Genomic DNA, 71,672 nt, shown 5'->3' with positions numbered 1-71,672 from the left:
AAACATGTAAGAGTACCAAAATGTTAAAAATGCTCCTAATTTTTACATTTTCCTTACTAACGCTTTGGATATTCCTTTAGAGTGAAGAAGCATATAAAATAAAATGGTAAAATATGAAAAGAAATATGGAAGCATGTTGGTTTATCAGGCTTATTTTGTTTTGTGTAGCTCCATTTCTTACTTAAAATTATGACTTGATTTTGTTTGTTTTATTAGCTTAGCTGGAGTGAAGTGGGCATCAAGAAATTAACGACTAGTGTCCTGATAATTTCATATTTTTTCTCTTGAACTTGTACGGTGTAGATCATTTTAGCTTTTTTTTTCTTTTTTCACATGAGTGAGTCTTTTCTGGGTTTTACACTGACTGGTCTTACTGCTGTGAATAAGGTGACATTGCTACAGATCCATGAAAGTAAAGCTACTTTGAAACTGAAGTTTTGTGTTTGTTTTGTTTTATTATCTCTGTACAAGTTTGAGGTCCATGTTATAATCAGAGGTATTCAAATGTAAAAGGCCTGAATGTGATTTCCACAATCTAAAAAAGAGCAGCCTTAGTAGAAACAGGAAAGTTGATCACCTCACATGATAAGAAACCTGACTGAAAACTCCAGAGAAAGTTACATAAAAAGATGTGTATGTTTAGTTAAACTGGTATTAGGAAGTAAGTTATACATTAGTGATGTGAATATTATATAATTATAATCAACGATAGTAAAAGACCCAATCCCAGTGTTCCTACTCAGACATGGGAGCTCAAAGGTGTCCCAGAGGGAAAGTGAAGGAGAAAAAACATCAATTCTGTATGTCTGCAGACTTTTCCTAAAGCAAGTATGTACAGTTTGGCAGTTTCATCTTGCAAGCAGTTAAGCTTTTATACCGCCAACAAAGCGCAGATCCTGGTACACAACTGTCCTAACCCCTGCTGACTGCCACCTCTCGGAGGTTAAACACCAACCTTATTTACTGAGGTTTCTTCTATATCTCATATTATTATAAGATATATGAGGTTATGTCTATATATAATAGATAATGTAATAGTAATAATGATAATGAGGTTGTATCTATATCTATTGGGTCTTTATGTCCTGATTATCATTGTGAACATTAATCATAAAGGTAAACAGGCAGTCCAGCTGCTGACTCGGAGCTCTGTATACACAGAGTGAGGTCAGCATATCCAGGATATCTTTCTTTTATCTGGATTCACTGACCCTAACCCTGGGACCAGGATAAACGCTCACAGGACGCTGGTTATCAGATCTCTAAGTTAACCCAGGATTTCCCAGTATGGTTGCATGACTATAGCAATAGTTGTACAACGATAGCTGCACATCCTCTACAGAGAAAATAACAAAGCCAGTATAAGAGGAGCATCTCAATAAGTAACTTAAGTTTCACACTTTTTTTGTTAGAAATAATCAAATTGTTACATGCTTTAATTTGAACAAAATATCAGAAAGCTGCGCTGTCATGAACAAAAATTTAAAACTAATTTTTCATGGCTTGTTGGGTTAACTTTCTGAGGTCCAAAAGATAATTCTCCATTTTTGACTACTTTTGATTTTACATTTGTACTTCACCTTCAAATTGTTTTATTTTCCTTGCCCTGCTTGTATCATTCTTTTCAGCTCAACCTCACGTGTCTGAATTTACAGTTATTTTTTCTTTGATATACTGTATTAACACAACTGCTCTGAAATCACACAAGAAATATAAAATCCTAGTAGTAGTTATTTTTTTTACTGTGAAAATCACAGACATGTTAAGTAAACGATTTTCATACCTTGAAATGCAAATATAAATTGTAAATTTTGAAAACTTGTGCACAAATTTTGGTAACAATAAAGTTATATACTGTGGAGGTAAACACAGAAAACACGAGAGCTCTCACTACTCACTCCAGCTTCATTCTTCACCTCTTAACAACCAACCACAGCATTCCCCAGACCTCTGCAAAACACTTTCTTAATACTGGGTGTGAGTGGAGCCCTGTAGTGGTCCCCCCCCCCCCGGCTGACAGGAACTTAGCCTGGGGACAAGGCTGGCACTGGCACTCAGAGGAAGCTGCAGACAACTCTAGCTCTATCGGGCGGGGGGCGCTCCTAGAGGTAAAAGCCGCAGCGGAGGAGGGTGGGCTGGCACCACCTGATCATGTAGCTGAACATGTGCAGGCTTAGGCTTATCAACAGAGACAACCTCATGCTGACCTTCAAAGTCCAAAAGGAAATGCTTTTGGCCCGGTTGAATAACCCTGAATAGGTCTGAATGAGCAAAACCCACAGAAGATGGCGAACCCACTTGCCAGCTGTTAGAGAAGCCCGGAGCGCTGCCTTGAGTGACCGGTGAAACCGCTTGCACATCCCGTTGGTACGGTGGACCTTGACCCCCAGGCCGTCAACCATGGCAGACTGTCCGACGTAATGTCAGCAGGGGGACCAAAACACAAAACCCATGTCACCTCTTAACCCTCACATGGAAGAAGTAATCTGATTGGCATGGTGGTATGTTTGAAGCAGGTCCCTTGTGTAGCGCTGGAACCCAGTCACGATGTGTTTCATCCATTTCATAGGCTGGTTTGCCTGTAATAATGCCAAATAATTTGCAACTCTATAAAGAGAAGGTAGTTCTGCAAAATCACTCAGTAGGATGTTTGTTCTAATTTGCTATGACCTCAGAGTGCATCGAAAATAAAACTAATAGGCTATAAAGAGTGAAATGAACATATTTAGAACTTACCGGAATGAAAATGTCTGGAGCACCAACAGATATTTGGAGATGGAAGAGAACTGGATATCAGCTCGTCTCACAGCTGCTATCCAGGTTAGACGTCTTCGTTTGGTAACATCGATACACGAGCTGCCTCATGTTGCTTCCAGGTTGGGAAAGAATGAAAAGATAAACCCTTTTCAAGCTTATTCTCTTGCCGGTCGTGCGATCGAACATTGCAGCCGACCACACAGCAAATACGAACCATGGCTGTTGTGTGTGCCTTCGCTCCTTTTTCGCTTGCGCTTTGTTTAGACCCCCAAAATGGCGGATCGGGCCAAAATCCTTTCCACGCCCACCCCCGTGACATCACGCTCCAAAGCCCTATATGTATGTGTTATGACAGTATGAGGACTGGCAATCCTAACTGGCACTTGGAAGGGTTGATGATCAGGCCGTGCTCTGCCAAACCCTGAAAAACTTGTAGCAGATGGGATTCGTGCTGGCTCGCCGAGCAGCTGGCCACCAATATATCATCTAGGTACATAAGGACGAAAGGCAGCACGAGCAAGACAGCGTCCATCAGTCGCTGAAAGATCTGGGCGGCACCTTTCAGGCCAAATGGCATGCACAAAAAAGAGAACAGGCCAAAGGGGGTAATGACAGCGGTTTTAGGAACATCTTTGGCACGCACGGGAACCTGGTGAAACCCCAACACCAAGTCAATCTTAGGAAAAATCGAGGTCCTGGCGAGATGGGCGGAAAATTGCTGCAGTTACACCAATTTTCAAAGCAGGTGTGAAGACTGACATGTCTAATTATCGCCCCATAAGCATACTCCCGGTCGTATCTAAAATAGCTGAGAAGTGGGTGGTTAAACTCCTCACTGCTCACCTAGAAAACACCCAACCCTCATTACATCCATTGCAGTTTGGGTTTCGGGCACATCACTCCACAGATACTGCCCTGTGTATGTTAGTGGAGAACTTGAAGAGCTTGCTGGACAAGAGTCCCTGTGTTGGAGCTGTATTTTTAGATCTGAAGAAGGCTTTCGACTCTGTAAACCATCAGATATTGTTGTCCAGATTGACTCAGTTTAATATCTCCAGTCAGGCTCTTCAGTGGTTTGCCTCATATCTCTCACACAGGAAACAGTGTGTGGTGTTGGATGGGGTTAAATCTCCATATTTAGACTGTGACACAGGGGTTCCTCAAGGATCTGTTCTTGGGCCCTTATTGTTCTCTCTTTTTATCAATAACTTACCTGAAGTCTGTCCAAATATATTTGCTCAAATGTATGCGGATGATGCAGTTATATATACGCAAGCAAATAGTGTCCAGCAGGTGGCAAAAGATCTTACAGCTGCTTTAGCATTAATGAATAGCTGGCTGGAGGACTCATGCCTAATGTTGAACACCTCAAAAACTGTCTGCATGTATTTTTCCAAACGCCCCTTAAACTTGAAGCAGTCAAACATATTCCTGGATGGAGTAGAGCTTGATCTAGCACCAGAATTTAAATATCTTGGGGTCATTCTAGACCCAACATTATCCTTCAAGAGTCACATAAATAAAGTGTCCCAGGTACTTAAATTTAATAATCGAAACTTTAACCATATACGTAATAATTTAAATATGAAAGTTGCAAAAACTTATTTTTACTCAATGATCATCTCTCATATGGACTATTGTTTGACATCCTGGTCACTTGCTTGTCCAACAACACTTAAAACTATTGAAAACATTTATAAAAGAAGTTTAAAACTACTTGACAAAAAACCGACTTCCCACCATCACTGTCATGTGTTAAAAAAACATAAATTACTGAACTTTAATAACTTAATGAAACTTAAAAGAGTCTGTTTAATATATAAAGTCTTACACTCCCTTGCTCCACCACCACTAAAGCAGTTCATTAGGCATAAAGAAAGCTCAGACAGGACCACTCGAGCTACAACTCGAGGAGACTTGTTTATACCTCACAGACGGACAGCATTTGGGCAGAATGTCCTCTCTGTCCAGGGTGGCCATCTGTGGAACAGTCTTCCTCAACCCATTAGAGAATGCTCGACTTTCAATTTGTTTAAGGCAAAGCTTAAAAACTGGTTATGGACAAATCAAGTGTGTGATCATGTATGAGTTGTATAGTTTTAATGTTTTATTTGGGAACAGAATGGTGTGTATGTGTAAGTTTGGTGATGAAGTTTTTATTATGAATGAATGATGAATTTTTATGTCTATTTTTTATGTGGACAACAGATGGAAATTAGCCTTTGGCTATAATCTGGCATGTTTACATTCATGTAATTTGTTTTTACATTTATGTTCATTAGCATGCACTGTCCTAAATAAATAAATAAATAAATAAATAAATACAAAAATCTTAAATGTGGGGAATGGGGTAATGGTTGTTCTTCGCAGCATTATTTAAACGGCGAAAATCTCAGCATGGCCGCCGCCAACCGTTCAATTTGGGCACCATGTGAAGCTGAGAGGCCCAGGCACTGTTCAAGCGCTGTACAATGCCAAGCCGCTCCATGGCCACAAACTCCTCCCAAGCAATGGACAGTTTTGCGGGGTTGAGGGGGTGCACACACACTAACACCGGGGGCCCTCTAGTGGTCCACCACAATACAACTATTTATGTAAAAATCCAGCCAATGCATCAGGTGTTTTTTTGTTTTTTAATTTTGTACAACTATTTAAAAGTACTACTATAACTTAAATGAGAGAATAATCAGGTGTCACAATAAGATGCCCCCAAATTATTTGTGCCATTAAAAAAAAAAACTGTCTCGCTGCTGTCACTCCAAAAACCTTCCCCTTCCTAAACAACCAAATCCCATGTGTTGCCGTTTTTTTTATTGGTCAACATGGTACATTTTTCCACCAATAGGAAAGAGGTAGTTTTTTTTTTTTAATCCGCACTAAACGTGATGATATTATTTAGAAAAAAGCACTGCTTATTTATTTATTTTAATCATAACTCTGGATTTAGTGGCCTGTCATTAAAATTTAAAAACCGGTGTATACTTTGAAGTTTGAGCTTTCAACACAAGCTGCAATAGAGACTCAGCGTGGCTGCAGCTTGTTGCTATGTCAGCTTAAATCAGTCACGTGATTTGGAGGTTTGGCAAACAGAGGGTTAATAACACTCACCTTCATTCCATTTCCAGACTGTAGCAACCAGCCACCTGTGTGAAATCTGAAATGCCCGTGGTGTTGATTCAAAATGTGCTCTGGCACAATTATAGGCATCAGTTGCCACTGACAACAGTGGGTTGAACCATTTATTAATGGCGTAGGGGGGATAACACTATGCAATATATTCGATTTCAGAATTTATATTCAGTGTTAATTGTAGCTAGGCTCAAAGTGTTAATGCTCAGTGTTGGGGAGTAATGGAATACATGTACCGGTGTTACATATTTAAAATACAAAATATGAGTAACTGTATTCTGTTACAGTTACCGTTTAAAAAGGTGGTATTCAGAGTACAGTTACTTTGTTGAAATATAGGGATTACACGGCGGTCTTTTCCTGTTTCATATGTTAGGCTATGCCCTCTCTATTTTTGATAATTCCACACTGGTGGAAACCCAAACAAAACATGCATTAAGAGGCTCTAATGCCTGGGTCTCAATCTGGCGGCCCATGTCAGAACCACCTGCTGATCAATGCCGGGAAAACCAAGGAGTGGGTGGTGGATTTCCGGAGATGCAGACCCACCACACTGACACTGGTGAACATCCAGGGAGTGGACATTGAGATAGTGGACACTTATAGGTACCTGGGTGTTCACCTGAATAATAAGCTGGACTGGAGCCACAACACTGATGCTCTTTACAGGAAGGGTCAGAGCAGACTCTACCTGCTGAGGCGGCTGAGGTCATTTGGAGTCCAGGGAGCGCTTTTAAAGACCTTCTATGACTCTGTGGTGGCATCTGTCATTTTTTACAGTGTTGTATGTTGGAGCAGCAGTTTATTGGCAGCTGAGAGGAAGAGGTTGGATAAACTCATCAGGAAGGCCAGCTCTGTTCTGGGATGCACCCTGGATCCAGTGCAGGTGTTGGGAGACAGAAGGACTCTGGCCAAAATAACATCTCTGATGGACAGAGTCTCCCACCCCATGCATGTAAATGTTGCTGAACTGCAGAGCTCCTTCAGTGACAGACTGCTGCATCCTAGATGCATGAAGGAGCATTTCCGCAGGTCCTTCCTCCCTGCAGCTGTCAGACTGTACAATGACATGACGAAATATTTTTATAATTATTGTTCAAAAAATTATTTAATATGTAGGCAATAGGCAGAGTGTTACAGGCATAGCCCTAAAGAATGTAGCCTCATGGGCAGTGTAGCTCAGTTGTAAGTAAGCTAGTAAGACTCGACTGTACACTATGTTCCTGTTTTCCTCCGAAACAATAAGTTCCGTTGGAGCAGCCTTTCAACGCCTCTTTCTGTCTCTCGCTAGCAAAGTTGACCCAGACATCAAAGTAAAGCTAGTTTTCGGCTACGAGCCCAAAATGGAGCCCGACATATTAGCCAGAGGTCCCTTTACTACGGTTCGGAGCCACGGACCTGTTTTATATTTGCATTGAATAGTTTTCTATACGAGATCGCTGCAAAAAGTGCAGCCTTACCTGATGTCCACCCTACTATTACTTATTTTATATTAAGATTTAAAAATCTAGTTGGTATTGGTATGGCGAGTAGCCTTCAGTAATAGTAATAAATCACACAGCAATAGTACATTCATGTAGTTGTAAAAAGCTTGATAATATATTAAGTAACCCAAGGCATTCAGAATAAGTTACTCTCATTGAATAACGCAATAAATTTTTAAAGTAACCTTTCCAACACTGTTAATGCTATCTTATTTTAATAAGCAACACTGTCATGTGCAAATCTAGGGTGTTACTAGGGGTGGCAAGAGCTAATTTTACGGTGGCACATGCCACCCTATACCACCCATCTAGATCCGCCCCTGATCAACCATGTGTGTTTAATTTGTGCAATATGCTGGGATATTAGGGCTATTTTTTATATTTTGTAACTTTGTAATATATTGTATTTGTGAGGTAGTGTAGAGCAAGTGGTAAGGAAAGTGGTATGTAGACAGCATCAGCAGAATTCCTCTTAAGTTTGCTTTATTTCCTCACATCTCCATTCTACCATCTTAAAACAACCCCCATTGTCAAAATCTCACTTTCTTTATACAGAATTTTAAACACACCTGAACCTCATTAGTCTCTACCTTTAAGAAATAGAGTAGACCAAACAATCTACAACAATCTACAATCTAAACAAAGAAACAGGAATAAGATTATTCATCCAGTTGACAAACTCAATAATACAATAATACAATAATACAGCTAAATGGTTTGAAAAGTAAAACACTGCATACAGTACAACTCAAAAGGTTACTTTAAAGAAAATAAACAATACCCTACAGAAGAAAAAACCTTCATTTGGTTGTACCCAGTGATGCAATTAATGACATCATGCCCCTATAAACAGGAACTGCTGGGTTGGCCCCTCCCACACACCTGTTTTGTATAAAGGACCTGAACAAAAGGACAACCAAAGGTATGTATAACCAAAGCAACAAGAAAACATAATGCACCAGAAATTTACCTGTCAACGGAAGAAGATTCAAATCACCTGATGGTTGAGTGGAATTTGCTTTAAAAGCATATGCATGGATGTAAACTGTAACATGATGCTGCCACAAACAAACCCAGGATAGTATGTAGAGCAAAGTTACACCAGCAATGTCTAAACTAAAGCATTATGAGTTAGTTCATGTTTTTACTGCCTTAGAGCAACTGTGACCTCACCATTTCCTCTGGGATTAATAAAATATCTCAATACAACCCCGATGTTCTCAGGGGTTGTTCTCACTGCTTGGTTATAGATTTAAGGAATTTATATTTAACAAAAAATTTATATTTAACAAAAAAAGCCTTAATCTTCAGTATACAGTTAGAATCAGCAAAGTTTGGGGCTGTTATCACATTGTGTGATGTGGTGAATGTGCAGCCCCTAGTTTAGACTTAAATGCTTCAGACCCTGACAATAAAATTTCTGTGCAACCTAAAACTTGATGTACTCCGACCCAAACACTGCATGTAAAAAAAGGGACCAAGTCACTGAGTCGTCACCCACAGGTTACTACACACTGCATTTTTAAGGCCTTACTGTCAGAGCAAGAGCCTGGGACCTCTGATTACAACACACATTGTTTGCAGCCTACATAAGGTGTTTGTGTATCATATTGTCACACTTGAAAGTCTGATTATAAGAAAAAAATTATTTCTGGGTCAGCAGGGTGGTGTGGTGGTTAGCACTATTGGCTCACAGCAAAAAGGTCCTATATAACATCCTACATCCTTATAAAAGGATGGTGAATAATTCTCTGCCCATCATGTCACTCAAATGCAACAAACCAGGAAAAAGGATCTTCTTCTTCCTCAGTAAACAGGGACACACAAACCATCAGACTGCATTCAATTCAGTTTTATTTATACAGCCAAATCACAACAACAGTTGCCTCAATGCGCTTTATATTGTAAAGTAGAGCCTACAATGATACCACAGAGAAAACCCCAACAATGACATGATTGAGCACTTTGGCAACAGTGGGAAGGAAAAACTCCCTTTTTACAGGAAAAAAACCTCCAGCCAGAACCAGGCTCAGGGAGGGGCGGCCAACTGATGCAACTGGTTGGCTTGAGAGAAGGAAGACAGGATAAAACAAATGCTGTGAAAGAGAGTCAGTAGTCTTGCTGCAGGATTCACTGAAGGCTTTTCAGGGAGTTTTTAGGACATTCTGATAATTACAGTAGTAGTTACAATGCATTTGTATAAATGTATAAATGCATTGTAACTACTACATTGTAACACATATAAACGCATATACACATATAAAATGTGTTTTCTTCTGTAAACTCTGTACTTGTCAATAACAAAATACTCAAAATGTAATTACTTTTTTTTAAAACATACATAAAGTCAGAGATTCCTGTCTTTTCACAATGTTGCACACAAACTGTGCCTGCTGTGCTCTCACTCTCCTCCTGTGCCCGTCTCAGGACACAGACCAAGGTCAAGCACCCAGTTCATAAGACTGCTCCAAGAATCCAAGACAAAAGTTTATGTCTCGCAAAAATACCAGCACATAGAGTCTAAAGTATTGAAATCATTTCATTACTCAAACTACATTTTTAATCATCATATTGATTAGACTGATTCTGATTTATTGATTTAATTATATTCTGATTAAAATTATGCCAATTAACTATTAGCAGAATCACATATTGATATCCTCTGTTTTAGCGTCACTTTAACCATAAAAAGCTGGATGTTAATTCCACTTTTGGACAGAGCTGAGCCAGGTGATCTCAAGCTCTTTGACTTCAACAAAGTGACATCAGCTTCAAAGACAGTTTCACTAGTGCTGGTTAACTGCACCTAACAGAGACTAGCATGGCAAAAACAGCAGCATTTACTGACAGAAGGATTCATGATACACTCGATAACTTACGTCAGTATCACTGTCGTCTGTCAGAAGTGAGCTTCACTGACTCATTGACTGATATTTGACTCCTTATGCAAAGTTTATTTACTCCGAAAGAGGCTGTTAAAGTTAGATGTTTCTCACCTGGCATTGGTGCAGCCATAGCTCCTGTAGTCTCATAATGTAACTGTATCCAGTTTGCTGACAATGCTAATATAGTCATAATCTTCTAATGTAGACAATGTCATATCTAATACTCTGCAACCAGTCCCTCCACTTTAAAGATGACATTTTGTTAAGCCACTAACAGCTTATTACCAGTACCTCTGTTGTCTGTTCCCCGAACTTACATAAGCTTATTTCCATTTGTTTCCTATTACACTAACTTGATTTCCTAATGATTTGCATTTTGTTGAGTCAGAGTCACCTTTTGGTCACCTTCACAGGTTTCTTTAAGCGCCGAGGCCTATCATTTTTTTTTTCAGGGAAACATTGGTAGGGTCACATGACCATTGTTGATCAATTGATTGTTGGTCAATATATCTCTTGCGTTGTACATTCCTGCAGACAGAAGAGAAGCAAGATTAAAAATATAAAATAAGATCCACTGTCTCCAGGTTAGGAAAGGTGTCTCATCCTCCGCTGTCAGAAAGTAAGCATGTATTTGTATTTTAAATACATTGGTTAGGACACCCAAATTATACTGAAAATTCACTCCCTTCAGGTGTCCTAATTTGACAGTAAAATATGTGTGAAGAACAAAGAAAAATCTCTTTGAAAGTCAGCTTTAGTCAGCAGATGAAAAGATAAGTTGTCAGGTAAGTCATCCACCATGGATTTATTACTCTGATTTAAACATTTTGAAATAGAAACTCGGGTTTTGGGTGTCCAGTTTTGTCAGGACTATAGATCTATAGATTATAGATTTTAAGTATTCAAAAAGTATTACAAATAATTATTTTAGACATGTGCACCAAATTATGTACTAAGAAACCTATTATACATCAACTTGTTTTACTGGAGATAATGAGTCTTAAATGATAAAAATGGGTGATAATAATTATGCTACAATAATAATCATGATGACTATATCTGTTGTACAGATGCCAAGAATGGAAGAAACCAGTTTACTGCTCATCCTTCTGCTCTCAGGTCTGTGATATTAATATCTTAAACATTTGAAATATAGCCCATGATCATAATGAGATAAAGGGATGTCAGGGATTTAATCAGACTACATTTTAATTTTTTGAACGAGTTATTTATTAACACATCTAACATAAGGTCAGAGAAAATCTTTATTTTCTCATAACATGATGCCTGCATTCATTTTAAATGTATGTTCTTTATTTTTTCACATTTAGATTTTTGATCTATTGAATCTTTTTTTTCACGTAATAATACATCCAACAAACTTCATGTTTTGGCTGCTTCATTAGGGATCATTCTGTTTCTCCTTCTAGTTGTTTTTCTCCTCATTCTAATTGTTACTGGTATTAACCACATCCTGAAGTATTGCTAGTGCTGGTCCCAAGCCCAGATTAAAGGGGAGAGTTGTATCAGTAGACTGGTTCTTACAATGGTATAAAAAAATGTTTGTCCCCTTCCTGATTTTCTTTCATGTTTGTCACACTTAGATGTTTCACATCATTAAACTAATTTAAATGTTAGACAAAGATAGCACAAGTAAACACAAAATGCAGTTTCTAAAAGAAAGATCTTTTTTATTAAGGGGGAAAAATCCTGTGTGAAAAATGATGGAACACATGAACAAGAAAGTAATTAAGACCTGTCCGTCTGGAAAAGGTTATAAAGCCATTTCTAAAGCTGTTGATCTCCAGCGAACCACAGTGAGAGCCATTATACTCAAATGGTGAAAACACAAAACAGTGATGGAGCTTCCCAGGAGTGGCCAAAATTATCCCAAGAGCGCAGTAACGACTCATCCAAGAGATCCAGTGTATACTATTCTGGAGGAAGTGTGGTATGGTGGTCAAGGGGTGTTACGATTAAGTTTGCAACAATGCCACCGAGGGCATTTGCTCCCGTAGAAAACCACTTTAAGATGAAGTGCTTAAGAAAATAGACCAAAACACAGTTTCAAAAATGCACTACTGAGGTAGATTTGTTCCAATATCAAAATGTCTTTATTAAATATATTTTATGTAAAAAAACAGAATTATAAGCAATTGCAGTCTGGATCACAATAAAAGTTGACTGTAACACAGCCTGTCAGCTGTAGTAGTGTCCTAAATTAAATTAAAAAAAATAAAAACTACTGAGCTGGACTCCCTAAATTTCTGAGCCATGTCCCATTTCATTTTAAGAAATTCCTGCTTTATAGAGCTGTAGTTGCCAGCCGTAGAGGCCATTAGAGCTAAAGAAAACTCCTGCAGTGTATTTCCCTCCTGTTATCGACTGGAGAAAAAGACTTGCTGCAAGGTAACATAAAATTGAACGTTACCATATAACTCAGGCATGCAGGTGTGTTTCCACTCAGCATAACATGAATAGCAGAAAGGGAGAGAGAGAGACGGAGCAGTGGAGCGGGAAGAGTAACCCATCTGGCTACAGAAGCCAAGAAGAAAGCACTGAAGGTCCTTTGCTTAATATATGGAGAATTGGAACAGCTCTTATTATGGCTGCCACACGGATACCTGCGGGTCACAACTGTCAGTTAGGAACTTTCACGAGTCAAATGGACTTTTTGGTACGCAGACTCTCAGTGTGAGGTCCATCTTTAGAATCACTATCTCACATTTTCTTATTTGTTATATTGGTTAAACTTAAACATACTTAATATACCTGATCATGTTCTGATTAACTATCAGCAAAATCACACATGAATTATGGTTTTGTGTTCAGCAAATCATTTTTATTCAAAATGTTTAATGATGGGTTCTTATCTTATCACAGTTCTGATCTTCCACATTCCTGCAGTCACACCCAGACACAAATATGAAAGATCAAAGCTGGATCATGTCTGTAAATGCATGTTTTCACTACTCAAACTACATTTGTCATCTAACAAGCTCTTATTTAGATCATTAAGTTCATTAAGAATAAAGGTGATTTACTATTAGCAAAAGCCCAGAAAGAATTTGTTTTGTTTTAGGACTCTATGAATCACATAAAAGGCTTTGTACCCTTCCACAGACATAATGAGGGGTAAGCCGGGGGGACTTCAGTATCCCATCTTACTCGACTGCATCTTCACTAACATCTGCATATATTGCACTATATTAGTTTTACATGGTTGTATTGCATATATTGTACATGTTGTAGTTTTATAAATGTAATTATTATGTTAGCCACAGAGATACAAAAACTATAGTCATTCCACAGCTAAGTACAAATACAACATCAAGAACAGCACAGTGAGGGGGGGGGGGGGGGGGGGGGGGGGACTGTGGAAAAGGCAAACAAACTCAACAGCTTCTTCAACAGGTTTGACCGGCACACAACCCCCCCACCCTCACCCTCACCTTTACTACAGAGCCCTCTCCCTACTCTCCTACCTCCCAGTTGACCAGGTCAGGAGACAACTGAGGAAGCTTCGCCCCAGGAAGGCAGCAGGCCCAGACAAGGTGTGTCGTAGGATGCTAAAGGCGTGTTCTGCTGAACTTGGGGAGCCGCTACAACGAGTCTTCAACCTCAGCCTGCAACTGGGAGAGTGCCCGCCCTCTGGAAGACACCCTGCATCGTCCCGGTCCCCAAAAAGAACCGGCCCAATGAGCTGAATGGCTTCCGACCGGTGGCACTGACGTCACATCTTATGAAGACTCTAGAGCGGCTCTTCCTCAACCTCCACCGACCACAGGTACAACATGCACAGGACCCACTACAGTTCATCTACAAAGCAGATGTCGGAGTGGAGGATGTCATCCTGTACCTCCTACACAGAGCCCACTCACACATGGACAAGGGAAAAGGCACGGTCAGGATCCTGTTTCTTGACTTTTCCAGTGCCTTTAATACAGGGCCCTGCCTGCTTCAGGAAAAACTAAACAGGATGCAGGTGTACCCCTGTCTGGTTGTTTGGATCTCCGACTACCTCACTGACAGACCACAGTACGTCAGGCTGAAGGACATCACGTCTGACACTGTGGTCAGCAGCACAGGAGCACCACAGGGAACTGTGCTGTCCCCTCTTGTCTTCACCCTGTACACCTCTGACTTCTGCTATAACTCTGAATTATGCCATACTCAGAAGTTTGCAGACGACACATCCATCATGGGGTGTATCTGGGATGACCAGGAAGAGGACTACAGGAGTCTGGTGAGGAACTTTGTCACATGGAGTCACACAAGCCACCTTCAAGTCAACACCTCAAAAACCAAGGAACTAGTTGTGGACTTCGGGAGGTCCAAACCAGGTCCACTGCCAGTTCAGATAGAGGGAGAGGAGGTAGAGGTGGTCAACACATACAAGTACCTCGGGCTGTGGCCCACATAGCAAGGAGGTCTGGCCCGGATCTGGTATCAAGCCAGCACTGCTGGCTGACTTCTGGCATGATAAGTGGTATGTCATCCAGATATGGGCCAGGCCTGCCATAGATGGCACTGTCTATGTGATGGCATGCCATATCTGGCTCAATTGTGGTTTGGTTTATGTGAACCAGGCCCACAGAAAACAGGTCTGGCCCGGATCTGGCATCAAGTTGGCACTTCTGAGTGTCCGGTGTCATGGCAGAGTGTATGTAAACCAGATGTGGGCCAGGTCTGGCAATGATGGCACTATTTATGTTCCTCTTTTCCTATTTTAGTTAGAAGACCCAAATGCCATGTTGCAATACTATACTACTATGGTAGCCAACGTTTCAAATGCAGGTTTGACAGGTTTGTGAGTGTACACTTTATCCAAAACCTAGTGACAGTTTACTCATCTTTACCAGTGGGTGGCTGTAGCTCAGGCGGTAGAGCAGGTCACCTACAGATCGCAAGGTTAGTGGTTTGATTCCTGGCTCCTTCAGTCTGCATGTGAAGAGTATGAATGTACAGGGTGGGCCATTTATATGGATACACCGTAATAAAATGGGAATGGTTGGTGATATTAAAGTCCTGTTTGTGGCACATTAGTATATGTGAGGGGGCAAACTCCTTAAGATGGGTGGTGGCCATTTAGAAGTCAGCCATCTTGGATACAACTTTTGTTTTTTCAATAGGAAGAGGGCCATGTGACACATCAAACTTATTGGTAATGTCACAAGAAAAACAATGGTGTGCTTGGTTTCAACGTAACTTTAGTCTTTCATGAGTTATTTACAAGTTTCTCTTTGTTCACAGCCATTGACATGTCGAAGAGGTTAACAGGTGAGGAGCAGATTGAAATTGTGTTGATATCTGGTGAACGCAGTAACCGGGTCATTGCAGCAGATTTCAATGCAAGACACCGTACGAGACCACCCATCTCCCATGCTACAGTTAGCAAACTGCTTGCTAAGTTTTGTGAAACTGGTTCAGTGTTGGATTTGCCAAAATGTGGACGCAAGAAAACTGTCACTAATGAAGAAACATCAGTGGCTGTCCTAGCGTCATTCAGCAAGAGCCCACAGCGTAGCACTCGCCGCATGTCACTGGAGAGTGGCATTAGTCGAACATCCCTTCAGCGGATATTAGCTACTCACAAATGGCACCCTTACAAACTCCAGCTACTGCAGCATCTCAACGAGGATGACCCAGATCGGCGCACAGAATTTGCAGAATGGGCAAAACAAAAATTGGAACAGGACCCTCGACCCTCAGTTCACGCAGAAGATTTTGTTCAGTGATGAGGCAAACTTTTATGTGAATGGTGAAGTTAACAAACAAAACCACCGCTATTGGTCTGACACTAACCCACACTGGATGGATCCCTCCAAGACTGTTGGAACAACAAAAGTGATGGTTTGGTGTGGTATATGGGGTACAACGATAGTGGGTCCATTCTTCATCAATGGAAACCTCAAGGCCACCGGATATTTGAAATTGCTACATGATGATGTGTTTCCCTCTTTATGCACTGAAGCTGGCACGTTCCCTGAGTTTTTCCAGCAAGATGGTACATCACCACATTATGGGTGCCAGGTCCGAGCATTCCTAGATGAACAGTTTCCTGGAAAGTGGATTGGTCGTCGTGGGCCAGTTGAATGGCCCCCAGGGTCTCCCGATCTGACCCCCTTAGACTTTTATCTTTGGCAAGGCAAGGCAAGGCAAGTTTATTCATATAGCACAATTCAACAACAAGGTGATTCAAAGTGCTTTACAGAGACATTAAAAACAAAAACAAATAAAAAGCATGATTTAAAATTGATTAAAACAAACAAACAGTATATAAAATCAAAAATTAGAACAGTAGATAAAATCAGAACAGTAGATAAAATCAGCAGCTAAAATGTAAGTTTTGAAATTTAAGCTTAAAAGTGCGGATTTGGTGCTTTATTCAAATGCAGCTGAGAATAAGTGAGTCTTCAACCTGGATTTAAATAAACTGAGTGTTTCAGCTGATCTGAGGCTTTCTGGGAGTTTGTTCCAGATATATGGAGCATAAAAGCTGAATGCAGCTTCTCCGTGTCTGGTTCTGACTCTGGGAACTGATAAAAGGCCAGATCCAGATGACCTGAGGCATCTGGAAGGTTCATACTGGGTCAGGAGGTCACTGATGTATTTTGGTCCTAAACCATTCAGAGCTTTATAGACCAGCATCAGAACTTTAAAGTCTATCCTCTGACGGACAGGCAGCCAGTGTAAAGACCTCAGAGCTGGACTGATGTGGTCCACTTTTTTGGTCTTAGTGAGGACTCGAGCAGCAGAGTTCTGAATGAGCTGTAGTTGTCTGACTGATTTTTTAGGTAGACCTGTAAAGATGCTGTTACAGTAATCAAGCCTACTAAAGATGAATGCATGGACTAGTTTTTCCAGGTCCTGTTGAGACATCAGATCTTTTATCTTTGATATATTCTTGAGGTGATAGTAAGCTGATTTTGTTATTGTCTTAATGTGTTTTTCTAAGTTTAGGTCTGCATCCATCACTACACCCAAATTTCTCGCCTGGTTGGTGGTTTTTAGGTGTATAGATTGAAGTTCTCTGGTGACCTGTAATCGTTTTTCTTTGGCTCCTGTTACGAAATCAGTTTCGCCCTGATTCTTTGATTCGTCGAGGGATCCAGAGATGGCACCGGACCCAGTAGTCATTATTACAAAATCTTTATTCATCTTTATTCATCTTCATTTAAGCATGCACTTCTAGAAGGGAAGACGAGGCCGGTGTCCCTCTGAAACAATCTTCACCCCTTTGTTAGTTCCAGGCAGCTTTATAGGAGCGACCCCATCATAAAACCCCCACAGTGTGCTGCAAACTCTGTGTCTGTGTCTATGTGCACGAGCACGTGAGTGCCTGTGTGTGCATACCTGGTATGTGCGTGCACGTGAGTGAGTGTGCATGTGGATGTGTGAGTGTAACAGTTAAAACACTGTGGGTATGTCTCTTCCTAGGGGCCATAAATACCATCTCCCCTCCAGACCACAGTTATCCAGTTACAAATCTACTTCTAAGCTCACGACACAGTCAGGCCTTTATTATATTGAGGGCAGTGTCAGTGTCTCTACCATAATTCTACATTCTATCTTAACACATTTCTAAACTCTAAAACAAACTAAACATTCCTACATGTCTAAACTCTAAAATAAGCTAAACATTTCTACAAATCCCCCTTTTTATCTGCCCTATGGCAGATAAAACTACGCTAAATCTTTCACCATAATGTTTTCATACTGTGACTCCCCATTTCCCAAAAGTGGTCTCCTGGTGTTGGACTTTGTATCAGATTCTCCCACAGCACGATTTATGAGTCTTACGAACAAGGCTCTGATACAAGACACACAACGACACCCACACGTCACTAATATTGCAGTAAAAACAGACAAAGAAACCATAATTGACATAATGAAACCTTTCCATTGCCCAAAGACAGAGGTCATCCACGCTTCCAGCAGGTTATCCAATCCCGAATGCTCATACATTGTGGTGGACAACTTCTTTATGCCTTCCAGAGTTCGAGTCACAGAGCTGCCTGGAGCTGTGTTATTTAAAATAAAAGTACAATACATATCCCCAAACAACGCGCAAACGCCCCCTTTTTCTCCCAACAACATATCTAACGCCATCCGATTTGTACTGCCATTAAAGATATTGACCTAACTATTCAGCAGGCCCTTCAACTGCGTCCCTGGTAAAGTTCGCCAATCTCACGACATTATAGTACACATAATTAATACGATCCACATTCTTATTTGGAGTTACTGGAAAGAATGCAGAAATCATTGGACAATTTTCAAATCCTCCAACAATTTGGTCAGCTACCTTAAATTCATTAGGCACACCCCTAGGAACCCCAATAGCATCTATATATGTTGGTGATCCTATTGTAAGGACAAACAATCCTGGTGACTGTTTAACCGACACATGACGTCTGCACGTGGCTGTCAGTTGAGCGGTGCCGGGCTTAGCCAGCCGCACCCCCTTTTCTCCTACTAAAACAAGAGGTGCACCTAAACGTACCATGGCACAGAGACCAAAAGTCCCACTAGGAATTCTAACATAAAGTCTGTAGCCACCATAATAATACAAACCAGCACGTGCCCACAGGCCTATTTCAGTGCCGGTGTCTCTTGATAGCTTTCCTCTGGCCAGGTACGTCACAGTGCACCTATCGGCGTTAATCTCCCCGGCCTCATGCTCATGTCTGTCAGGGAAAGACACAGTAAAGTCAAAACACGTGTAGTTGGCTCTTCTTGGCGTGAAGGGACCAAGTACAGTATCATTACCTATTGGTGGAAACAAACTTGCTAATGTAGTACAATTACCTTCAGAAACCGCTTCTCTAGTGAGTCTGAGCATGCACTCAAATCCCCACTGGTCTTCGGGATATGAAGAAGCTGGTTCTGTGAAAAGACGTGGGCGGGCAGCTGCGCACGCCACACAATCTGAAACATTCTGTTCTCTAGCATTTTGGATGAGCCAATCTAGCCATAAATTGCTCTCACGATAGCCAGTGGCCATTGAAATGAGCTGTTTAGGTTCGAGTCTCGTATAATCTACCTCAAGTATTTGTGGGCCCGATTCTGAAAGTGACAATGGTGGGGGAGGTGTTAATACAATTATTTCAGCTACATCAGGTGCAGAATCTCTAAAGTTAATTTAACCAGACCGTATGGGTCCTTCCCTGAGACGTCTACTCCTATGAATAAGTACACCATGGATCGAGCGGGCCACACAGTGTCATGCCAACGATTCAGTGAGAGGGTCAACGGGTTCTGCCCAGCTGAGAAGTCCCGCTGAAACCCAAGCTTCTGCCACGTGGTGTCCTTGTACGGGCGCCACGTGCCAGAATACTCCACTATGGTAGACCAGTACTCACACGGGCCCTTCCAATAAGTGTGATAGGGGTAGCCAAGCTTCTGATTATTACACTCTATATCTACCATTGGATTATAACCTACCCAGACATCATATCCCCGCCATGAACTGTTTAAACCTTTACATTTAATGACAGCACAAAGATCAAATGTATACGAAGCTGTGGACCCTTTAACGTTGTCCAACTCTATACCGCCATAATAATCAAAACACTCATCTGATTTACCTGTTTCACTACGTTTGGTTCGCTTCGCCGTGGCCTGTGATGGTGGAGTCGCCGGAGTGGATTCGGGTCTGTCTCTGGGCAATTCACTTATAAGAAAAATCACAGTTACAATAACAACAGTTATCACACCTAACACTACCATTTCTCTCAAATTCCCCTTAACCAGCCTAGAAAAGTTGACATGATATAAATTTAAATGAAAGGCTTGTCTGTTTACATCTTTTCCCACACAGAAGGCTTCTCTGTAGAGCATCAAATCATTTGTGCTGTTCACAGAATCACAATTCCATCGCTGGACTTCCTCTGCGCTGTCACTTTTGGAGCTTGGCACGCTCTCTCCATCCCTCGATTCTCACGTTCCAACGCTGCTGAAGATTTTAAGGCAGAGCACGTCGTACACCTTAGTTGTCTTCCTCAATGTCAACGTCGACACTCTTTCATTTTATTTAAAATTTTGCTGTGCAGAGTCTCCTCATGACGATCTCCTGCGCGAGGTCTGCTGTGCTGAAGGTGATCTCTGATCCTCCTGAAAACTCTCTCCTGGCCTCAGCTCCCATCTTGTAGACGATCTCCTCAGTCACTCCTTCTCGTCATGGCACCTCACGACATCTACAGATTTAAAAATAACACTCCTCTTGGCACATGGCTTTCACCATGTGTCAACTTCCCAATGAGACATGTACAAGAATGTTGCACAGTCTCTCTAAAACAATCTCCAGGGTTTCCCACTTGGAGCAGCCATACTCCAGCCTGTAACCCTGTGTAAAAACATCAGTCAGCAATTAAATGTTTAGCTTGTTTAACTCCCAGCTCCACCTGGAGCCTGTATCCTGGAAGACAAATCTGTTAAATCAAACTTCACATTTTCAACCGACTATAGATCGTAAGAATAATAAAGTATTCAGCATAAAAGACAAGTATCATGTGCAGGTTTTCTCAAATCATTAAATCACTATTATTGCCATAATTTGTCCCAAATCATGAATCATCCCAATTAATTCCACAATTTAATCGGTGACTTTCCTTAAGCAATGTCACTCCACTCATTTTATCACTATGAGCTCAGTAGTGGCCAGCTAATGAGCCCCATATTCAACTATTCTGTAACCACTGCATCTCTTATTTGTTTTCTCATGTCACTTGTCTGTTTTCTGCTGAATCCTCTACATGCACTCTTAGAAAAACAAACATTAACAAAACAGATGGACAATCCTGGTGGTCAGGCGCAGGTCGACAGGTTCCAGAGGTGCTATAAAAAGGTCATAAAGTTAAGCCTGCTGTAAAAGGAGTGACACTGGTTTCAACACAGGATGCGTCTTACATTTTATTCACATCGTAAAAGTAACCTTCACATTCTCCCAACATCACAGTGTAACAGCATTACCAACTCATAACCTGTAAACACAGTTTTCTTCACTCATAAACCCAGTAATCCTGTAGTAGAAAGAACATTAACCATTAGTGTGTCCTGCTGTAGCTCACATAATCAAACACATGATTAACTCTCTGCTGTAGAAAAGAAATATAAATGTTAACGCTGCGCACAAGCCCATGAATAACACACCCCTGATAGATTGACAAACACAGAAAATGGCATTTAAAAGGTTAAATCGTCACGCAACCTAGGATGCTGCTGTCATCTTCCTGCTCCTGTAATAGAAACACACACAAATTCATCCACCCTTTTGTCCCGTCTAGGTGGAGGTTAACCTTGAGTAGTGGTCAAGTCTTGTCAGCTTTGGTCAGCTTTTACCAGTCAGTCAGTTTTTTCTCTCACTCATTCATTCATTCCGTGATTCTTTGCTGGTAGTGGAACTATCGGCGCATTTAGTTTCCACTAATAGCAAAATGACGTCATTTCAAAAAAAGAAAAGAAGAACTTTTAGATCGGATTATCTCGCTGAATCCTTTTTGGGCAGGGACTCTCATTTTCTAATTGTCCCAAATAAGTGACTTTCTCCTGAGCCCATTGTAATTTTTTGGAGAAACTCACTTGCAACGGTTTTCTCGACATGTTGTATAGTGCTTTTAATTCCCGTCGTGCAGATCTGCTTAAAGAAAAGAAATTCACAAACACAAGTCAGTGCACTTGTTCAAAACAAAAAATAAAATAAAATAACAAACAAAACTGTCAAACAAAACTATCAAACAAAACTCCCAGTGCACTGTCCAAAAAACAAAAACAAAATAAAAATAACAGATCAAAATGGAAAAACAAAATTAAATAAAAATACAGAAGCCCAGTCTTAGGACTTGTCCCAGAATATTCTTTTTCTAATAGGTGAAAACACACCAAATCTAAAACTTGATGCCATGGTACAACCTTCCCCATACATCAGAAACAAAAACAAAACAAAACAAAAAATCTGCTAGTTTTATTCATTTAAACTCTGGATTCTGGTATCATTCAATCATATTCCCCAAAGTGATACTAATTCAGTCGTCTACGTATCACTTCTCAACCCACTCAATAAACCAGACAGGATGATAGTAACAGTATTGCCTACTTAAAATTGTGTTTGATCCTAATGAGCTTCATTGCGTGTGTGTGTGTTAGTAGGGTTAAGACATTTTCTATTTCTGTGTGTTCTTTATGTACCTTCCCCCTTTTTTCTGAAACAAAACTCCGTTCACTCCAAATTTTGTTTCAGAAACATCTAAATAAAAATCTCTGTCATAGTCAGGCACAGCTAAACCTCAAATGCTTGCAGGTTACCATCGGCAACCACGCTGTGTGTTATTAACCCCTTCTACAAATACCCTCATTTGATGTGTGACACTTCATGTATGATTGTGTATTCTCTGTAGTGCATATCATGTACATGTGTGGTGTTGTCTTTCCATTTTCTCTAACAGTACTCTTGCAGACCTCAGTGCTTGTCTTCCTCCCCCTTTTGTGGTGGTCTGGACACTTTGTCAATCCTCCACTTCAAGGCAGTCGTTTGTCTCCCCAGATTCCTTAACCCAATTTGATTCCCCACACTAAAACAGCATTCATCTGTCCTCACCTGCTCCTTTCTCTCCATTCTCCTCTCCCACTTTTCAGTCCAATCGCAGTCAGTTCTCTTCAGCTTTGTCCTGTGTTTACTCCCACTGTCTCTTTTATTGCCATCTTGCTCCAAACATGGCAAGTGTCAAACTCCAACAATCTTCTCAAAAGTCCTTCACACACAGTGAGGTTGCAGCTTGCTGGAAACGCATCTCCATTCATCCAATCAAGATGATGGATCTTCTCTTTCTGATGCCGTTTGCCCATAGTGCTGCTGGACCTCTCTGCTCAGGACTCTGGTATTGTCTCTTGGACTGCTGTCCACTGTTGATGTTCATCCTCGTGCTTCTGGTAGTGCACTCTGTGTCTTCAGGGAGAGATTAGCTTCCTTGGAGCTTGCATTTTCAGGATGAGGACGGGAAGCTGCAAAACAGTTCAGCCAAAAATTCTGGCTGGGTGTTTCTATTTTTTGTTTCTAATGATCTTAGCCTATAATTTTCTTCCGACTGCTGCCGTGGAGAATTGATCCAGGTCCGTTCCCCACCTGTAATCGACAGACTGAGAGAATTTCATTATTCACTGTGACTGGAGATATTTTCATCAACCTAAAGCAACACATCTCCACTTATTTTGTTTTGAACTCTATTGACTTTAAACCCCCAAAATAAAAATTTTATTTGTTCTTAACCGCAAACACAAAAAACTTCTTGATGTTGTTGTTAATTATTTTCACCCACAATACTCCAAATTATGTTTTCTTTCTTTCAGCAGGGGAAGAAGATGACCTGTAGTGTCACTGCTTCACCCAACTGGAGACAATTTCCCATTCACGCTTCCACACTTTTTATTTTTCTTTGTTTTCATTATTTTCTTTCTCTTTTTTCTCTTTTCTTTTACCCCATTGTTTCACACCCACACATTAACCTGTTAACTCACTCCTCCAACCTCATTTCCCTTTCACCCCGACAGCTCTCATACAGTCAGCAAACAAATTCTCCATTCATCCTTGAGTACTTGGTCACCTTTAAATGTCAATGTTAATTTTATCAATTTATTTATCATTACCTTAACCCTAATCCACTGTTTAGTTTTTCTTTAGTTACTTTAGTTCATTTTCTCCTATTTGATCACTTTGATTTCTTAACTATCATTATTTCACAGAAAATCAACAAATCTACTTTTTCTCCCTCTTTTGTCATCAAGGAATTCACACACACACAGGCTGGTCACTCGCCCCCACCTTTCTTTCTCTCTCACTCACACACACACATTTTACTCCTCCTTTGTTCCACCTGTGAACCCGCCCCTCGAGGCTGGCTCACACACACCTCATGCTTCTCGCAGTCCCATTCAAACTTTCTGCAAGACACCTTCTCTGCTGTGATTCAGGAGAACGCCCTGATCAGCACAAAGAGCGGGTATGGTCCGCTTTTTAGAACTAAAAAACAAAAAACAAAATTATAAACTCACGATGTTCAGATCGCAGCCTTTAACCGCGATTTCTCTTTTGTCTCAAAACACAGTCAAATTCAATCCCCAATAAACTCAGAATACACAACAATCAGTGGCACGGCCTCCCGTCCACATACAGCACAAAAAAAAAAAACCACAATCTTAAACTCAAATCTCTTAGTTCCTATACACACTCACACATTTCCCCAAACACACACTTTTAGACGCGAATTCTTTTTGTTACTTTAATTGACACCCGTACTTCAGACGAGACACAGACTCTAACTGCGCTTTCAAACACACTACACAGTCTACACACACTGCAGTCAGGTTATCAACCGCGACTAGGATCCAACACCTAGCTTTAGTTATTTAAGGCGTCCCCGGTCCCCTAGGTAACCACCCTGGATCTCCTGTCCCACAGGTCCTATCCCCGCGTCCGAGAATAGGTGGGGCAACCAAGCCCGGAACACACACAGCCCTGAGCTGGCGACGAGGCCTTTCAGCCCCGCATTCTAACTAATAGTAACGCGTTTCCTGCTTTAACGCACGGAGGACGGATCACAACACCGCCACTTTGTTCCTAATAACTAAGACGGATCACACACCGCCTCGGATGAAACACCGATTCTATTAATTACTAACTAAGACGGATCACACACCGTTTCTTTAACATACTGAGTGAAATTACACTGAGAAACGCTCAACTTGGCGAACAGATAATTTAGGCTTTAAACAATATGCACGGTTCGAAAATAAACAGGTCGTGCTTACCTTTTAATCATGTGAGCTAGCTCTCTGTTCGCCTCGTTTCACGATCTCAGCTCTGCCAATTCATCCTCTCTGGGCCTCGAGCGAATCCCAGGGTTTCGGCACCAAAACTGTTACGAAATCAGTTTCGCCCTGATTCTTTGATTCGTCGAGGAATCCAGAAAACGGCACCGGAACTCAGTAGTCATTATTACAAAATCTTTATTCATCTTTATTCATCTTCATTTAAGCATGCACTTCTAGAAGGGAAGACGAGGCCGGTGTCCCTCTGAAACAATCTTCACCCCTTTGTTAGTTCCAGGCAGCTTTATAGGAGCGACCCCATCATAAAACCCCCACAGTGTGCTGCAAACTCTGTGTCTGTGTCTATGTGCACGAGCACGTGAGTGCCTGTGTGTGCATACCTGGTATGTGCGTGCACGTGAGTGAGTGTGCATGTGGATGTGTGAGTGTAACAGTTAAAACACTGTGGGTATGTCTCTTCCTAGGGGCCATAAATACCATCTCCCCTCCAGACCACAGTTATCCAGTTACAAATCTACTTCTAAGCTCACGACACAGTCAGGCCTTTATTATATTGAGGGCAGTGTCAGTGTCTCTACCATAATTCTACATTCTATCTTAACACATTTCTAAACTCTAAAACAAACTAAACATTCCTACATGTCTAAACTCTAAAATAAGCTAAACATTTCTACACTCCAAAGACTATTACTTCAGTTTTGTTTTTGTTTAGCTGGAGAAAATTGTGGCACAACCAGTCATTAATTTCCTCAAAGCATTTACCAAGAGCCTGTACAGGGCCTCGGTCTCCTGGTGACATTGTGATATATATTTGTGTGTCATCTGCATAGCTATGATAGTTTATTTTGTTGTTCTTTATAATCTGTGCCAGTGGGAGCATGTAAATGTTAAACAGAAGGGGTCCCAAGATGGAACCTTGGGGAACTCCACATGTGATACTTGTCTGCTCAGATGTGAAGTTACCTATTGATACAAAGTATTTCCTGTTTTCTAAGTATGTTTTGAACCAGTTTAGTACAGTCCCTGAAAGACCTGCCCAGTTCTCCAGTCGTTTGAGTAATATGTTGTGGTCAACTGTATCAAATGCTGCACTGAGATCCAGTAAAACTAAGACTGATATTTTTCCACTGTCTGTATTCAGACATATGTCATTAAACACTTTGGTCAGAGCGGTTTCAGTGCTGTGGTTCTGTCTAAAACCTGACTGGAAGGCATCATAGTAGTTATTCTGTTTTAAGAAGTAACTGAGCTGTTGAGAAACTGCTTTTTCAATGATCTTACTTAAAAATGGGAGATTTGAGATCGGCCTGTAGTTGTTCATTTGTGTCTTGTCAAGATTGTCTTTTTTCAGTATAGGTTTAATTACAGCAGTTTTTAGTGATTCTGGAAACACACCTGACATTAAAGAAAAGTTGACGATCTGTAACAGGTCTGACTCTAAGGTCTTTGAGACCTTTTTGAAAAAACTTGTTGGCAGGACATCTAAACAGCAAGAGGATTTCAGTTGACCTAAGATGCCCTCCAGGTCTTTGCTGTTAATAGGGTGAAACTGTTTCATGGTGTTTAAGCAGTTTTTCGGTGGACACAGTACATATCCTGAATCTGCTGTTGATGTACCAATTGCTTGTCTAATCTTTTGGATTTTTTCTGTGAAGAATTTTGCAAAGTCATTGCAGGCCATGGTCGAATGAAGTTCAGCTGCCACTGACACAGGAGGGTTTGTTAGCCTGTCAACTGTAGAAAATAAGACCCGAGCATTATGACTGTTTTTGGTGATGATGTCAGAGAAGTAGGAACTCCTTGCACTCCTCAGTTGTAAATTATAATTGTGAAGTTTCTCTTTATAGATGTCATAATGAACCTGGAGGTTCGTTTTTCTCCATCTGCGCTCAGCTTTCTTACACTCTCGTTTTTCATTTTTCACCAGTGTGGAGTTTCTCCATGGAGACTTTTTCCTTCCAGAGATAACCTTCACCTTAATGGGAGCAATAGTGTCCATTACATTTAACACTTTAGCATTGAAGCTATTGACGAGCTCATTGACTGAACCTCTGGACAGGTCAGGTGTTAATGGGAAGACCTGGTTAAAGATCTCACTACTGTGTTCAGTTATACACCGTTTTGTGATCACTGCTGTTGATATATTTGTGTGGGCTGAAATTTTACTTTCAAATAAAACACAGTAATGATCAGACAGGCCCACATCAGACACAGTAACCTTTGAAATGCTCAGGCCCTTGGAGATCAGTAGGTCAAGAGTGTGTCCTCTATTATGTGTGGCCTCTGTTACATGCTGAGTCAGCCCAAAGTTGCCCAGAGTGTTACTCAGGTCTTTAGTCCCTTTGTCCTGAGGGTTGTCCACATGGATGTTAAAATCCCCAACAATAATTACACAGTCGAAATCAACACAGATCACAGACAGCAGTTCACTGAGGTCATTAAAAAAGTCTGTGCAGTATTTGGGAGGCCTGTAAACATTAAGAAACACAACTTTGGATGGGGCCTTCAGCTGTAAAGCCACATATTCAAAAGACTGAAAACTTCCTGGAGATAGCTGCTTACATCGAAATGATTCATTAAATAAGACAGCAACCCCTCCTCCTCTCCTGCTCACCCTGGCCTCACTGATAAAACTGTAGTTAGGAGGGGTCGACTCGATGAGAACAGCTCCACTGTTACTTTGGTCCAACCAAGTTTCAGTTAGAAATATAAAATCAAGGCTGTGCTTAGTGATTAAATCATTAATTAAAAATGTTTTCCCAGCTAAAGCTCTAACGTTTAATAAAGCCAACTTAAGTGTTTTAGAGGTATTATTTGCCCCCTCGTGTTTGGGAGCAGTCTGTGGCACACAAGGTATGTTTACTATATTTAAAGATCTTTTAGAGTGCAGCTCTCTGTGTTTTGACCAGGCCACATGTCTCCTTCTGTCACCTGAAAGTACAGAAATTTTAAAACCTTCTAGTAAACAGGGTCCCAGCTTCTCCTGGGAAAAGTCACCACTGCCATAATCCTCGCAGCCCGGACCCTCCACACATCACACATCAGACTGCGGAGCCAGAGCATGAAGGTGGTAAGGAGGAACTAAGGGGGGCAAGGCTGGGCAATGTAACTTCGATTGCTCTGTTGAGGGTGGGGCTCGATGGGGAACCTTTGGCTGCTCTGGTGGGCGGTTTATGGGGGACAAAAAGGGATTGGGCCGGGGGGTAGATCTGAGCCCAGCATTGACCCACTCCATCATCTCCTCAGTGAATTTCAGGTGTGGGGAGGAGGGAGAAAGGGAGGGGGAGGAGGGTGATGGCCTGTCAGGGTTTGGGGGACTGGGGAAGGTTGTGGTCCCTGGTCCTGGTCGTTGGTGTTGTTGAGAGAGTTGGAGGCAAATAGGGACCCCTCTTCTTGCCTCAGATGTCTCTCCTTTCCGAGGCTCTTCCCGGGTGGGGGCAGATGGAGCTCCTCCTCAAGGTCTCTGCTGGGCTTTGTCTGTTCTCGGAGTACTGTTTGTTCCTCTTTATGAGATAACTCCTCGTTTATCTCAGCCTTGGCACCAAGCACAGATGGATGACGTATGGAATAAAACAAGTTGGAGGTGAACAGTTTCACCCCTGACTTGTTAAAATTAAATCCATTTGCTTTAAACAGATGCCTGCGTTCCCAAAAATTATTAAAGTTGTTGATAAAATGCACTGAGTGGTCAGTACATGCTGATATGAGCCATTTATTCAGTGCAAACAACCTGGTGAATCTCTCGTCTCCTCCTCTGACGGGCGGTACAGGTCCACTGATGAATACAGCTGCATTCAGAGAGTTTACAGTATTTAATAATCTAGTAAAGTCCCGTTTCAGAGCCTCCGACTGTTGTTTGGACACATCGTTTGACCCTGTATGCAGAACAATGTTTGTCACAGTTGGATATTCATGTGCAGTTTGAAGAATTCACTCCTTCGGGTTGTTGACCATATCCTTAGGAAAGCAGAGGACTTTAGTGTTCTTATCGCACATTCTTTGTACATCCTTTATGGCAGAGTCAGCCACAATCAGAGTTTCAGGCCTAGCCTTTAGCTTTCCCTGTGGCCTTTTACTTTTCAACAGATTTTCAGACCTTACTTCGCTACTTTTAGATGGATGGTTGTCCGATATAGATCCAGGGTCCTTTGATAGTGGAGCAAATCTGTTCTGCAGTTTCACATTCAGTTGTTTTGGAGGTTTGTTGTTAACCTTCCTATTCACAGTTGTCCAGTCCTGTTTCCTCCCGTATACATGGGTAGAAGAGCTTCTCTGTCTCGTAGGAAGTGAAGGCCAGTCGGTTTCAGAGAGTTCAGCTCGCTGTGCTCTGCATGTGATACGTCCTCCCCCTTCCAGGAGACATGATTTATGTCTTGGTTTTGCACCAAGACAGTCCAAGGGGGGATTATCGTTTGAGGATTTATTATAATGCACAGAGTCTACTTTCTTGGTCATGTTATCTGTGCTCCTTAGCTGTGTACTAGCTTGCTCATCGCCATTGTTTTGAATCAAAGGCAAGGTTGTTTCATTTCCACACAGTCCATTTACCTCAACGTTTACTTCTAAGCGATGAAATTTTTGTCTCCAGTACTGCCATCTTCTGCAGGAGGCTGTGGTAGTCATCTGTGGAGAGGGAAGGCATCTTGTTGCTAGTTAGCCTAGCGGTTAGCACCTTTCCAGGCTATTGAGGCTGTTCGGTGCCCAAATGCTGTAATCAGGCTTCAGCTGTGTCTAGGCCACAGATACACGGAGCGCTGAGGATAAGAACACTTTAGTCCTAATGATCTATAAGTGTCCAGAAGCTCTCGCAGGTAAGCTCATACGGAAAAAAGGGAAAAAAATCATCATAAAAATCAATAAAAATCAATAAAAGAAGCAAAGTATTTAAAGAGCAAAGAGAGGAAGGGGTCATCTGAAGGCAATTGTCTATGGTGTGAAGATACGAGATGTGCAGCACCTGAAACTACGGATACTGGATGCCTGTGCTGGCATTTCTCCTGCGGTGTTGCTATCAGTGTGTGAAGAGTGGGAGAAGAGGGTTGCATTGACAATCCATCACAATGGGCAGCACATTGAACACATTTTATAAGTGGTCAGAAACTTGTAAATAACTCATGAAAGAATAAAGTTACGTTGAAACCAAGCACACCATTGGTTTTCTTGTGACATTACCAATAAGTTTGATGTGTTACATGGCCCTCTTCCTATTGAAAAAACAAAAGTTGTATCCAAGATGGCCGACTTCTAAATGGCCACCATGGTCACCACCCATCTTGAGGAGTTTGCCCCCTCACATATACTAATGTGCCACAAACAGGACTTCAATATCACCAACCATTCCCATTTTATTATGGTGTATCCATATAAATGGCCCACCCTGTAGTTAGAAAGCACTCAGTTTAGAGAAAGTGTGTGAATGTGGCATGTTGTATAGAGCACATTGAGTAATCCGGGAGATTAGAAAAGCGCTGTATATGAGTCAGTCCATTCACTGTCTGAACAGAGTTTTGTCATGTTACTTTTGCACTGTTTTGCATGTTCTGGTACATGTTGTTATTACATGGCTTGATTAAGGTACACATCAGGCTGACATCTGGGGCCAGAGCTGAAACGGTTCTGGGCCAGCAGTGTGTCGGCAACTGGCCCGTGGCTGCACACAACTTCCACATGGCCCACATACCGCAAAGAATGACGGCCCTTTGGTGGCCCAGATCAGGTTTGCCAGAGCTAGTCCACACATGGGCCAGCACAGGACCACCAGTGTTTCTGCAACTGGCCTTGTGTTGGCCCATGTGTGGGCCACATCTGGCAAACCAAATCTGGGCCACCAAAGGGCTGTCATTCTTTGCGGTATGAGAGCAATGTGTAAGCACATTGTGTGAGCCAGATCCGGGCCATACCAATTTTGCTTTGTGGGGGGTGGACAACAAACTGGACTGGTCATGCACCTGTATAAAAAAGGCCAAAGCCGACTGTACTTCCTCAGGAGGCTGAGGTCTTTTAACATCTGCAGGAAGCTCCTGAGGATGGTTTACCAGTCGGTGGTTGCAGGAGTACTTTTCTATGGTATGGTGTGCTGGGGGAGCAGCACAGCAAAGAAGGACTCATCCAGGCTGGAAAAACAAATCAGGAAGGCTGGCTCTGTGGTCGGCATGGAGCTGGACACTCTGGTGACAGTGGCAGAGAAAAGGACACTAAAGAAACTGCTGGACATTATGGACAATGCTGGGCATACTGCACACGGTCGTAACCAATCAGAGGAGCCTATTCAGTGACAGGTTGCTTCTCCCAAAGTCAAAACCAACAGACTTAAAAACTCCTTTGTCCCACACACCATCAGACTGTTTAACTCCTCACTGGAGCGGAGAGGAAGGGGAAACAGGGGGACAAGGGAGGGGGGAACAACTGAGCTGTAGTGCTTTTTTACACTGTGCAATATTTGCAATATTTTTTCTTATATTCGACTGTGCAATAATTACTGTGCAACAGACTCACTTAAATGTGCAATCCTATTTATCCATATTATATATTCTGTATTTATATATGAGTATATATGGTATATTTATGCTTATATCCTTACATTCCCCTTATTGTATCTGTAACATGCAACTTCTGTCGGTGCTGTGCTATTGGAAGGGGATTAATAAAGTTTCATCTAATCTAATCTAATCTAAATATAGATACACATGTTTAAAAATACTCTGGGATAAGTTGGAGTGATGATTCAACTTCTTTACTCAAGTAAAAGTAAAGAAAACATTTAGGATCTAACATGAACTCCTCCTAATGTGCAGTTTGGAGGACATTTCTACCAGTTTATAATATTAGTCTAATATTAATTTTAATTCTAATTAATGTCCTCAGCTTGAACACTGTTTTACAGAACATGAGCAGAGAGGAGATTTAAAATCAAAGCTCTATTTTCTGTTGTCAAGGCGCTTTATATTGTAAAGTAGACCCTACAATAATACATACCGAGAAAAACCCAACAATCACATGACCCCGTATGAGCAAGCAATTTGGTGACAGTGGGAAGGAAAAAGTCCCTTTTTTTTCTTTTTTTTCTTTTTTTTTTTTCTTTTTTTTTTTTTTATCTCCAGCAGAACCAGGCTCAGCGAGGCCATCTGTCTTCTTCCTCTCATCCCGACTGGTCAGGGTGAGAGGGGGAAGACAAGGAACAGTTGTTCCCCCCTCCCTTGTCCCCCTGTTTCCCCTTCCTCTCCGCTCCAGTGAGGAGTTAAACAGTCTGATGGTGTGTGGGTGAGAGGGGGAAGACAAGGAAAAGAAAATTTAAGTAGAGATGGTGTCTGTCTCCTGAATTCAAAATGAAAGCTGGTTCCCCAGAAGAGGTGGCTGAAAACTAAAATGCTCTGCCTCCCATTCATCATCTATCTCTACATAAACTATATATTTTTGACTCTTTCATCTCTTTGTGTGGGGTAAGCCACACAAGTGATTGACACAACAGTAGGACTGTCTTTTATGTTTATCTATATGGAAGCTCTGGTTAGCCTCCATATAGTATGACTATTTAAATGGATGCATTTTTTTTTTTTGTAAATTTGTCACTTTTTTTAAATGTTTTCTTTCTACTTTAATTCTTTCATTATGTTATCCCTCTGTTCAGCACTTTGGCCGACACTTGATGTCTTTTAAATGTGCTATATAAATAAAGATGACTTGACTTGACTTTTTCAGTGATTTGTCCAAGAGGCCAGTTTCCACAATACAAAAAAACCCCTTTATTTTATTTGTCTCAGGAGGACTTTCCATTCTTCCTCCCCACTCCAGAGAATACCACTTTGTGAACGAGATGATGACCTGGACCGAAGCTCAGAGTTACTGCAGAGAACACTTCACTGACTTGGTCACCATCTACAACAGCGACATCAACCAACTGCTTCTCTCAATGACACCAAGGATTATTGATTTTGTTTGGTTAGGTCTCTATAATGATCGTTACAGCTGGAAGTGGTCCATGGAGGAAAAACCTTTTTATGTTGGCAGTACACATGAATTTCTGATCTGGGCTAACGGCCAACCAGACTGTGTAAAAGCAAAGGAATACTGTGTGGCTATTCAGGGACAAACACAGATGGATGATAGACCCTGTGGAGATTCTTACCCTTTCCTGTGTTACAATGGTAGGAAAATAGTTTGTTACCCTAGTTATCCTACAATTTTATGAGATTCAAAATGTGCGTGTTTTAAAATTCATCCTTTTTTTTTTTTTTTTTTTAAATCTTTCACAGCCCAAAATTCAAGTTACATCTTAGTGATGGAGAGCCGCTCCTGGTCAGCGGCTCAGTCGTACTGCAGGACATACCACACAGACCTGACCAGTATAAGAAGCAAAGAGGAGAAATCCAACATCACGCTCACTTTGAATGGATCAGGGGTTCAGTATGTGTGGATTGGTCTCTACAGGGATCCCTGGGCCTTCTGGTCTGACAACACAACCTCCACATTCACTAACTGGGGGTCTTCTGAGCCTAATAACTACAATTCAATTCAGTACTGTGTAACAATGTATTTAATGACAGGGGAATGGGGTGATTCCACCTGTGAATTGAGATACAATTTTTTCTGTTTCACAGGTGAGGTCCAGAATGCAAACACTGTAAGATCCTGTCATCATATAAAACACTAATGTTTGTGTTTTTATATGTGGTTCATTTTTAGCAGGGAGAAAGCAAACAGTGGTGAAAATGAAGCTTCAGTCAGAGGCAGACATGCACAGCACAGAGATCCAGCAGCAGGTTTCACAGCAGGTCAGCAGTTCAGTCACACAAACTTGACACAAGTTCAAACTATGCTTCATGTTTTTCATCATCTGCACATTTTGTCCAGCTGTCAGGCCTCATGCTGTCAGAAGGACTGACAGACTTCAGGATACTTTGGAGGAAGGTGCAGAGTTACCGTGACAACCAGTTGAAGAATCAGGATGGGGACGGTGGCTGCAAAACTGAAGTCTGACTGGACTGAACCACTTCATGTGTGAAGTTAATAACATGCTGTGCTGAGCTGTCTCATCCTTTAAATCTTTCAATATTTCAGAGTGTAAAGTTCCACCAACAGCTCATTTGTTCAGCTGCAGTTGTAGTTTGGTAGAAATTCTTTAATCAGAGGTCCACTCACTAGTTTTCCTGATAGGCTCTAGTCTCTTGTTTTGTTCTGCAGTGTCTCTTTTTAAAGCTTTGACACCATCTTTCTGCTTCTGCTTTGACTGTTTGATAACCATAAAAATATCAGCCATAAATGGGACGATAAGAGCCTCAAACTTTACCTGATTTCAAATTTGATCAGGATACCGGCTGTAATGCATTCTGGATGTCCTCGTATCTCTAAGTTTAACTCCAATTTAACTTTAGTGGCTGGGAGCCAACTCTAACATGGTCATAGTTATTCTTATGATATTAGTTTTTGCCTTTTACTTTTTCCTAGTGTAGTGGAAACAGGAAGGTTGATCACCACACATGACAAGAAACCTGACTGAAAACTCTAGAGAAAGTTATATAAAAAGATCTGTATCTTTAGTTAAACTGGTATTTGGAAGTAAGTCATACATTAGTGATGTGAATATTATATAATTATAATCAATGATAGTAAAATGTCCAATCCCAATGTTCCTACTCCGGTACGGAAGCTCAAAGGTGTCCTAGAGTGAAACTGAAGGAGCCTGAGATCTCTCGTAAAAGTTCTCTTGAAAATGAACTCTGTATGTCTGCAAGAAGTACCTACAGTTTGTTGTACTATGATTTTTACCACAGGTTAACCGGGGCACCAATTCAAACACAAGAAAAATATAAAATAATAGTAGCATGTAGGTAAGCAGAGTTGGGATTGGGCTGTAGGAAAATAATCCGTGAACATTATATAAAATGTATTACTGTACCTCAAAGGTAATCAATAAAATTAGAGTATCTACTGTTTTTTGTTTTGTTTTGTTGTTTTGTCTTCAAAGTAAATGTTTTCATCTTATACTGTACTGCACATGACAGAAAAGCTTTTTTGCACTTTGAGAGGGAAAATGCACAATACTAATGTCCTTACTCACATACAGCTGTTCACATGTCCAGCTGTGAGGTGTTTGAGAGACGGTTCATCCAAAGACAAAATATATGTGAGAAATTCCTGATCTGTCCACAACCTCTCCAACAAACAGGAACGAGTAGGCAGAGACGATACAAACACATCTTTTTAAAAATCATGTAATGCTCTAAATCAACTTACCTCAAAATGTATAAAGGATATAAACATCTACAGCAATATTATGCAGCAAACACAGCAGTACTATCAATCCAAAATACTCCATGTCTCATATAACTGAAGAAAAAAAAATGGCATTTACTTCCAGGTACATTCTGGTGCTGATACTTCAGGTTTTTGTCCTTTATACCTCTTCCTTGAAGGGAATGAGTCATTATACATGGTCCAACTGTGTGTAAATTGTGCTTCATTTGTATAGTTTACGCTTCATATTTTAACTGCAGGAATCAGGAAAAAAGTTAGATACACCGAATATTAGTTCCTGGTTCCACCACTTGGCCGGCGGTGAGACTGTTGCTGCAGCTGTTGGCGCTGATGTCAGAAGGAAGTGAATCTATCTATTTCAGATTAAATGTTGTGTGAGTAAGACTAAAAACACACCTTCACATAATAAAAGTATTTCCTCTGCCTCTGTAATGAGTAAATAAGTGCTAGCAGGATATTGTATGGAATGAGAGGAACTAAATGTAAGGCAGAATTTAGTTAAAAAAACAGCGAGCTGTTTATTTCAGGCTGGTGAAAGTCATTAACAACAAAGTCCAAAAAGGTGAGCAAAGAGAAGGTCAATAAAGCACGAGGGAAAAGAGAAACACTTGAAATAAACCAAGAATACTTCTAGGAAACTCAGCCCAAAAGCATCATTTGCACAGTGTACTGCCAGCTACACTTCCTCATTTTAACCCTCAGCTCCAGGTTCTCTATATATAGTGAAAAGGAAGTTCAGACGTTGTGGAGCTTTAACCTCAGATGAAGAAAACTAAAAGAATGCACTTTAAACTGTCGAAGAAAAGGCAACAGTTCAAATCAGACTAAATTAGAACTTGTGATTTTCGACTACATTGAACCCTAAAATGTATCTTCTTTGTCATGTCATATTATGTTGTAATTTCATTGGCTGTCAGAAACTGCTAGACGTACATGATCCTCTGTTGGTTGAGTCTATGTGCGTCAGCATGCATCATAGCATGCGTCAGAGAGTAGTTTAAATGTGACTTTATGTTGCACTCCAGCTGAAATAAAGAAAAGATGTCAAAGGCAACCACACAACTGTTTCTTCTCTCATCTTTTTTACGCCTCTTTCCTCTGAAGGTAAAATGTGTGTGAATATACTTTGACAAGATGTAGTGTAAACTGTTATTGATGCATCTCGGCTCTTTCTTTATACTTGCACAAAAAACGTTGACTTCCTGGTTCTTTTAGATTCGTGTAATCTGTTTCATTTGTTGTGCCGTAAACTTAACCAATCTGATCTGCAGCCATCGCCTCTCTTACCCCCGTGTTACATATTCACATAATCTTGTGAATATGTAGGTGGCTAATGTTTAGCTCGGTAGGAGCTTTTTTTTTGTTTGTTTGTTTGTTTATTTGTATGCTATTTTTAAGAGGACCTGTTTTTGTTGTTGTTGTTCTCTTTGTTTTTAGCCAGCAATATTTGATCGACATTTTATTTGGTCACTAAACTGCCAATTCAATTCAATTTATTTATAAAGCACCAAATCACAACAACAGTCACCTCAAGGTGCTTTATATTGTAAGGTAGACACTACAATAATACATTCAGAGAAAAACCCAACAATCATATGACCCCCTATGAGCAAGCACTTTGGCGACAGTGGGAAGGAAAAACTCCCTTTTGACAGGAAGAAACCTCCGGCAGAACCAGGCTCAGGGAGGGGCAGGGCCATCTGCTGCAGATGCAAAGACAAACAAGAAGCTCGGCTTCTAAACAACATCACCTTGAAGGTTCAACTTCTTCCTGGTGGTTAATGTGAAAGAGAAACATTTCTGTTTTTCTCATCATGATGTCAGTGAGACCTGTTTGTCATCTGCAGGTTCACCAGGAGGACAGAGCGAGCACAGAGGAGGCTAAATCAACTGCACTATCACTTTTTCTTGTGCTGCTTGTTGTTGTCGCTGCTGCCGGTGGTGGTTTTTTAATCTACAGAAACTGTAAAGGAGAACGGAGTCAGCCTCCTGCCGAGCAAGGACACGAACTGTCCTACGTCTCCTCATTCAGATGTCAGCACCTCCATCAGTGAGCTCTGTTAAGTGTAACACATATACACTAAGATATACTTTATCACTCCCTAAAGAAACAACAGTAAAGACTATTAAAAAAGAAAACCAGAGTAGAAGAAGCTCTTTTACTGGTCAGAAGGGGTCGCCACAGCTACACGTTTAGTTTCATGTGGAAAACACATGTTTGATTTGGCAAACCAAAAGGATTTGTGTCTTCACTTTGGAGAAGAAACACTCCAGAGAAACTTTAAACAAACTAGTGAAGAATCAGTATTAGAATATGATAGAAATCACTTTAAAAGAACCTGAAGATAAATAAGTAGAACTCTAAATAATATTACTTTAAAAACTGAGTAAAAAGCTAAATAAAACACAAAAGAGTGACATAAGGCTAAATTTGCCCAATGTGAGCGACTGAAATAAAACTTTATAGATCTGATCAGAAGCCATTGTTGCTTTTGTTCAGCAGTGCAGAGTATATGAGGCATTATCCACAGGAGTCGACTGAACAGTGAAATGCTGTTATGACCTGTTTATAAGTCCTCATTTCTCAGTTTGCACATCCCTGACTCCTCTTCCTCCCTCTCATTAGAGACGAGAGCTAAATAGCTGAGGAAGAAACAGGAAGGAGAGACAACAGATTTTGATCACACTGAGAAATCCTCTGCTCAAAGCTACACTATAAAAGCGATGTCTGGATTTATGATCTAAGATGTTTGGATGCTCATGACATTTTTTTGCATTAAATATGTTTTTATCATCACTTTAAAGACAGAGAAAAGGTATAGGAGTTGCATTACACATTCACTAGAATGCATTATATTTGATTTCTCATTTAAAAAGACTTTAGAGCGCTGTCTTCTTGATCAATGTGACAGTAAAATGTTGACTTTCATTTCACGTTATTGTCTCATGTGCTATTGTATACATGTGTTTCTAATACACATATGTTTGTTTATCTATTTACCAAATCTATATTACTGTGTACTGTAAATAAATTCACATCATGGCAGTGTGACCGGTATCAGAGTGTCTTTCACTAGCTGATGGAAACAGTGACGAGCTGTTTTTTCATTTTAAACATCATAGTCAGTGTTCACGTGACTCAAACTTGGGCTGGGATGTCATCCATCAGGAATGATGGTTTGTTTTTATCTCTTAAACTCAGTTGATCTCAGTGAGGTTCTTGGAGATTTGGATAGAAAGGGGTGACATGTTGCAGGAAAGCAGAAAATGTCATAATGTTGGAGTATTTTAAAAACTTTAAATATTGTGCTGTTTAAATTTTAACTGAAGTTCAATGGCAAAGCTGGCCAAATACAATTCTCGCGGAAAACGAAGAAGAGTTCTCAGCTTCCCAGAAGTGAAGATAAAACGCCACTATCCCCTTATTTCAACGAGTGTGTGTATTTACCCAGTCTGACCTCGAGGCGGCGCATTTTCATTGGACAGACGAGCGGTAGTGACAGGAAGCGGAAGTGTCGTTGGATCATTGTGCTCTTGGAGCTGGCGGCGGGATAACTGTACGGCTGCTGGTAACTGTGACGGGCTTGTTTCTGAGTTTAAAAAACCAAATCTCAGGTAAGAAAAAACACCTTAAACTCCAAAATACGCGCAGATAAAGCAGCGGGGCCTAAGCGGAGGGATACACCTCTGTGAACAGGCTCATCTGGCTCCGTGCTAATGGGCTAATTAGCCGCTGTTAGCTTCGTTAGCTGTGAAATGCTAACTGCTGCTAATGGTAGCGTTTGATTTGTCTTAGTGAAAACTTTTAAACCCTTAATGTTTGCGTCTCCTAACGATCTGGGGCTGCCGGGAGTTTGCGCTGAGCCTGTCCTTAAATTAAAAGATTTTAAGGAACTCAAGGACAGAAGCTAGCAGGCTAATTAGCAGCCAATGTATCAGTGAGGAGTCACATAAACAAACAGAGTTTATAATAAATATTTCAAGAAAAACTGAAAGAGCAGCGATGTTTAAGCTTATACACACTGCTGCTTATGTGCTTTTATATTAGCAGAAGTGGAGGACGGCATAAGTTATTATTGTTAAGCAGCGGCGTTTCAGCTAAGGATGTTTATTTCCTCAGTAATGGTAATTTTCCTATCTCAGTTTTTCTATGAGAGCAACAGACCGGTCAGGCTCTGGTTTGTCATTCAAGATCTCCTGCACGTCTCACGAAAATTTGTAAAACCTGAATCTAAAGTAAGAGCATTAAACCTTGAACTTCTTAGAATTCTACACAACATGAGTTGCATGAAAAGCACGTCAGTGAGTGAAGTAAACATATCAACACAGAAGCGGAGTTGTAGTTAATATTTATAACAACTTATAACAGTTTCTTTGTTTGTTTATTTAAACAAGCCCAGTGAAGGGGTTAGTGCGAGCAAGACTATTTGTCTGCGTGAAAGAGAGGAGACAAGTACTGAGGTATTTGACCAAGAGGCAGTGGAGATTTATGAGGGTGGGGGTGATATGGTCCCAGAGTTTAGTGCATCTCATGACAGCGGAGTTCTGGATATGATGGAGTCTGTCCAGTGCTTTGCTGGAGATTCAGAATATGGATGAGGGTCTAATACAGAGTCAATGAGTGGTGGCCAAAGTCGAGAGACTAAACTGGATCATTAAATACAATAAAGCAAAATAGAATCCAAATATTTTCTGCTCCAATACAGCGTTCATATCTGGTGTGAAAGAAAGTTAATGCAAATATTGGAAACAAAGTGACATTCAACATCCTCATTCGACTTTGAAGGAGTAACTGTGATAAACTGAAGTGACCACCAATCAGAGTGAAGAACTGTTGATTGACATAACGTGGTTGTAAATACACTCACTATGTTACATGACAATCAGTTGGATTCTTTACTGTTATTGGTAGAGCTCATTTGTCAGTCCCTCACCTGAAAGTTTACCATGGGTCCCGCCCACTTCCCATCACCTATAGTTATTTTTCCCCTAATTTCCGGGTTCCGGACAGACTCTTCCTCGCTGATGAACACAGTCAGGAACCGTCACAGCAGATGACAAAGTAGATCAAAAATCTTCATTCCTGATGTGAAAAATAAAACACAGTTCCTCTCAGTGGGGATGGTTTAGCACAGTCAGTGTGTTTATTACCTGCAGCAGGAGGTATTAGGCTACACCCCTTTCACACTCTCTCACACACACACACACACACACACACACACACACACACACCCCCTTAAGGAGTCAGTGTGGGTTTAGGCGCTTAGAGCGTTAAATCTGCAGGCAGGAGGTGATGGGAGTCAATCTAGTGTGGGAGATTTGTGCTTCTCTTGGTCCTGCGTTGGTGTAAATTTATTGAATCTACAGGTTTTTCAGTTGCCACCTTCAGCCTCACAGAGCTGTGCTCCATCTGTTAATGTGCATTAATTAACCGAACTCCGATAATTCTCTGAATTTAAGGTTTATTTTGACAGTTTGAACAATTTTTTTTTATTTTATTTTTTTATTTTTTTATTTAAACACCTTCATACTTGGTGATTTACAGAAAGATCTAGTAAAGTTTTTCCCCCCCAAATATTTAAACTTATGATTTAAAGTTGCTGAATGATGCAGAAAGAATCCCTGATAATATCTGTTTGCTCCTTTAGACCAATGGGAGACAGTGACGACGATTTGGATCGGAGGCGGCGGGACAAGTTCAGGCGAGAACGCAGCGACATGGAAAGGTCACGAGAGCGCGAGGAGAGAAGGAGAGACGACTGGCCCGACAGGTGGGAGCTGGAGATTATTCTGATCGTTAAGTTAATCGTTTTTAATCCGGAGTGAAAGATCAGACTAGCTGACGCGTCTGACAGTCAGAAAACTGAGTTCAGACTAAACCTACAGAGGCTCATTTACTGCATCAAACTGCTGCAGAACTACTGTCACAGAGGGAGCTGCTGCCATCTAGTAGCCTAGCTGCCAGAGGAGTTTAAAGTATGGCACCAACATGTGAGTACAGCTCTCCTAACCCTGCCTGACAAGTCACACAAATTCCTGCGGATTTACCCAACACTGGAAATAGATTTGGTCAACTTTACTGTTATGACATGACATTAATGTGAAAAAAAAAAAAAAAAAATAATACGACCAGAACTATTCTGGCTCAAACTAGAAATGTCCAAGTCAATAAAATGTTAGATTTTGGTGTGACAGTTCATTTATGCTCGCTCTGTAAACTCATGGTAACTTGCATTCGGTTTAACATTGAAAAGTTTCCAACACAGTTGTATTATTTATGCATGCAGTACTTATCTCTAATCACATCTGACACATTTGTTGCAGAGTTCATACAGTTTGTTATCCAGCTGTAAACATCTGTCCTAACATTAGCGTATGAATGAGACATGTTATTGGAAACTGAGTCGTCAGGATTTATTATGGCTGAAGAAAGTCGCCGACTTCATCCCGACAGGTTTGTCCGCTGTGTGACGTCAGCTCTGTTTGTTTCAGGGACTGGGACCGTGGCCGTGAGCGGAGGCGGGACTATGACCGCGGCCGCAGAGAGAGGTTTTCTCCACCCAGACACATCAGCCCTCAGCACAAACGCATGAGGAGAGAATGGTGAGGCCTGTGTGAGAGAAGCAGCTGCAGACTTTAGGTTCTCCTGCATGTTCCAGCTGTGATTAATAATCCTTGTTTCACCCTTAGGGATGACCACAGGGGGGAGCCGTACCGCTACGACCTGCCGTATGGAGGAGGCGGGGCTCCATTTCCAGGGGCGGGGCCTCAGGGCTGGCACCCAGACTTTCCTCACCTTCATCCACATCATGGAGGCCACCCTCTACAGGGCAGGTGAGCTCAGTCAGATGCATTTCTGCCCCCTAGTGGCTCCAACAGTTTTCACATGGATTATTTATTACCTGAGTTTTGTGTCTCAGGTTGGGGATGGTGGATCCAGACCTCCCTCCTCCCGGTCCTCCTACCATGAGGAGCTTTAAGGTGGGTCTCTGATTTAAAAAAATAAGGAGGCATCAAAGCGTCTGTTTGGCGAGGTTATGACATCACGTCTGTGACGCGTTTGCAGGAATTCCTGTTGAACATGGAGGACAGCGTGGACGAGACGGAGGCCGTGAAGCGCTACAACCAGTACAAGCTAGACTTCAGGCGGCAGCAGCTGCAGGACTTCTTCCTCCAGCACAAAGAGCAGGAGTGGTTCCGCTCCAAGTACCACCCCGATGACATCACCACGAGGAAGGCAGAGTCTCTGGCTGCCCTCAAAACCCGACTCGGCGTCTTCCTCTTCCTCATGGACAACAACTGGCTGGACAACGTATCGCTCGACATGGACCACGCCCCTGCCATCATTAAACTCCTCGATGCAGGTAAACTGGACAGGAAGTGAAGTGAGACAGGGTTTGTGTGTAATGAATAGGGCTGCACGATATTAGGAAAACCTGCGATGTGTGTTTTGGAGGAAGGAAGCCTCGGGGTTTAAGTAGTCATCATCATGGGCTCATCCGATTAGAATGAGAATAAGCAGTCATCAATCATTTGCAGGTTTTGTCGTTTTATTGGTAAAGGAAAGACACACATGGACTGCTATCTCTAAAAAGGACATAGTATGATTTAAGTAACTCAAAATGATACATGAACTCAGGAGACTCAAACAGAAACTCACCTCAGCTGCCGCCCCATGTGGGAGTGAAGAAAGAGTGAAGGGTAAGTGAGTGCAGTCCTTATATAACGAGTGACAGGTGATTGCAATTAAAGCCAAGCACCACACCCAATCAAAGGTGAGGAAAAGAAACAAGGTGCATCTGGTGAAGTGAATGTGCTGAAAGGTGAGCCTTTACAACAATGTGCGATAACTGTGATCAATATTGTGATAACGATATGACTTGCGATAAAATAAATAGCAAAACAAAAAAACCCCCGAATATATAATTTCTGTTTTACTGCAACAGTTTTAGTTAAAGAAAGCTGCTGTATTAGCAGTGTAACAACAAAGTGCACTTTAACATTGAAACATTGCCCCCATAAAAAATTTTCTGAGGCTTGAATTCTGAAAGACATCCTTCCCGGTCTCTATAATTAGTTTTAAATAAACACAACTTAAATTATACTGCAAATTATCTCAATGCAGTTGTTCATCATTTTTCCACTCACCAAGTAGTTATGGTGTAAGTCAGAACTGGAGAGGAAACTTTACTGTAGTGCTTGCATAGTTTTCAGCTTGGCTCAGTTCAAACATGACGGTCTTGCTGCATGTTTCGTACATTTGTGGAATGGCGACATGGGAAAAGTAGTTTCGTGAGGGGATGCGGTATCTCTGGTCCACTTTATGTATCAGACTGTCTGAAGCCCTCCTCACTAACTGTATTTATAGGCATCATGTCATTAGCCAAAAAATGGGTAATGGCCTCTGTTATTTCTTTGTACCGCTTCGACGTTTTCTCATAAGGAGTTCCACTTGAAAAACTCTGATACAGAGACGGCTGTTGGACTGCTGTGCTCTTTGTCTTAACATTAGCAACCTTTGTTTGGCTAGCCCTATCTTTCTGGAAGTCTTCAAACAGTTCTCTGTGGTTGTATTGAAGATGATGGTGGAGATTAGTCGTGTTTCCCCTGGTGGTTGCCACGAGTGTTCGGCAAGTTTTGCAGAGTACCTGTGTTTGGAGAACGTCGTCTTTATCAAATCCAAAGTACCTCCAAATAAGCGAGGTACTATTTTTTTATTTTTTTTAGCCACGAGTTCATAGTCAGTAGCGTACTCTGACTTGTTGCTGCAGCGTTGTTCGCTCCCCACCTACGTAGGAGGCGGGCCTCTAATCCATTTGATTGGTTAATGCCGTGAAGGGCTCTATTCGACTGGTCAAATGTGTAAAGGGGCTTTTTTGATTGGTAAATTCTTTAAAGCACGTGCGTAAACATTTTAAGGTACCCAATTATCGCAGTTTACGCCGTGTTTTGCAATGGGCCCATCGCACAGGCTGATATCGCGATGACAATAAATTTTCGATTTATTGTGCAGGCCTAGTAATGAAGTCTTTAACCTGTGTGTCTCTGTGCAGCTGTGATAAAGATGGAGGGAGGAACCGACTTTGACCTGCAGGTCCTCGAGGTTCAGGCGAATGCAGCAGGAGCCGGTGGAGATACGAGCGGAGGAGGAGGTGTAGGCGAGAACAGTCAGGCAGATGCCAGCGGAGGAAGTGTGGGCGGTCAGACCAGCTCAGAGGCGACTGTAACTCAGATGAAGGAGACGGCGAGCGGTGACGCGGGCGATAACAAAGAAACAGAGAAGGTGACGTCTTCGAATATCCTCAGTTTACTGAACTGGACCCGGTCTCTTCCTGGCTGGGTCACATGACTTTGAATTATTGAATTATTAACTACTGTAGAGAAGAAACAGGTCACGGGTTGAGTGACAGTCTGTTCAGTGTTAAGTTAAATAATCACATCCTGACACACAACGGCGTTCAGACTGACCTTAACCATCGTATTTTCTTTCCTCTCTCAGGAGTCAGCCGACGCCAAGCGTAACGGGAAGAAGGAGAAGGACGACGACGAGGAGGAGGAGGAAGAGGAGAAGAAAGAAGAAGAAGAAGACGAGGAAGAAGAGAAGAAGACCAAGAAAGTGAGTCGTTTGTCTTTTGTCACTGATGCTGATGTTCCTTAATGTTACATCACATTGTTAATCCCTCATCTTCCTCTCAGGGCAGGAAGAGGAAACGCAGCCTCTCAGCTGACAGCGGCGAGGGCAGTGCCTCCGACTCGGACTCCTCCCACTCTGATGGAGAGAAGGATGAGGACGAGGAGAAGGAGGAAGAGGAGGACGACGGAGAGGATGGTATTTATTTTAAACTTTTTTTTTTTTTTGAACACTGAAATGTTGAAACACTTCTCAGACTTTAGTCTGAAGTGTTTTGCTGGTTTGTTTCAGAGCGTCGTAAAGAGCGAGGGAAAGAGAGGGAGAAGGAGGCTCCACCCAAGCCCCGCCCCCTCCACCTCACCACCTCCCTATTCATCAGAAGCATCCCGCCAGAGGTGTCCAAGGATGAGATCACAGCTGTAAGAAAACATGCCTTTACAGCTTAGGGTGAAGCAGTTGTTGCTAAGCTCAGACTAACTGGTGGACATCTGAGGAACTGCAGCTCATTTTTCAATCCTATAGGTTGACACTGTTTAGGTTCCTCCCTCCAGAGAGTAGGACGTTATTAAATAAGTTTGGACAAGTAAATAATGACAAACCAACAAAGGAAGAAGGTTTTTAATTATAGTCGGAATTCAGCAAGAAAAATTAGGTTGTTTTTAATGAACTCTGTGATGTGTTCATGCTCCCTGGGAGAAAGCTGTCTCTGCTTGACTGCTGACTATTTAAAACTGAGTTAATTTAAATGCTGCCCTGCATAAAAAAACAGTGCAGAACTATGAAATACTGCACAATGAACTGGTTTATTTGTTTTTTAACTTAGAAGTAGTTCAGAGTAAAATATAATTTTTACCCAGAACATTTTAGCTCAACACTTTGGTTTTCAAGCTGAAAGCTCTGATTTTGACTTAAAGTTAGTACACACACCTGTGCACATCACCTGGCTCTCTGCTAATCTGCTGCATGTGTTTGCAGCTGTGTCGCAGATACCCAGGCTTCCTGCGGGTGGCGCTGTCGGACCCTCAGCCCGAGAGGAGGTGAGAACAGAAAAATGCAGTCGTAACACCTGCATTAGCTCCTCCCAGGTTCTTCTGCCATTAAAGGACTAAAATGTAGCAGATTGTTTATAGTCATTTTTTAAATAAACTGATAATAAACTTGGATATGGTATGGGCTCGCCACATCGCGGTTCACCTTTTGCAGATTTCTCTGTAACTTTATATTGCGGGAATTTCAGTATATCGCAGGTTTCTAGGTTTTGGGGTTTTTAAAAAAAAAAAAAATTTTTCCAGTAAAATTAGCATTTTCTAACATGAAAATGAACAACAATATGGTCTTACCACTTAACACCACGTTGCTGATCGAGCCTGTGGATCGAGGCATATTTGTGTGCTTCATCTAAGAACTGCCCTGCACCACGTTTCTTTTTTTTATTGAGTGGTTTTAAAAGCATGGATTTGGAAGCGTTCCTCTTTAAACTGAGCTTCAGTGAATGTTTGTGCTTCAGGTTCTTCAGGCGCTGCTGGGTGACCTTTGACCGCAGCGTGAACATCAAGGAGACGTGCTGGAACCTGCAGAACATCCGGGTACACACACACACACACACACACACACGCTCTCTCTCACCCACACACACACACACACGCACTGGTGTGTCATGGGTGATTAAAACCTTCTCCATGCTTTCTGCAGCTCAGAGACTGTGAACTCGCTCCGGTGGTGAACAGAGATCTGTGCCGGCGGGTTCGCAGCGTCAACGGTCTGACGCACCACAAACCGGTGGTGAGGAACGACATCCGACTGTCAGCCCGACTCGTCCACAGCCTGGACCAGAGAGGGGAGCTGTGGACAGAACAGGTGCAGAGTTTAAATATGCTCAGGCTCAAGGGTTCAGAGTCAGAAGCACCAATAAGTCAAACACTATCTGGGCTGATTGCCACTTCATTACCCATAAACCCCTCAGGAGTGACATCATTCCTCTGTGTGTGTGTGTGTAGATGGAGACCAACCCCATCCTGAAGAACATCACAGATTACCTGATAGAGGAAGTCAGTGCAGAGGAGGAGGAGCTCATCGGCGCCTCTGGGGGCAACACCGATGATGCCGGTGACGCCAAGGACCCTGCCTCCTCTGACGTCACCTTGGAGACAGATGATAAGCTACTGAAGGTGGGAGGAGCTTCATGTAGATCAGGCGCTGCCTGCTTCATGTAAGCATGTATTTACACTTGTGTGTGCATGTGTACAGGTGCTGGACCGCCTGCTGCTCTACCTGCGTCTGGTTCACTCTGTTGATTATTATAATTTCTGTGAGTATCCCGCCGAGGATGAGATGCCACACCGCTGCGGGCTGATCCACGTTCGAGGACCCCTGCCTGTGGGCAAGATCACTGCAACTGAGGGTACGCACACGCATACACTCTGCAGATCAGCCATTGATGGTATATTTCTAGGAAAAAAGGACGTGGTTTCCTAGAAACCAGAGACGCAGGACACATAAAGTCCTTCTCACCTGTGAATAAGACACACTTAAATGGGGTGTGTCACAGCAGCTTTTGAACCTTTATGGAAAATTGCCGCGGTATGATCTGTGACTCGAACACATCACATGTGTTTTTAGTTTATTTAATCTCAAAACACTGAGGCGTTTAGGGAACATCTGTAAACTACATCTCCAAATACACGACTGCAAAGTTGACGTTAGTGTTGCTGTGCTCTGATTGGACAGTGAGTGAACACCAGCGGATGTGCGAGGAGCGCCTGGCTCCGCTGCTCTCGCCCTCTGAGACTCTGAGTGAGGAAGAAGCGACAAGGCTGGGGAAGAAAGACCCGGAACAAGAGGTACGACACACCGCCTGCCACCAGAAAAAAAAAAGTGCTACTTCTCGTTCCTTTCACAATAAAAGCCCTTCACATTATCCAACTACTGACTTTGAGATTATTAGACGACCTCCTGAGCTGCAGCTTATTACAAAACGATTCAGATCAAGTCTTGTCTTTGATTTTACAATTTCTAATTTTGTTCTCTTAATCATTCCTCATCAAATACAAGAAAATGTTTTAGAAAAAGGAATTAAATTCTCATAATTACTCATTAAAACAAGAAAAACAGATGCAATGTTACCTTTTTATTATTATTTTGATTATTTGTGCTGTCAAAATAAAATTAAACATTGTATTGTCGGTGTGTATGTCTCGAATTTAAGTGTCGTTAATTCTGGATTGTAGTCATAATTCATTTGGCATTTCAGAAATAAAAAAAAAAAACAATAGAGATTTGCAGCCATAGAAGGAATGACCTTTTAACAGCGTACGACCTTTTCATAGAAACGACCATAAACAGAGTGTGTACATGTGAGTGTAAGACAGTTGTCCCAGTGACGAGCTCTCCTCCCTCCTCTGTGTGTCTCACCTGTGCAGGTGGAGAAGTTCCTGTCGGCCAACACTCAGGAGCTCAGCAAAGACAAGTGGCTGTGTCCTCTGAGCGGGAAGAAGTTCAAGGCTCCCGAGTTTGTGCGCAAACATATTCTCAATAAGCACGGCGAGAAAGTCTCCGGTGTCCGGCAGGAAGTTGAGTTCTTCAACAACTTCCTGTTGGACGCTAAAAGACCTGCCCTGCCTGAGAACAAGCCCCTCCCACCGCCTTCACAAGGTTGTGCCCCTGGGACTCTGCTTTGCCTTCTATTCACGTTACTGTTTTTTCTTTTCTGACGTGTTTCCTTCTCTCCGCCTTTAGCCGCTCCTCCGGGTTTACCAGGATTTCCTGGACAGTCGCCGCAGCAGCAGAGCCTTCTGGGATATCCGCCTGGAGTCAGACCACCCATGCCCGGTTTCCCAGGTATATATAAACACAAACATAATAGAATTTAATTAAGTATTTAAAATGAAAAAACCTCAGCTTTGCTTTTTCAGTGCAGTGATGCAGTTGTTTAAGGTGTATATGTGTGTGTGGGTGTTTTAGGCGGTGCACTCCACCATCCACCAAACCAGTTTGGAGCTGGGCGGGGTAACTATGACAACTTCAGAGGTCATTTAGGAGGCGGCGGCGGGTTTTCTGGGAAACAGCGAAACAGCAGGTAAAGAACATGCACCGTGACAACAACACATTGGAGTGTATGAATCACATCAGTTATGTCACTGTGTGTGTTTGTGTGTTTGCAGGGGCATGCGAGGCGACCCTCGCTCCATCATCGAGTACAGAGACCTCGACGCTCCGGAGGACCTCGACTTCTTTTAAGCACCAGAAGCCCCAAGACTTTTTTTTTTTTTTTAATAAAACACTTTTTTATTCCTACATTTCCCATGATGCCGTTCATCTTCCTCATACTCTAATCTTTTTTCCTACATAGGACAGAAACTGTAGAGCTGTGTGTGGGTGCGTGCGTTGCGAGTCTGTGTGTCAGCAGGACCAGTGTTACTGTCAGTCATTAGTGATGATGATGATGATGCGTGCCACTTTTCCAATAAAGACCAGTACTGAAGGACTGATGAAGGCTCGTGTGCTGCTGTGAGAGGAGCTGCACCCTTTAAAACCTTATTTGGATGTTTCCACAGCAGACAGGCTGATGTAGCTTCAGTGGCTAAAAAGTGAAGATGTAAACACACAAACTTAAGTGAGAATTCGTGAAGTTTCTCTCTGTTGCGATGTTTACGGTTCAAACCCTTGGAAGTGCCTGTGTGCTCTTGTGTTATGTCCTAGGTCACTGGACATATCCTGGTCGCTGGACAAGGTGCAATACATGGATGATGTCCACACACAGTGACCAACAGCGCACACTCCACTAGTGCAGTTGCATAAACACAACATGCAGATTATGTGCTCAGAGCACCCTGTATGAAATAGAGAGGTGAGGCGTTACTTGAGAGCTAAAACAAAGTGGTGCTAATCTGTTGTGATCAATGTTTTCTACAGTCATTGGTTGTGATATACTAGTATGTAGTTTATTTATTATACAGTTGTGATAACTTGAATGCTTAATTATTTTGGTATAACTGAGGCATAAACATAGTCCAGTAAACAAACTCAGTATTATTGAATAAACAATACAGTCACAGTGTAATCTTATGTAGGTCAAAGTGGTTTACAAAGTCAAATATGTGTGTACACAGCTATAAAACCACAAACAGTCTTCTGTGTCAGGCTGGAAACTAAAAAATTGAAAATTTAAACTGCCTACTTTTAAATTCATGAATATTGAAAGCGATTGGTCTACAGAAGTGACAGTTTTTGTTTTCCAAGTGCAAAAATGTTCAGGGGAGAGTTGTTGATGCTTATCTCCAAATGTCCTCGGTGAAATCATAATGGCTGTGAGTCAGGCTTTGGGCTCGGACTCCCCTCACTTAAATAAGTCTAGATCAAAAAGTAATCATCTGTTCTCTTATGATTCCCATAATTCTTTTTAACATGCTACTGTGCATGAGTGGCGATGATGAGGGGGGGGAAAAGCAAGATGCACACATACTAGGATGGTAGTGTGGTGACTGCAAGCTCGAAAGCTTTACAAGGAAAACCCGACATCGCCACCCTGGGAATTTCACCCATATCCAGTTCAAAACTACAATGATTACCAAGGAGGCACTCAGGTCCGTTATACTTAAGAAACAGACGTGGTTCAGAGCGCAAGATAGCTCACTGACAGCTATTTAAAACAGACAAGAAAGGCACCATTAATTCAGTTCTATAAATACTGGGAAGACCTTTAGACCTTTGGCTTACCAGTGAGCAGAATCACCAATTCACATATACGTCTCACCTCTACACACTTTCACTAAGGTGCAGTCAAACCAGGCGTACATGGATAACCACCACACACAGAAGGTCCCATCACCAAGGTTCCCGGTCATGCCCACTTTGGGCTTTCAGCTTCTGAATAAGGAAAACATCCAAAACATGAAAAAAGTCGCCCTCTGTAGTTACTGCAAAAACACACCGGTTATCTGCAGCTACAAGAGGAACTCCTGCCAGTGGTGTGACACAAAATTAAGAATTTTCACAATATTCAGAAACAAAATGTACAAAACACAAAATAAACTGCATCTCCAATTTAGAGCAAATGAATGATCTATTTAATCTATTAGTATTGTGGAGTTAAACCACAGTTGGCAAAAGTATAGATGTTCTGTACTTGAATTAAGGTAAAAAAAAAAATACCACTGTTAAAAAATACTCTAGTAAAAGTTGTAGTACTGGTTCAACTTCTTTACTCAAGTAAAAGTACAAAAGTACAGCTCTGAAATATACTCAAAAAGTAGCTGTTTAGAGGATGTTTCTATTTTTGTGCAAAGCTAACTGAACCTTGTGCTTTATTGACATAATGATAAAATAAGGAACAGCTGTGGTCCACTCTTGAGCTCTGGCAACTTTCACTCATTCCTGTTCAAGGTGGCAAAGATCACAGGCTGTTAAGATCTGCAGACTGAATTCATTTCCCCTGACAATCACTTACTATGTATATCTGTTAGGGGGTGGTAAGTAGGATGTATTATCTACAGTTTGGTGTATAGTAGGGTGGACACTGGATGACTATTTTCCCTCTTGTGCTACAGGCCTACACACTGCTGCTGTCTTGTTGTAGCCTTGTTGTTGCTTTTCAGTCATTTATGGACTGGCATTGTTCCTTGTTTTATGGTCTTTTTTTTTTTTTTACTCTCAATTGTTTGTTATACTTTAATCATGCTTTTAAAAGGGATTGTATCTTAGAGTGTATGTTCCTGTTTCTTTTATGTCTCATTTACTCAGTAGTTTGGTGTTTTATGTCTTGTTCTTATACGTTTTGTTGATTTTCTTTTAGTGGAGGTATGGCCGCTTGTTGCGGGGGGCTACGCACTGTCACAGAGAGTAAAATGACGCATCCTGCAGAATGTACTATCTCAGGTTTACTAGTACTAGGCTTACTAGTACTATCACACCAGTGAACATCCAGGGTTTGGACATTGAAACAGTGGAGTACAACAAATACCTGGGTGTTCACCTCTATAACAAACTGGACTGGTCCACAAACACAAATGCATTCTGCAAAAAGAGTCTAAGCCGTCTCCACCTGCTACGGCGGCTGAGATCTTTCGGGGGTGAACAGGACTCTCGGAAGGACGTTTTACGACACTGTGGTGGTGTCCGCTATTTTTCTATGCTATGGTCTGCTGGAGTGGTGGAATGGCAGAGAGGGACGGGGATACTTAACAAACTGGTCATGATCATACAATCCTTGAAATACACATTATGAATGAAGCAACATTAGTCAAAGGAAAGAAGCTCCTCCCCTCACGTCATTCAAATGCGACAAACCAGGAAACAGGATGTTCTTCTTCCCTCATAAAGAGAGACGCGCAGACGATCAGACAGGTTTCAGACGAAACTGGCAGCTTCCTCTTAGTGAGTCCAGCTACAGGAGACAAAAGTGGAAAACTCCAACACTGCTGCTTCAAGCTGCTGACGCTCCACACACTGAATGTGAGTTTGAGCAAAAACACGACTCAAAGGAAGTTTCAGTGAAGGTGGTAGAGGAGGGAGGGGAGCCAGGACTGACTGTACTTCCTGTCTGCTGTTTTCAGCTTCACTCACAGACTCAATGGCTTCCAGATCAGAGGAGGATCTCTGCTGTCCGGTCTGTCAGGAGGTCTTCAGAGATCCTGTTCTTCTGTCATGTAGCCACAGCTTCTGTAAAGACTGTCTGAAGAGATGGTGGAGAGAGAGAACAACACACGAGTGTCCAGTTTGTAAGGAAATATCAGTTTATGATCCACCTTTAAACCGAGCTTTAAAGAACCTGTGTGAGTCGTTCTTACAGGAGAGAGATCAGAGAGCTTCAGAGGCTCTCTGCAGTCTGCACTCTGAGAAACTCAAACTCTTCTGTCTGGACCATCAGCAGCCAGTGTGTGTCGTCTGCAGAGACTCAGAAAAACACACCAATCACAGATTCAGACCCATCGATGAAGCTGCACAACAACACAAGAAGGAACTTCAGGAAACTCTGGAGTACTTAAAGAAGAGGTTAAGATTTTGTGAAGAAGCTCAAGTGAAGTTTGATCAAACAGCAGAACACATTAAGGTCCAGGCCCGACACACAGAGAGGCAGATTAAGGAGCAGTTTAAGAAGCTTCACCAGTTTCTAGCAGAGGAAGAGGAGGCCAGGCTGGCTGCACTGAGGGAGGAAGAGGAGCAGAAGAGTGGGATGATGAAGGAGAAGATGGAGGCTCTGAGCAGAGAGATAGCAGCTCTTTCAGACACAGTCAGAGCCACAGAGGAGGAGCTGAGAGCTGAAGACGTCTCATTCCTGCACAACTACAAGGCTGCAGTGGAAAGAGTCCAGCGCTGCCCCCTGCTGGATGATCCACAGCTGCCCTCAGGAGCTCTGATAGACCAGGCCAAACACCTGGGCAACCTGACCTTCAACATCTGGAACAGCATGAAGGACATGGTCTCCTACACTCCTCTCATTCTGGACCCAAACACTGCTCATCCAAACCTCATCCTGTCTGAAGATCTGACCAGTGTGAGACGAGGAGGAGAAGAGAGGCAGCAGCTTCCTGATAATCCAGAGAGGTTTGAGAGTTATGGCTCTGTCCTGGGCTCTGAGGGCTTTAACTCAGGGACTCACAGCTGGGATGTCGAGGTTGGAGACAGTAAAGGGTGGGGACTGGGTGTGTCAGCAGAGTCTGTGCAGAGGAAGCAGCACATATGGGCTGGATTATGGGAAATGGGGTTTGGTTCAGGTAAATATTCAGCATGGTCACCATCATCGTTTACGGATCTCTCTGTAGAGAAGAAGCTCCAGAGGATCAGAGTGAATCTGGACTGGAACAGAGGAAAGCTGTCGTTCTCTGATCCTGATACTAACACACACATACACACCTTCACACACACTTTCACTCACAGGATGTTTCCATTCATTGAAACTGATGGTAAAGTGAAGGTGTGTCCGTTGAAGGTGTCAGTGTCAGTGGAGCAGATGAGTTGAGGATGATGATATTTCTAATGTTGTTTCCTGTCAGTGAATTGAAGCTGTTAAACTGCAGCTGTCCTCCTGCTGCCTCGTTGTTCCAAAGCTCTTTGTTTCTCTTTTAGTTCTCACTGTTTCTTTCTGTTTCTGCTGTCCACCTTTTCACATACCATGGTAAGAAAAAAAAGTGAAAGTAAGTGAAACAACTTCAAACACAAACTGACATTAAGAAAAAATTAATCAGTGCCATAGTTATTCAATGACAGTGATTAAGTATACATGAAAGTACAGAAACTTTTCAACTCTCACATTACCTTAAATGTCATGCATCCATGGAAGTTTCACTTCCTGTTTTTTCCATATCATCTCCAGCTCTGCCATCTTATTTTAGAACTCTTCTACCTTTGCATGATGTACAGTTTAAAATAATCAGTTTTTCTTGTATGGGGCCCTGGTGCCAAGGAATGCCAAGGAAAGGTGGGCAGGAGAAGTGATGACGAACAATGAAAAGAGAAATGTGGTGCACTAAGACTCAACACCACATTGCACTAGTCTCTTCAAAGTGTGATGCCAGATGTTTGACGTGTTAAAACTAAAATGTTGAGAAGATGTGCATCTTACTTCACCACTTTTTCTCACCCTATTGTTTCATGTGTGTCATTTAAATAAGAACAGCATGTGAAAATTATCTCATCGTCACATTTCTTTCCATTGTGTTTTATTAGGTGCTTTATAAATAAAGTTGGATTGGATATTGAATCTGTAATGATCAACATGAATATCACTGTAAAAACGCAGCTATTGATCAACCCATGTTAGTGTCATTCAAGTATCTAGGGTGGAACAGTGTGTACTAATGCAGCTCTCCTCTAGATAAATCTGGCACTCCACCTGAGTTTTAATCCTCAGAACCCCATGCGCAGTACACTGATAGTAATTTCTATCAGTGTAACTGTTGTACCTTACACCATACAAATATCCATCCTCCTTCAGGCTCCTTTCACTGATTTGAATTGCCTCACAGTTTACAGAGAGGAACACGTGTGAACATGTTTATGCCTGCCACTCGCTCCTTCCTCAGTTCTGCTGTTAATCTGCTGTTGAGCTGTCAATTTGTTTCTCTTGCCAGAATTTTGATTCTTTGTGAATAAATTATTGTTGACTGCAGAAGATCACCCTGGGATTGAAGCTTCAGAAGCACAGTCATTTGCCCCACTCAATCAATAGCCTATAAAATTAATTACTTTTTTTTTCTCATATTTTCCTGAAAAATAGTGATCCGATGACTCACTCTACACTGCATGTCTCAGTTTTGACAGCATGTGTGCTCTTCCTGCATGTCCCAACCTTTGATGGATATGGCATAAAATCAGTGTTGACACATGCGTGTCCTTTGTCAAAATTGCAGGATGCTTTAATTCCATAGGCATGGTTGCTTTATTCAATTGGCCACCCACTCTGAGGATTCCCACATCCAATACTGGATCAGGTTTGTAGAGACAACTTCCCTTGGAGACTCTTTTGAGGCCATTTCTGATTAAAGCCATTTCAGTTTTAAATTTCTGTTGCTGTGCATATTGAATAATAGCTTGTTCTGCCTTTGCTAAATCTTCTGGAGTAATATTTCCTTTCTTCATAGTGGTCTTAAATATTTCCATTCTTATCTCCACTTCTTTCTTTCTTATTCAAACCTGCAGCAAGCAACTCTTTCCTCTTCTGTGCCAGCAACACCAAGGCCTCTTTCAGCTTTACAAACCAGGCTACAGAGATTTTAAGTTTTGCCCAAGATGAGAAGTAATGGATAAGATAGTTGGTAGGATTTTGTAATTCCTTCACAATGACATTCATTGTCAGGTCCTTTTTGACCTCTGGGTCATCTGCAGAAATTACACTGTACTCCACATCCAGTTTAGGCCATTCCTCCTCTGACTTATAGAGAAATTCTGGCCCATTTATCCATCTCCTACATTTGAGGAAATCCCCAGCTCTCATGCCTCTGGATGCGTCATCTGCAGGATTCTCCTTGAAAGAAACATATCTCCACTGATTCACATCTGTTGCTTCTCGAATGACAGCAATTCTGTTTGCAACGAAAGTATTAAATCTTTTGGTTTCATTGGAGATGTATTTCAGTACTGTTGTACTATCAGTCCAAAAAATAGATTTTTCCAACCTTACCTGCAGCTCTTTTTGTAGAAGCATATTCACTCGAACTGCAAGAAATGCAGCCGTCAATTCCAACCTGGGAATTGTAGTTTGCTTGAGAGGAGCAACTCTAGCTTTTCCCAGGATTAAAGCAACATGCATGATGTTATTCTTTTCCAACTTTAAATATGACACTATTTTTACAGCATAAGGTCCACCTTCCACACTGTTAATCACCTTCCATGGCTCCAAAACGTTGGAAGCATCAGTGCCTATCAATAGCTCCACATCTGCATCAATGTTGTGAAGTTTAACAGTTTTAAGATGAGGCCACTGATCGATGTCGCCTTGCTGGGGAATATTTACCATAGAAACTGGCATGGTCTTTTGAGTCAAAACATCTGGCAACGCCATGAAATCATTTGTTTTCAAACCAGACACTTCCAGACCAGACAGAACTTGTGCACTAACAATCCTATTTTGACTCATTGTTCTCAAAAGGATATTGGTCTTTTTACCTTTTAGATTCAGTCTTTTTGCCAGGGTTTCTGTACAGAATGTACCTGAACTTCCAGGATCCAAAAATGCCTAGGTTTGCACAATTTTATTGCTCTTTTGGCTCTTAACTTGAACTGGAACTATAAGAAAAACTGCATCAATTTCATGACCGGCCCCAATATGCCCACATGTCTGAGTGGTTGCAGTTGAAAAGTTGACATTAGAGTTTGTCATCTGTTGAGTTGTTCTGAGGACGCACCTGGATCTTTTCGCTCTATATGAAGAACCCCTGGGTGTTTTTGGTGACACACGTTGCAATCCAAACGACTCCTACAGTCTTTGCTTGTGTGACCAACTTTTGAACAACCGAAACAAATTCCCCTTTCCTTGATAAAAGTCAACTTATCCCGATGCATTTTAGGTTTAAACTGCTTACAATTCTCTAGTAAATGATTGCTGGGTGAACAAAACAAACAACCATGCAGAACAGTGGAATTTGTTCTGCTTCCAGTGGATTGAGTTTTGACTCCTGGAACTGTACTGACATTAGTGGCAAAACTACTTCCCTTTTTTCTTTGCTTGGTGGAATTTGAAACTTTAAAGCTGCTTCCAGATTGTGAGTCTTGGATGTTGCTAAACACTGGATCTGATGCTACTTTCACCTGTTTTATTATTAAGGCAACCAGATCAGTAAACACTGCTCTGTGACCATTTTGTTCTTGCAGTTCATAGGCAACAACTCTCCATTTTTCCCTCAATTTGTATGGAAGTTTCATAACAATCAATCAATAGAATGTCTTTTCTTTAATGCAGCGAGTCGCTCCATGAGTGCTATCTTGTCAGCCGCAGCTTTAATGCGTGCAGAAGAAGTCGATGAAATTCGACTTTGCTGTGGCAGTGTTTTTGAAGGTGGCTTCATAATTAAATAAATAAATAAATAAATAAATAAATAAAAATAATACATTTTATTTATTGGCGCCTTTCAGACCCTCAAGGTCACCTTACAGTAACACGTAAAGAATACCATAAAAAAATAAGAAAAATGTATATATAGCAAACATGGTAAGATAAAATTTAGACATAAACAGTCATAAAAATATAAAAGCAAATATAAAAACTGAGCAAGGTAAAAATGGCCTAAGACAGATCAGGTGTATGCAATTCTAAATAGATTAGTTTTGAGACGTGATTTAAAAGTGGTGAGACAGTGTGTCGTCCATGAGCAAGTGGAAGTGCATTCCAGAGTCTCGGGGCAGAACAACTAAAGGCTCTGAGTCCAATGGTAGTCAGGTGAGCAGGTGGAATAGACAGAAGGGTAGCTGAGGAAGAGCGGATTGTACGAAGGGGTGAGTATGTATGGAGAAGATCGGATAGATATGGAGGAGCAAGGTTATGAAGCGCTTTGAAAGTGAGAAGCAGGATCTTGAAATTGACACAGAGGTGAATTGGGAGCCAATGGAGCTGTTTAAGAACAGGTGTTATATGTTCAGTGGATCTAGTTCTGGAAATAATACGAGCAGCTGTATTTTGAAATAACTACAATTTATGGAGGGGTTTATGAGGTAGACCATAGAGAAGAGAATTACAGTAATCCAGACGAGATGTGAAAACAGCATTGACAAGTATGGCGGTACTGTGTGGTGTGAGTGAGGGACGAAGAGGGTTAATATTACGGAGATGAAAGTAGGAAGACCGAGTGATATTATTTATATGTGCTGTGAAGGACAGAGTGCTATCGAGGATGATACCAAGACTCTTAACCTGAGGGGAGGGTGTGACAACAGAGTTATCGATGGATAACGAAAGACTGGTTGGAACTGTAGTCAGTTTTGATCTGGTGCCTATTAAAATGAATTCTGTTTTATTGCCACTAAGTATAAGAAAGTTGTGAGTAAACCAGACCTTGATTTCACTTAAACAGTCAGAAATGGATGTGGGTGGGAGAGTAGCTGTGGGTTTGGAGGATAGGTAGAACTGGGTGTTATCTGCGTAGCTGTGAAACTGTTATGCTTCCTAAAAATGTTATGTTATGCTTCCTAAAAATATTACCCAGGGGTAGGAGATAGATGATAAAAAAGTAAAGGACCCAGGACAGAGCCTTGGGGTACACCGGAATTAATTGGAGTAGATACTGATCTGTGAAGAAGTAACTGAACAAACTGTGACCGGCCAGAGAGATAAGAAGTAAACCAGGCGAGTACTGTACCATTGATGCCAATAGATGCTAATCTGTGAAGAAGGATGCGGTGGGAGATAGTATCAAAAGCTGCTGTAAGGTCAAGGAGAATGAGGATGGATTTAAGTTCAGAATCAGCTGCAAGCAGAAGATCATTGGTGATTTTTACTCGGGCTGTTTCTGTACTGTGACATGAACGGAAGCCGGACTGAAACTGTTCGTACAAGTTATTTCCAGTAAGATGACAATGAACCTGTGCAGCCATTATCTTTTGAAGAATTTTTGCTAAGAAAGGGAGATTTGAAATTGGCCTGAAATTATTTAGATTGGAGGGATCCGAACCATTCTTTTTCAGTATTGGGGTTATTATTGCAGTTTTAAGAGAAGAAGGAACAGAACCAGATATAAGCAATCAGTGGAGCAAGAGATGGGAATGAGAGTTTAACAAGATTTGTCGGCAGTGGATCAAGTTTACACATTGATGACTTTAAGTTAGTAATTATGGAAGATAGCTGAGTTATTGTGGGAAGTTCAAAATTGGATAGAGAGAATGGCAGCTGAGAAGGACAAAAAATGAGGATTGAACAATTGACCATTCCACAGGACGAGGGCAATTGATGGTAAAGATTCTTAATCTTGGTATAAAAAAAGTCCATAATTTTTTTGCAAACTGCGGCAGAGTGTGTATGTATAGCAAAGGTATCTGGGGGTTTAACAATATTATGCAATGTAGAAAACAAAGTGCAAGTGTTTCCTTCAGTGGATTCAATAACAGAAGTGTAGTAAGCAGATTTAGCATGATGAATAGCTTCTTTATAATGTTGTATATGACTGAGATACATGTCCTTGTGAATAGTAAGTCCTGTTTTCCTGGAGAGACGTTGCAGGCGGCGTCCAGTAGCTTTAAGTTGGCGAAGTTCAGACGAGTACCATGGCGCAGAGCGAGAAAAAGAAACAGGTCGAGTTTTTTGGGGAGCCAAGGTATCTAAGAGGTTGATAAGTTCATTGTTATAGTGAGATACCAGGTCGTCTATGGAAGCTGAGGCATCAATGGTAGGTGAATTATTAATGCCATGGGAAAGAGCTGATAAATCAATGCCCCTAATATTTCTTAAAGTAATTGAGCAGTTTTGTTTATTTTTGTATAGTGGGAGACTAGCATTGAATAAAACTAATTTATGGTCTGAAAAAGGCATGTCCAATACAGCACAATTCTTAGGGGTGACACCAGTACAGGAAACAAGATCCAAAATGTGTCCTTTGGAGTGTGTGGGAACGTCCATATATTGGTGTCAGCTACAATTGTCCAGACAGGATATAAAATCTCTTGTGGTTGAATTTGATGTGTTGTCCATGTGGATGTTAAAATCGCCTGGCAGTAGTATATTTGGAGATAAGAGTAGGATTTCAGCAAGAAAGTTAGAAAAATCAGTTAAAAAGTCAGAGTTGATTTTAGGTGGATGGTAAACAGCAACTAATACTGTGGGGGTTGGTCCATTAATTTTAATCAGCATGGATTCAAATGAGGAGTAGGCAGGAGCAGAAAGAGAGGATACCTTATACTTGCTGTTGTACTGGATCGCAAGGCCACCCCCACGTCCTGACACACGGGGCTGGCAGGTGTAAACAAAACCAGGCGGAGTAGTCAGGTTGAGATTGGCAAAATCATTTGGACGCTGCCAGGTCTCCGTCAGACATAGAAAGTCCAGGTTATGATCATTAAGAAGATCATAGACAAGAAGTCCCTTGCTGGAGAGGGATCGGACACTAAGCAATCCGACGGAAATGGGATAGTCACCGCTAGCTTTGCAAGCCGACCGGGCAGGGCTAGTAAGCACACTACGGTCAGCAGTCCATCCACCAGGCTTCCTAGCGGAGCGGTGGTGAGATGACCACAGGGATGGTATCGAGTTCCTGCTGTCGATCCTGTAATTCGTCTGGATCCGCGGTGGACATACTTTTGACGTGGGCGCCAGGCAATGCCAGGGTGTAGCAATGAAGCCGGCGGAAAGGTCAAGAGATGCTGGAAGCGCAGAAAGAGTAGCCCTGATGTCGAGTTCCTCAGCATGGAGGAGATGGACCGGAGTATGGACTGCAGAACAAACCCAGCAAGAAAAGCTTGGAAGAGCAGCACCTTAGCAGTAGTCATGATGTAATACCAGCTATCCGAAGACAGCGCAGCGGCTAGCAGCTGATGCTGACAGCTGGTGCTAACAGCTGATGTTAACAGCTGACAGTAAATGTGTCCAAGGCACGCCAGCCAAACAGGTCAGGCAGGGAAGCACCTTACCTGGCAGACAGTGGGTTCAGAGAATAAAAACAAACACAAACTTTTGTACTAAGCAGTAAGTACAGACTGTATACAGAGGGGAGCAGCGGCAGCCAAACATGCCAGCGTCCACTCCCACAGAGGCCTTTACACTTGAGATATTAGAGACACTGTTTTCAGGATTTATTTCATCCAAATTGTCAACAGCTTGATCATCAAAAGCAGTATTGCTTTGTTCAGTATCAGCTGCTTCCTGCAACCAAACCTTTACTTTGTCCATAAAAACCGAGAATGCTGTCACCTTGGACTGAAAATGTGCGGTTTGCCTTTTCACTTCATCTTCCGGCAGTGGCAAACTTAAAAAAAGATTCTTGCAAAGTGTTTGCATCTTGATAGTATTTAATAAATTTCCCAAATTCAGAAAACACTTCCTTAACATTCTCATGTGAGGTCATTAATGCGGAAATTTTCCCCATGTACTTAGATGCTTGCTTACACATTGAACTCCGCTTTTCTTGGCATGTCTTTATATACAAATCCAAACCTTTTGGTGTAAATTTGATGCTTCTTTTCTCTGCTTGCATCTGAGTGTCATCCTCTTGTTTACCCTGTTGTTTACTCTTAATATTCGACATTTTTATTGTTCTCTTGGCCTATTTCAAACATTCTAAAGATGCACAGCACACTGAGAATCCATAGCATAAAGCACAAACATGACATCCATTTACAAATTTCAAAAATAATAAAAAATAAAGAACAAATACTTGTTTTATGAGTTTTCATCTTTTAACTTTATGCATCAAGCAAAAATTTAATTATATTCAACATTCTCTGACTGGAAGAAATTTGTTTAACATTTAAACCTATTTTCTGCACATTCCAGTACATAAATTAGGTTTTTGTGTTTACACTCACTCTTTCAAATACATGTAAAACACAGCAGAAAATAAATAGCCTCAAAGACTCAGTGGCACTGAGTTCTGTCGCTCCTAAATCTATTTTCACCTGTTTAGCAGGAGTGGGAGGGGTAAAGGTGCAGGTGTGCTGCAGCGGTCATGTCAGTGGAAAGTTCTGGCAGTTTCTCTGTAAATTTCACATTCCGTGGCAGCGTACTTGGTGCTCGCTCAGAGGTCTAGGGGTTTTTTTTAGCTGTTAAAAGAAGTTTTCTTCCCACACAGTGTACAGTGGACGCTAATTTATTTTTGTCACTTTTTACGGAATCAAACTCAAAGTAAGGTCAATACTTCCACACTTTAAATGCTGCGTGGTCATACTCTCTCCTGCATTCGTCGTATTATCCATTATTGATCTGCACACGTCTGCTACTACGAACGTTGCACTCGATTACGTCATTGTCATGAGACACAAACAAAATCACAGTTTACACAGTAACGCAGCGTGCTTACGGAAAAGTAACAGTAATCTAATTACCTTTTTTGCACATGTAATCCCTCACTTTGCTCATTACTTGAAAAAAGTAATCGGACTACAGTAACACGTTACTGCCCATCTCTGCTCCTCACACATGGAGTGGAGCAGAGAAATATTGTGAACATTATGTTGCTATTAGTGCATCGAAACCTTCCTCCTCCCAGGAGTCCCGCTGAACATGATCAGACAGAGAAGCTGACAGGGAAAACATCACCATCACTGGTACTTTTCAGCCTTGATCACGGTCTGTGTTTCAAACCTTTGCAGGCCTGTAAGCTGTTACTGTGGCAGGTGTGAAATCCATTAAACTGCTCAGCCTTTGAGCTTTGAGCTGTATTTTTTCCTGCTCTGAATGTTCCTCTGTGAGGCGACTGTGTGCTGAATCACTATTAGCAGTCCTAATGATTTCCCTTTTGTTTACATACATCGAAAAACTACACAGAACTTTGTAGAAATGACCTGAATCGATGGGTCTTTTTCAGTGATGGGAATAACGGCATTACAAGTAACAGCGTTACTTTTTTCAGTTTCATCTAATTACTATTCCTATTGTTACAACACCATTACCGTTACTAACAAGAAATTGCAATGCAGTCACGTTACTATTTTTCCTCAAACAGACGATTGAAGCTCTGTTCAGCTTACCGCAACTTGTATCAGTTGCACAGAAGTAGCTGTAAGTAATCTGGGTGCTACAGCTTTAAGCAGCTGCGCGCGCTCCCACGGAAAGTGATTGCCATCCACTCCCGCGGATGGCAATCACTTTCTGGCATCATCTGGCACAACACCTGGAGCTAAGGGAGTGCTGTGCCAAAAAGTGATTGTCTGCCAGAACAATCGCATGAGTGCTGCTGTTTGACTGAGGAAGAATAAAGTAGTCGTGGTAAGCCAATCACATGACATCACTTAAAGACAAAGCAACAAGGTGATATATACCAGTTTTTAATTGTGTTGATAGGCCACGTAAAACCAGAGTCATGATAAACAATATATACGCGGCGTTTTTTCCTCAATAGTTTCGTCACATTTACTGTCTAAGGACAGCGCTAGCATTTGGTTGTTTAGGAAGAGGAGTAAGTTTTAGGAATGACGGTGAGAGAGAGAGAGAGAGAGAGAGAGACAGCAGAAAGAGAGAGAGCAGAAAGAGAGAGAGAGTTTTGAGATGTGAGATTTGTGACGTTTAGCGTGTTTGGAGTGTGTAGTTGATGTGTTGTCTTGTGTAGTTAGTGTGTAGTGTTGTGGATAGTTTTGTGTTGTGTGTCAGAACAATGAGGCGACTGCTGTCTCCAGGTAGAAACAGGAGTGATACACCTGCTGCTGTCAGACCTGCAGGTATCAGGCTGTGATGTTCTCCTTTATAGTGGACAGAAATTATGTTTTTGGAGTGGCACAAATAATTTGTGTGGCATCTTATTAAATGCAAAACAGCTGATTGTTCTGTAAATTGTTTGAAATGGTTATTTAAAAAATCAAGGTAAAAGGTAAATGGCTGCAAATAACTTTGTTGTTTGCAAAACTTGTGCATATGATTTTAAAATTGACAAATTATTATTGCAGTTTAGGTTATTAAACATGATTCATTAAATATGTTTGTGGTTGTTAAGTCAAGTCAAGTCAAGTCAAGTTTATTTATAAAGCACATTTAAAAACAACCGAGGCTGACCAAAGTGCTGTACAATAAAATACAAATATAAAATACTATAAAACACAGGTACATAAAATGCCTCACAAATAAAACAAAAAATTAAAAACAATAGGTTAAACCTTGCTAAAAGCCAGTGAAAATAGGTGAGTTTTAAGAGCAGTTTTAAAAGTTCCTAGGCTTGTGGAGAATCTGATGTGAGGGGGTAGACTGTTCCACAGTTTGGGTGCAGCCACAGCAAAAGCCCTCTCTCCCCTAGTCTTTAATCTGTACCTGGGAACATCTAAAAGCATCAAGTCTGCTGACCTCAAAGATCTCCTGGGGCAGTAAATGCTAAGAAGCTCTGCCAGGTAAGGAGGTGCAGTGCCATTAAGAACCTTAAAAACCAGCAGTAAAATTTTAAAATCAATCCTAAAAGCAACTGGGAGCCAGTGGAGAGAGCAGAGGACTGGAGTGATGTGGTCTCTCTTTTTGGAACCGGTCAGCATGCGAGCAGCAGCGTTCTGCACCAGTTGGAGGCGATGCAAACAGGAACGATCTAAACCAGCATAAAGGGAGTTACAGTAGTCCAGCCGTGAAGTGATAAAAGCATGGACCACCCTTTCTAGATCATTCCTGCACAGGTAGGACTTGACTTTAGCTAAAATCCGTAGGTGATAAAAAGATCCCTTGACTACGGAGCTGATTTGTTTATCAAATTTAAAAGCACTGTCAAAAGTAACACCGAGGCTCTTAATAGAGGAAGTACATTCAGAAGTTAGGGGTCCCATAAAATCAAAAGAGTTAGGGTCTTTAGGAAGCCCAAACACAATGACTTCAGTTTTACTTTCATTTAGATGTAGAAAGTTAAGAGCCATCCAAGTCTTAACGTCCGACAGACAGGCGAATAACGGCTGCAAAGAGTCCTTACAGTCTAACCTCAGTGGGAGGTAGATCTGAATGTCATCAGCAAAAAAGTGAAAGGACACATTATGTTTGCACAGCACATCGCCCAGAGGGAGCAAATACAAAATAAACAGCAGGGGACCTAGAATGGACCCCTGAGGTACACCACAAGTTAAAGGAGCTCTGGGAGATGACAGTTCACCAAGGTGAACAGAAAAACTCCTGTTATCCAGGTAGGACTGGAAAAACTTTAAAACAGTACCTTTCAGACCGACACAGTGTTCTAGGCAGGATAACAGTATGTTGTGATCGACAGTGTCGAAGGCTGCTGTCAGGTCTAAGGTTACTAGGACAGCAGCACGACCAGAGTCTACAGTTAAAAGCAAATCATTAAAAACTCTCAGTAAGGCGGTTTCAGTGCTATGACGAGCTCTAAAACCAGACTGAAACTTCTCATAGAGACTGTTGTTGTCTAAAAATGACTGGAGCTGCCTGAAGACAACTCGTTCCAATACTTTGGACAGAAAGGGCAGATTGGAGATGGGCCTATAATTAGAGAGTATAGATGGATCCAGATTAGGCTTTTTGAGGAGAGGTTGAACAACAGCATGCTTAAAAAGTGTTGGGAAACAACCAGAGCTGAGACAGGCATTGATCAGGACCAGAAGGAAAGGTCCAACTGAGTCCAGGACCTGTTTCAGAAGACGAGAGGGAATAGCGTCAGTGGAACAGTTGGTGGACTTGACCTTACAGACTGTTTCATGCAGCTGAGAAAGAGAAATTAGCTCAAACTGATTAAAGGCAGATTGGCACGGGAGAGAAACACAGGGATTTAAAGGTGGAGGTGGAATGACAGACTGCAGAAGAGAAATCTTATTAACAAAGAAACATAAAAAGTCATTGCAAAGGGTGACAGAAGGTGTGAGGCAAGTGGACGTATGAGGATCAACGATGGAGTTTAAAGCACGAAACAAAGTCTGAGGTTTATGGACATTACTGCTAACCAGGTTAGATATGTAGGTGGACTTAGCGTCTTTAGCAGCTTTCTGATAAGTTAAAAGAGAGTCTCTCAGGATATTGAAGGAGATTTGCAGCTTGTCCTTTTTCCACTTTCTCTCAGCACTCCTGCAGGAGCGCCTGAGAGCGCGAACAGAGTCTGTAATCCAGGGTTCAGCGTGAGCTTTGGGACGGAGTGATTTTAGGGGAGCAATGGAGTCCAGAATAGAAGTGCATGTTGAGTTAAAACATTTCTACTCTGATTTTATGTTTTTTGTCTGATTTTAGATCAATTGTGTTAATACAGTATGTCAAAATGAAAACATGACTGTAAATTCAGACACGTGAGGTTGTGCTGAAAAGAATGATACCAAACAAGGCAAAGTAAAGTTTTTAAAGGTGAAATGTGGAGGGAAAATCAAAAGTAGTTAAAAATGGCCAATTATACCCTGGACCTCACAGGGTTAAACGTTTTTTTTAAGTAAAGCAATAGTTAGACACACAGTCTCACAGCCTCACATACTGGGGTCTCCTGGTAAGAAACAAAACAAACAAACAAAAAACAAAACATGACTTTCACAGTGCAACTGGAGCTCTCCAGTTGAGAGAAGGCCCAGTGCAGCAGGTAGATGACAGCGTCATCCACTCCGATGTTCGGCTGGTAGGTAAACTGCAATGGGTCTAGATCTCTCCCGACTAGTGAACGAAGGTGGTGCAGTATGATCCTCTCCATGGCCTTCATCAGGTGTGAAGTCAGGGCAACGGGTCTGAAGTGGTTCGGCTCGTTGTGGTGCATTGTCTTTGGGATCGGCACAATGCAGTAGGTTTTCCACAGAATGGGGACCCTCTGCAGACTGAGACTGAGGTTAGAGATGTATGTGATAACCTCACAGAGTTGATCTGCACAGTCCCTCAAGGGTCTGGGGCTAATTCCATCTGGGTCTGTGGCCACAAACTGAATGCACCTTAAAACCACCTGTGGTGGAGCGGCTACATTACACAACCACTGCTAGAACCTGACAAATAACCAGATAAAAGTCTGGAAGAAAATCTGCCAAACAGCTGCATGACTGAGTCACAATTTTCTGAGCTTCAGAAAAGGCTTTATGTTGTGACATGTGAAACTGAAATGGAGTTAAACCTGTTTTATACCTTTGATGTAAAAGAAGGATGACAGTTTAACACTGGAATTAACATACCTGAGATTCAGGTGAAAAGAAACATTTAACAAAAAGGTGCCATGAAGATCCGCCCATCACCTGATACACCTGGGAAAAACCAGTAAATACGATGTTATTCAACCTCAGTACAGACATATGCAGACGGAGTTCAGACCAAACTAGCAGCTTCCTCTGAGTGAGTCCAGCTACAGGAGAGAAAAGTGGAAAACTCCAACACTGCTGCTTCAAGCTGCTGACGCTCCACACACTGAATGTGAGTTTGAGCAAAAACACGACTCAAAAGAAGTTCCAGTGAAGGTAGTAGAGGAGGGAGGGGAGCCAGGACTGACTGTACTTCCTGTCTGCTGTTTTCAGCTTCACTCACAGACTCAATGGCTTCCAGATCAGAGGAGGATCTCTGCTGTCCGGTCTGTCAGGAGGTCTTCAGAGATCCTGTTCTTCTGTCATGTAGCCACAGCTTCTGTAAAGACTGTCTGAAGAGATGGTGGAGAGAGCAAATAACACACGAGTGTCCAGTTTGTAAGAGAAGATCTTCAAGGGAAGAACCACCTTTAAACCGAGCTTTAAAGAACCTGTGTGAGTCGTTCTTACAGGAGAGAGATCAGAGAGCTTCAGAGGCTCTCTGCAGTCTGCACTCTGAGAAACTCAAACTCTTCTGTCTGGACCATCAGCAGCCAGTGTGTGTCGTCTGCTGTGCCTCAGAAAAACACACTAGGGACAGATTCAGACCCATCGATGAAGCTGCACAACAATTCAAGAAGGAACTTCAGGAAACTCTGGAGCCCTTAAAGAAGAAGTTAAAGGTTTGTGAAGAAGTTCAGGTGAAGTTTGATCAAACAGCAGAACACATTAAGGTCCAGGCCCGACACACAGAGAGGCAGATTAAGGAGCAGTTTAAGAAGCTTCACCAGTTTCTAGCAGAGGAAGAGGAGGCCAGGCTGGCTGCACTGAGGGAGGAAGAGGAGCAGAAGAGTGGGATGATGAAGGAGAAGACGGAGGCTCTGAGCAGAGAGATAGCAGCTCTTTCAGACACAGTCAGAGCCACAGAGGAGGAGCTGAGAGCTGAAGACGTCTCATTCCTGCACAACTACAAGGCTGCAGTGGAAAGAGTCCAGCGCTGCCCCCTGCTGGATGATCCACAGCTGCCCTCAGGAGCTCTGATAGACCAGGCCAAACACCTGGGCAACCTGACCTTCAGCATCTGGAACAGCATGAAGGACATGGTCTCCTACACTCCTCTCATTCTGGACCCAAACACTGCTCATCCAAACCTCATCCTGTCTGAAGATCTGACCAGTGTGAGTTATGGAGGAGAGAGGCAGCAGCTTCCTGATAATCCAGAGAGGTTTGATTTGTTCTGCTCTGTCCTGGGCTCTGAGGGCTTTAACTCAGGGACTCACAGCTGGGATGTTGAAGTTGGAGACAGTACAGGGTGGGACCTCGGTGTGTTGGCAGAGTCTGTGCAGAGGAAGGGAGACAAACTGTCTGCATTATGGATAATATGGTTATACAAAGGTAAATACTTTGCATGGTCATCATCAGCTGGATCCACTACTCTGTCAGTCCAGAAGAAGCTCCAGAGGATCAGAGTGAATCTGGACTGGAACAGAGGAAAGCTGTCGTTCTCTGATCCTGATACTAACACACACATACACACCTTCACACACACTTTCACTCACAGGATGTTTCCATACATTCAGACTGAGGATGAAGTGAAGGTGTTGCCGTTGAAGGTGTCAGTGTCAGTGGAGCAGATGAGTTGAGGATGATGATATTTCTGATGTTGTTTCCTGTCAGTGAATTGAAGCTGTTAAACTGCAGCTGTCCTCCTGCTGCCTCGTTGTTCCAAAGCTCTTTGTTTCTCTTTTAGTTCTCACTGTTTCTTTCTGTTTCTGCTGTCCACCTTTTCACATGGAAAATCATTTCACTGTTTCTCACTGAATGACTCCCCAAACTAGATTTGAAATTCTATCAAGTTTCTAATCATTACAAGTGATTCATGTTTCTATTTGATGTGTGTAAATGGAGATGATTTAGTTTGCTGGGATATGGACTGACATGTGTTGAATGGGAGGAGCAGTTTGTTGTTGTCTTCTTGTCTGTTTATGACAACAATAAATATATTGTTGAAACAATGATTCATGTTTAACTCCATATATGAAATGTTTCTGATCTTTGAATTCTGTTTGATTAAAGACTTTCTTCATGACACAAATGAGATTTCAGTGTATTAATAGAACTAAATAAGATCAGAGGTGAAAGTATTATGTACGTGCTTCACTGTCAGTATCTTCAGGGGGATTCAAAGTCATGAGATAAACTGGTGAAATCAGCCATATTCACACGAAGGATGACACTGGATCAGGTTGTACAGTTTTATAACAACAGTAAGTATTATTATGACTATCTTCTTCCAGAAGCGACATGGCAGTCTCCCTAAAGGTCTTCTCTCCGTTCACGTCCGGCCTTGCCTTGCATCTTCTCCTTTTCCTATAAGAAATGGAAAAAGATAACACCTCCCTTGCCTAGCCTTGATTATTAATATTAAGTTACTGATTCCATTTAAGTTTGGGATATTCTGTTCGGACTCTCTTGGTCCAGAAAATATCATGATTGTTAACCAGTGTGATGTGCAAGCATGTTGCAAAAACTGGCATTCTAGCTTAATCACAATATTTCAATTCATTCATAGCACTGAATGAAGCTTTTAACCTTCAAAAGTGTTGGGATGCCAACACTTTAATAGCACATCAAAATGTGTATACCGTATTTTCTGGAGTATAAGCCGCTACTTTTTTCCTAGGTTTTGAACCATGACGCTTATACAAAGGTGCAGCTATTCTGTGGATTTTTCTTCCACCGCTAGGGGCGCTCTAACCAGAATTAGAATCAAAAACAAGATAGACGAAAAATCAATGCAAAGAAGAATACGCTACTTTTTCTTTAGCAGATAGAACACGCACAACAAATTACCAACAGGTAATTATTTTCAAATCCTCGCCCCTTCATCATGGAAATCACACAAAGAAGTTCGTATGATGCAAGTTTTAAGTTGAAGGCCATCGATCTTGCTATCCAGGAAGGAAACCACGCTGCTGCACGCAAGCTTAGCGCCAAGGAATCTATGGTGAGACGTTGGAGGCGGTAGCGGGAAGAGCTCATGCAATGCCAAAAATCAAGAAAAGCTTTCAGAGGACAGAAAAGCAGGTGGCCTGAACTTTAAAATGTCCTGGAGGACTGGGTGAACACACAGAGAGCAGGTGGCCGAGGTGTATCCACTGTACAGATCCGACCGAAAGCCAAAACAATTGCCCGCGAAATTAATATTGAAGATTTCAAAGCTGGGCCGTCATGGTGTTTCAGATTTATGAGACGTAAAAACCTGTCCATCAGGGCAGTTGGACAGCTTGTCCATCTGGCATCATGGTGGCAGGATAACCATCTCCAGCTGAACGTTGGCAAGACCAAGGAGCTGGTGGTGGACTTCAGAAGGAGTCAGCACAGAGACTACAAGCCCAGCAAAGTTGCTGCCGCGTTAAAAGGCACTGTTCGGAAAGAATCTGTTCAGGTACATACATGTATATTTACACTACAAAATCGTTCTGTACATGCAGTAAATATCTAATTTTTCAACATAGATGTCTGCGGCTTATAGCCGGGTGCAGCTTGTATATCTTTTTTTAAAACATTTTTTTTAAATAGAGCAGATGCGGCTTATATACAGGTGCGCTCTATAGTCCAGAAAATACGGTATATAAAAAAGCTTTATTTAATTATTGTTTTTTAATTATTGTTTTCCTAACACATTAGGAGCTTATTTAAACTGTACTAGCACATAGCAGACAGGTCTGGCCCGGATCTGGTGTCAAGCCGGCACTGCTGGCTGACTTCTGGCATGGCAGGGTTTATGTCAACCAGATGTGGGCCAGGTCTGGCAATGATGGCACTGTTTATGGCATGCCATATCTGGCCCAATTGTGGTTTGGTCTATGTGACCCAGTCTTATAGAAATCAGGTCTTACCCAGATCCGGCATCAAGCTGGCACTTCTGACTGACTGCTGTCATGGCAGGGTGTATTTCAACCTGATGTGATTCACTGGCAAATAATAGGCTGTAAGGTCAGTTTCTTTATCATTAATATGCAAATTGTCGGATGTGCTGATGGCACAACACAGAAGAGCTAAATCGTCACTGCAACTTTCACTGCTGTTCAGATGACACCCAGCTCTATCTGTCCATGAGGCCAGATAACACACGCCATTTAGTTAAACTGCAGGGATGTCTTAAAGACATAAAGACCTGGATGGCCGCTAACTTTCTGCTTCTTAATTCAGATAAAACTGAGGTTATTGTACTCGGCCCTGAAAATCTTAGAAATATGGTATCTAACCAGATTCTTACTCTGCATGGCATTACCTTGGCCTCCAGTAACACTGTGAGGATCCTTGGAGTCATTTTTGACCAGGATATGTCCTTCAACGCACACATTAAACAAACATGTAAGACTGATTTCTTCCATTTGCACAAAGTCTCTAAAATTAGAA

General features: G+C 41.8%; 4 protein-coding genes and 2 long non-coding RNA genes across 6 annotated transcripts; 3 read left to right on the top strand and 3 right to left on the bottom strand.

Annotated features, from left to right (window-relative positions):
* The first annotated feature begins 38,805 nt into the window (after positions 1-38,805).
* On the top strand, positions 38,806-49,453 carry LOC100710359 (serrate RNA effector molecule homolog). Its single transcript, XM_005462825.4, has 20 exons — positions 38,806-38,950; positions 40,984-41,106; positions 41,828-41,938; positions 42,026-42,169; positions 42,256-42,316; positions 42,402-42,699; positions 44,389-44,618; positions 44,835-44,951; positions 45,032-45,164; positions 45,258-45,385; positions 45,942-46,003; positions 46,474-46,552; positions 46,659-46,823; positions 46,964-47,134; positions 47,214-47,367; positions 47,694-47,806; positions 48,386-48,617; positions 48,702-48,803; positions 48,927-49,041; positions 49,127-49,453. Exons 2-20 carry the CDS (start codon positions 40,988-40,990, stop codon positions 49,200-49,202), a joined length of 2,610 nt encoding a protein of 869 aa, XP_005462882.1. The 5' UTR covers positions 38,806-38,950; positions 40,984-40,987; the 3' UTR covers positions 49,203-49,453.
* On the bottom strand, positions 39,728-41,004 carry LOC112846196 (uncharacterized). Its single transcript, XR_003219050.1, has 2 exons — positions 40,270-41,004; positions 39,728-40,166 (listed from the first exon to the last, which is right to left on the bottom strand). It is a non-coding gene; the product is annotated as an uncharacterized LOC112846196 (long non-coding RNA).
* On the bottom strand, positions 42,302-43,145 carry LOC112846195 (uncharacterized). The gene is made up of 2 exons (XR_003219049.1): positions 42,996-43,145; positions 42,302-42,704 (listed from the first exon to the last, which is right to left on the bottom strand). It is a non-coding gene; the product is annotated as an uncharacterized LOC112846195 (long non-coding RNA).
* Positions 49,454-51,159: 1,706 nt separating the features above from the next.
* LOC100710625 (E3 ubiquitin-protein ligase TRIM39-like) lies at positions 51,160-54,041 on the top strand. Its single transcript, XM_019355247.2, has 2 exons — positions 51,160-52,415; positions 52,517-54,041. Exons 1-2 carry the CDS (start codon positions 52,262-52,264, stop codon positions 53,920-53,922), a joined length of 1,560 nt encoding a protein of 519 aa, XP_019210792.1. The 5' UTR covers positions 51,160-52,261; the 3' UTR covers positions 53,923-54,041.
* LOC112846194 (uncharacterized) lies at positions 53,860-57,363 on the bottom strand. The gene has a single exon (XM_025905541.1). The coding sequence runs from the start codon at positions 56,536-56,538 to the stop codon at positions 55,549-55,551; it is 990 nt and encodes a 329-aa protein (XP_025761326.1). The 5' UTR covers positions 56,539-57,363; the 3' UTR covers positions 53,860-55,548.
* Positions 57,364-67,261: 9,898 nt separating this feature from the next.
* On the top strand, positions 67,262-69,024 carry LOC109199914 (nuclear factor 7, brain-like). The gene is made up of 2 exons (XM_019355248.2): positions 67,262-67,380; positions 67,482-69,024. The coding sequence occupies exon 2, from the start codon at positions 67,499-67,501 to the stop codon at positions 68,888-68,890; it is 1,392 nt and encodes a 463-aa protein (XP_019210793.1). The 5' UTR covers positions 67,262-67,380; positions 67,482-67,498; the 3' UTR covers positions 68,891-69,024.
* Positions 69,025-71,672: the final 2,648 nt, after the last annotated feature.

The sequence above is a fragment of the Oreochromis niloticus genome, linkage group LG3, assembly GCF_001858045.2.
Source record: "Oreochromis niloticus isolate F11D_XX linkage group LG3, O_niloticus_UMD_NMBU, whole genome shotgun sequence".
Classification (NCBI taxonomy): domain Eukaryota; kingdom Metazoa; phylum Chordata; class Actinopteri; order Cichliformes; family Cichlidae; genus Oreochromis; species Oreochromis niloticus.
This window is presented reverse-complemented; position numbering and strand designations above follow the sequence as displayed.

Bases quoted from the DNA above. Each gene is read 5' to 3' on its own strand.
- LOC109199914 (XM_019355248.2), top strand. From the start codon at position 67,499: ATGGCTTCCAGATCAGAGGAGGATCTCTGCTGTCCGGTCTGTCAGGAG.
- LOC100710625 (XM_019355247.2), top strand. From the start codon at position 52,262: ATGTTCTTCTTCCCTCATAAAGAGAGACGCGCAGACGATCAGACAGGT. The intron at 52,416-52,516 runs GTGAGTTTGAGC...TGCTGTTTTCAG, and splicing joins TGACGCTCCACACACTGAAT to CTTCACTCACAGACTCAATG.
- LOC112846194 (XM_025905541.1), bottom strand. From the start codon at position 56,538: ATGAGTCAAAATAGGATTGTTAGTGCACAAGTTCTGTCTGGTCTGGAA.
- LOC100710359 (XM_005462825.4), top strand. From the start codon at position 40,988: ATGGGAGACAGTGACGACGATTTGGATCGGAGGCGGCGGGACAAGTTC. The intron at 45,386-45,941 runs GTAAGAAAACAT...ATGTGTTTGCAG, and splicing joins CCAAGGATGAGATCACAGCT to CTGTGTCGCAGATACCCAGG. The intron at 46,004-46,473 runs GTGAGAACAGAA...TTTGTGCTTCAG, and splicing joins GACCCTCAGCCCGAGAGGAG to GTTCTTCAGGCGCTGCTGGG.